General features: G+C 38.4%; 1 protein-coding gene across 2 annotated transcripts; it reads right to left on the bottom strand.

The window, feature by feature from the left end:
• Positions 1-19,452: 19,452 nt before the first annotated feature.
• On the bottom strand, positions 19,453-42,308 carry EIF3E (eukaryotic translation initiation factor 3 subunit E). Of its 2 annotated transcripts, XM_059475389.1 has the most exons (14): positions 42,177-42,308; positions 40,369-40,483; positions 38,278-38,328; positions 37,292-37,409; positions 34,499-34,541; positions 33,921-34,025; positions 31,915-32,040; positions 30,353-30,477; positions 29,501-29,627; positions 27,447-27,548; positions 26,687-26,796; positions 21,224-21,326; positions 20,638-20,772; positions 19,453-19,618 (listed from the first exon to the last, which is right to left on the bottom strand). In XM_059475389.1, the coding sequence occupies exons 1-14, from the start codon at positions 42,264-42,266 to the stop codon at positions 19,580-19,582; spliced, it is 1,389 nt and encodes a 462-aa protein (XP_059331372.1). In that variant the 5' UTR covers positions 42,267-42,308; the 3' UTR covers positions 19,453-19,579. The 2 variants fall into 2 exon arrangements, with proteins under 2 accessions (XP_059331372.1, XP_059331379.1); XM_059475396.1 differs by lacking the exon at positions 38,278-38,328.
• Between the last annotated feature and the right edge of the window lie 18,640 nt (positions 42,309-60,948).

Here is a 60,948-nt window from a genome sequence, read left to right as displayed (position 1 = left end):
GTCATGTACTGAAACAGGGGAGATTTGTGCTGGATATAATAGAAAATTATTTTTTCTGAGGATGAACAAGAACTGGAAGCAGTTTGCCCAGACAAGTTGTGGACTGTCCTTGCTACAGCAAGGCCTTAAGCAGCCCGGTCTGGCCTCTGCTGATTGTGCTCGCTTTTAGCAAGGGCTTGTACTCAGGACCCCCCAACGTACCTGCCAGGGTTCATGATCTGTCAGTCCTATGAAACCCGTGGGATCCCAAAACAGGCTGAGAGGACTGCCCTGCCCATCTCTGGACACCCACATCTCTTCCATCCAAACCCTGGGGAGATTGAAACATTGTCAGCCTCCTGAAACATGATCAAACTCCTCGATTTTTAACCTCCTTGTGCAGACTTTGCTCTTGCAGATCTTCCAACAGTGTTCATGAGTGTTTTGCCTAAAGAACAAATTCTTCAAGTCATCAAAGCTGTATGTTTTTATTAAGGGCTCAGAGAAGAAAAGATGGAGAAAAGGGGTCAACATCTCTAAAATATCAACATCTCTTCTGTGTCTCTCAAATATAATTTTCAGTTCTTTCTGAAAAAAAAAAAAAAAAAAAGAAAGAAATACTAAAAATAGTAAGAAAAATATATTCTAAATGGTGTGTACCCTCCTTTCGCAGTTTGGACTGGCACCACAGTACAGTTCCTGCCCGCCAGCTTTGGACACAGTATTTCTCTTGGAGTGTGCAAGAGCCAGTGTCCTCCTGTGTGGATGCTGCATTCTGAAGGTGAGAGTTCAAATTCCAGCCTGGCAGCTGCAGAAAATCCACTTCTTTTGGAGAATGGTGATTTTAGTTTGCTAGCATATAGGTCAGAAAATTACTGAAAAATTATTGTATACCAAAGTTCAGGCTTTCTGTTTTGCAATGCTTTTCATGGCACTACAGCTACAGAGGTTGTTTGCAACACACATATAGGGGTTTAAATTTGCTCTAATGTGACCTCAACAAAATGGCTTCACAAGGATCTGGAATGCAAAGATGAAATGGTGAGCTGGTATTTGCATAGTTTTTTTACAAAGATTTTACATCATGTACCCTAAGCTTTATGCAATCACTGCTTTATCTCACCCCTCCCTCCACAAAAAATCGTAGAGTAGCTGAATTTGGAAGGGACCATGGAAGATCATCTCTTGCTCAAAGCAGAGCTAACTTCAAAGTTAGGTCAGGTTACTGAGAGCCTTATCTTGCTGAGGGTTGAAAAAGTTCAAGGTGGAAGATTCCACAGGTTCTCTGGGTGACTTCTTCCAGTGCTTGACCATACTCATAGTGAAAATTTTTGCCATATCTCCAGAGAAAACTTTCCTCATTGAAAGTTGTAATTATTGCCCTTTTGCTTTTCTCTAAAAATCCCATCTTCCTATAAGCTCCCTCTTATACCTGAATGTATATATATGTTTGTAGATATATATCTATATATTGAATTATATATATAAAAAATATGTATAAAATTATATATAGTTATAATCTATTCTGTTTTAAATGTATGTTTACTTTTTATTTCTACTTTGCTTTTCCTCTGTTTTCTTTTCACTTATGCATCTAATGAAGAAAATATTTAAGATATTTCTTAAAAATTATATCCCTGAGACTAACCCCATCATCTTGAAATGTCTAGTTTGTTTTCCCACTCTTTCTGTGGGTTGCAGAAGGAAAGGGAGCAAAGATGATTGTGTACCTGTAAACACAGAATTGTTACCACAACAAGCAATGACAATCAAAAGTGGCTTTCAAAATGAGAAAAGTGATATAATGGAAACTTTTTTATTGAAATGTCAGAATTTGTGACTTATTTTGTTGTAACAGGAGCATTGTTCAGCATAGATATATGTTGTATTCAACATCTTTTCTTAATAGCCTACTGATTTAGTAACTGGCTTTGGAGATGTCTTGCAAGTATAATTTAGAGATATTTACTATTTAATGTTAATAAAGGCTAAGTGTTAAATGTTGTGATGGTAAGTGCATGTTTTCTCCAGCATATCTATTTAGCAATAAAGTGATTGCAAGACTTGTTGGAATATACAAGAAGTATCTCTGCCAAATGATAATAAAGAAGGGAGTTTTAAAAGAATTTTGGACAGTTGAGAATTCTTAGATAAAATCCTGAAATTTGTGTAGTTAATCTACATTGAGTTTCAATAGTAAAATTTTCTCCAGTAATAAAAAAAATGTGTTCAAGACAGTTTTATAATCTGCAAAATATTATACTCTTCCACTGTCACATCATTGCTTACTCCTTGTCTTATAAATTGAGCAAACAGCTCAGGAAAACAAATTAAAAGAGAACTCATGAGCATTCTCTCTGGAACACTGTCACCTCCTTTAGCCCAGCTCAGGAGAGAGCTGGAGCAGTAGGTGATCCTGCACTGAAGGAGCAAATAGTGACAGGAACAGGAAAGGGGAGCATGAGCTCAGTGCACTTGGGGTGCCAGTCCCCTACGTGACCTTGTACAAATACCTATACAGAAACCAAGGGTCTTGGTGGAAGGGCAACAAAAGAGCTTACATTCAGTTTTGTCAGAGGAATTGTACAGATGTAACCGAAGACGTATTTTTAAAATGTGAGAGCCACAAAATACAGCTTTTAATTTTAAAAAAGTGCAATAAACCACTGTAGAATATTGTTTTGCTTGAGCTTTATACCCTGCCACTCGTGATGGGAGCTGAATGTCAGCTGTTACTTCATTGCAAGTTTTGGAGAAGTGTACCATATCTATCTTGTGGAAGCAAAATTAGATTGATTTCTTTCCTTAAAATAAAATAGAGATAAACCATAAGGGGGGAAAAGTGAAAATTTGAGGTCATCATTCTTCAGAACGATTCTTCAAAGTAAAATTAAATTAGAGAATAGGGCAGAGAAACTGTGATGGCAGCCGTTTCAACAGCACCCCAGGGGCTGAGAGGGCTGCTGGAGCCAAAGGCATGAACCACAGTACGTAAGGAGCTGTAGCCTATAACCATGCCTGTCTTCTGATGATCAGCAGAAAGCCCATTAATCATGCTCCTTAGGGACTGAAAGGCTTAAATAAGTATTAAAGGGCTCAGTCATGCACTGGCAGAATAATACATATGATAATCTGGAGGATTTCATTTCTACTTTATTTTGGACATTTTTCTCTGTCCACTGAGCCCTTTAAAGCAGAGGAGTATGTGAGGCCATGCCAAATGCAGATATTTCACTCTCCTTTCCCTGAACTCAATACTGAAGTTTTTTATCATCACTTTGAGGGATATTTTCAGATCAGCTGAACCTCTGTGTTGATTTTCATTATTTAATGTTGATTTCTCTCCTTGGGGAAAAACACTAAGTTAGGGTTTTTTTAAACTAGCATGAAAATTAACAAAGGGAATATTACAAATCACATGGTTTAGTCTAAAAACAGCTGCTGATCATCTTCAATGCCCTCATGACTGTCCCAAACCTTCTTTTATGCCAGTGCTGGTCTGGCACACAGTTGGCAGCTGAATATCTTCTCACTGATAGCTGGCTTGGTGAGTACAACTAATAATATCCCTGGGCCCAAGTCCACTCCCTGCTGTTTTGTACTTCTGGGGAACAGCATCTTGCACAGTAAGCAATTGCTGAAGTATCAAAATCCACATTTTATCTGCCTCTCTTGAGGGATGCAGAGCAATGTAGCTGGGACAGTTTCAGGCAAGGGATTTTTAAAAGGGAATTTGTGTTGTGCTACTGCTGGCCCCTTACAAAGTGTCACCTTCAAAACTTTAAATGTTTTTTTAATATTAGGGAAAGATAAGGTACCTTGTCTCATACCCCTTATACATATGGGATATAAACTCGGGGCTAAATCCCTGAAGAACATATTTGAATGTCTGCAACTAAATTTTACCTGAATTGCTGCACCTAAACACAAAATAGAAATAATCAAAAATAAAATAACCAAAAATAAAATAAAATAAAATAAAATAAAATAAAATAAAATAAAATAAAATAAAATAAAATAAAATAAAGCTTGGCTTGCTTCTCAGCTGGAGGTTTTAAATGCCATAGCACCATTTAGCTTGATTTCAAAGATCCTGGAAACTGCTTCTACCTCAAACTGGTAAATGTGGAAGTGTAGGATCCTCTTCAGCAAACATATTCTCAAACCTTAATTGCAAAGCAAACATGAAATGTGCATTACTATTTTCCATCTATGCCCCTAGGCCTCCCAGTGTAGTTTATCAGATGCATTCTGAGAAAATATCCAGGAACGGTGTCCTTGCAAAACACAGCTGTGGTGACTTTGTTAGACAGCGACAGTACCCTAACACTTCACAACTGACAGTACCCTAACACTTCACACTTGCTTCATGATATCAAAACCTACATATCTGAATGTATCCTAAGTAATTAGTAGTGGACGGCAGAATGGGGATGAAGTGATCTAAACAATTCCAGGAAATCAGGATTTGTTAGACTAGAAGGAAGCAGGAGAAAGAAGCCCACATTCTAGGAAAGATCCATGCATGGGTCCCTGTTTTCTGTCCCCCAGAAGATTTATGTTTGCATTCATCCGTTACTGCCTAAAATATGACATGTGTCCCACTACAGAAAACCACCTTGGAATGGGGGGCTGAGAGCCTTCAGCTATAAATTGCCTTTGGAGCAATCAGCCCATGACAAGCTCTGTTCACAAACATTGTCCATCAAGCATCTCTTGATGATTCCAGCTAGGGAAGCACACAGCTACCAGTGCCTGGGGAGCAGTAGATGTGGATCTGAATGGACATTGAGGCTGAAGACATTCTTGAGTATCAATATCACACCTCTTAGCTGAATGGCTCAGCCTGTAAATGACTGCACAGAATCACAGAATAAGGTGAGTTGGAAGGAACCCACAAGGATCACTGAGTCCAGCACCCAGCCTTGTACAGCACCATCCCCAAAAGTCACACTATGTACCTGAGAGCATTGTCCAATGCTTTCCCTTTTCTTGAACTCTGTCAGGCTAGTGCTGTGGCTACTTCCCTGGGAATCCTGTTCCAGTGCCCAACCATGCTCTGGGTGAAGAACCTTTTTTAATATCCAACCTAAACCTCCCCTGACACAGCTTCAGGCCATTCCCTCGGGTCCTGTCACTGGGCACCACAGAGAACAGTGCCTGTCCCTCCACTTCCCCTCATGAGGAAGTTGTAACCACAGTGAGGTCTCTCCTCAGTGTCCTCTTCACCAGGCTGAACAGACCAAGTGACCTCAGCTGCTCCTCATACAGCTTCCCCTCAAGGCCCTTCACCATCTTTGTTGCCCTCCCTTGGACACTAACAGCTTAATGTCTTGTATTGTGGCACCCAAAACTGCCCCCAGCATCGAGGTGAGGCTGCCCAGAGCAGAGCAGGACAATCCCCTCCCTTGCCTGGCTGGTGATGCTGTGCCTGGTGCCCCCAGGACACTCTTGGCCCTCCTGGCTGCCAGGGCACTGCTGGCTCATGTTCATCTTGCCATTGACCAGGACTCCCAGTCCCTTTCCATGGCACTGCTTTCCAGCATCTCAATCTCCAGCCTGTCCATACATCTGGAATTGCATCCCAGGAGCAGAATCCAGCATTGTCCCTTGTTGAACTGCATGTGGTTGGTGATTGCCCAGTTCTATAATTTATATATATATATAATATAATTCTAATCAGAAGTCTCTCTGTGGGGCCTTCCTGCCTTCATGGGACTCAAGAGCTCCTTCCAGTTTTGCATTGTCTATGAACTGGCTCAGTGTCCCTTCCAGTCCCAATAATTTATGAAGGTGTTGAAGAGCACAGGGCCAAGGATAGAGCCCTGCAGATCCACTAGGGACAGGTCTCCAGTCTGATATCACCACATTCTCTGTAACCCTTGGTACCCAACCTGTGAGCCAGTTGTTCACCCATCACATGATGTGTTTATCCAGCTGTGTGAGACAGTATCAAAGAGAGACATGACCTAACAAGGGCTTTTTAAAAAGAAAATTGTGGATTTGGGTCTGTTCTTTGACAAAATGGCTGTAGGTAAGTGCACATGGTGACTATATTTTTCAACCCTCTTCACTGGTTAAAGCAGCCTCTCCCTAGTGGTGGCTCTTTGGAGAGGTGCAGGAACACTGCTGCCCCCCAAATATCTTTGATCAGAACATCACTGACAGGCAACTGTAACCCAGCTCCTCAGTTTCCTTAGTAGCTCCATGTGATGCCTTGGACGTGTGTCAGCTTTTGAGCACATGTGATGGGAGCAGAGGTGTATGATCATTGGCTTACAGCTACCATGGTTTCATGACTTCTAAAAAATGCCCTTCACAAGTCAAGGATGAGAATGTGATCAAAAAGTGGCCCAGCACTAGCACTGTTTGCCTCATTCAGGTGCCTCAGACTGAGCTGTCTTCTCATCCAAGTTAAAGGCAACCCATGCAAAAAAGCTTTGTGTTGGTATCTGCTTCTCTAATGTCATTTGATACACTGCTGCAGCCAAGTAACTGCTTGCTGGGTCAGCCGAGGAGGCTGTGGCTCTGTGAAAGGCTGTGTGAATATTGCTTTGCTACCTCAGCTTATAATTCGCACATAACGCTACAGATTTTTTTGAGAGATGTTTGATGCAGGGATGCAGACAGGGAATACCACATAAAACCGGTCTAGCTAGGTGGGTTTCTCCATGCTCTTCTTTTTGTAATAAGAAATTACTGCTATGTGGGTGCATTTGAATTCCCAAATCTCAATTCTCTCTGTGCTTGGATGTGATCTTGGAGCAAAAAGCAGTGGACACAGAAGATGTCTAAGACCAGGATGATAGGATCAGCATATATTTTTGTGAGGAAACTGTCTTGCCAACTTTATCCAAAATGACCACTGCCTGCTTGGAAGACATCTGGAGAAAGGGAAATGGCATTATCCATGCAGGGGACAGGATCAGGCACTCTTGCCCAGCCGGCAGCAGGGCATCCAGCAGCTGCCAAAACAAAGGAAACCACAGCTCACAACTGTAAAATCAGCCATTATTAAAAGGGAATATGGAGAGAGGGGAGAAGTTTTGAAAAGCTTATGTGAGTTTACAGGGAGGAAAGGCAGAAAATCATACTTACCAGTGGCAGTAGCAGCAATAGAGTATAAGCATAAAACTCTTGGCAAGACTTAGAGCAGATTTTTCCATTTCACTGATGTTTTTTTCACTCTCTCTAGCCATATATCGTTCTTACATTAAAGTTTGTTCCTGAAAAACATTTTGCTCCAAAAAAACATCCTTTGCACCTGTAAAATGCAAAATGCAAACTCTCTTTAATGAAGATGATTCCTCCAGGACTTCTTCCATTCATGTTTATGCTCAGGGTAGGACTCAGATGTTCACATCAGACACAAGATATTACTCCATCTTCAGAGGACCCATCAAACCAAGCTTTCTTTCAGACCTGCATTAGAACTCAGCCCTGTCCTGTCCTGTGCCAGATTCTGGCCACAAACATATTGAAATTGCTGGGAGAAATGTATTTTGTACATTTCCAACTATTGTTCTTGTGTGTGTGGTTTGTACTAGGGGAGACCTTGGACCCATGTCATGCCAGCCTTGGAGAATACACTCCTAGCAATTTCTGATGCCTGATTTAGCTCTGGCACAGCTGCATAGCCATGTTATGGGTATTCCATCTGGGTGCATTGCAGTGTTTGGTACTGGCACATTTCCATTCAGTGGTCTCATGTACCAAGAAATTATCACAGAATTGCAGGATGGCTGAGGTAAGAAGGGACCTCTGAAAGTCACCTGCTCCAACCTGCCTGCTCATCTAGCAACAGCTGGTTGCCCAGATGGCTTTTGACTATGTCCAAGGAACATTTTGGCAACCTGTGTTTGATCGTACTCAGAGTAAAAAAGTGGGGGGTTTTGTGTTCAGATTGAATGTAGTTTTTTAGGTTTGTAATCACAAGACTCTCAACTTGTCACCAGATCCCACTGGGAAGATTGGCTTTCTCTTTTTCATCCTGTCCCACCAGGTATTTATTTTTACATAGAAGATCGCCCTGTGCCTTCTCTTTACCAGACTGGACAGTCCCAGCTTTCTCAGCCTCTTCTCCCAAGTGAGATGCTCTAGTGCCACTCTGCTGGGCTCACTCCAGCAAGCCCATGCCTCTCTTAACTGGGAAAATGAGTGGTGGGTCTTCTGAGCTGGCACAGAAATGCCAAGTGAGATGGACTCTTCTTTTGAGGTGTCGGGTCTGAGACTGCTTAGGAAGCCTGGGGACAAAAGATCTGAACCTGGCTGGGGACAGTCTAATGAGGCTGATAAACTGTCACGAATGTACAATCCCAGATCTAGCAGAACAGAGGCCATAAAAATTATATTGTAAATATTATTTTAACATCTAACCTGGTGGTGTTGTTTACGCCAGGCGAGAGATTTGGCTGAGGTAGCTGCAGCATGTTTAATTAAATGCCAAATTGTCAACAACTGTTTTTCCATTTGACTCTGCAAAACACACAACATAATAATTTTCATTATTTGCTTTTTTAAACTTCCAGCAATATGCTCTGTAAGGGGAGAGTTTTTCATAAAAGCAAGTAGTACGTTAATAGAGAAAACACATCAGAGTAGCTGAGGAAAAAAAAGCTTACTATTTTTAGTAAAAAAATATATGTTAAAACCCAAACTACATACGTCATATATAGTTGTGTCCAGTGTGAGACAGTAGACAAAAAAATCCTGCAATACTTTGTAACTTGTTCAAACAAGCAGTAGAAGAAAGCCACCCTTTGAGTAAGCCACCTGAAGTAAGCAATTAGCAGAGCTTTGCTAAGAATAATTCCTGTTGCAAATATCTCTTATCTGTCAGATATCACTAGCTGATACCTCAGTTAATATAAATCCACTTTGTTTACACTGCTGGAGAGTTTTCCTTACACCAAAACCTTTCCATAAACTATATCATATTGTAAACAAGGTATAGAAAGCATTTGTGTTGGGATTACTGGATTCTCAAACAATAGATTGTTTCTTTTTCTTACATATAGCTGGTTTGCTTTGAAAAAAGCACTTAAACATTGATTATATGGGAGCAATTATCAAATCTCCAGGGACTGACCTGATCCAAAAATAATTTAAGAATTGCAAAACCAGAAAAGCTTCCTAATGAGAGGTGAGATGCTGAGGTTCAAACCCTTGTTCTAAAATCAGGAAAAAGAGGGATGTAAGCCTGGTGTTAAATGTCCTGGGTATGCACTCAGGCTATACAGCTGACAAATCTCTCTTCTTGGTTTGTTTTCCTGATAGGACAGATCTCAGAGAATGCCCACCAGGTAGGATGGACTCCAGGAGAAAGAACACAACTTCAGCTCCTGCAAAGTTCAGCCTGCATGTATGAAATTGGGCATTTAGCCATATGGGGAACTCACAAGTCTCAAGGGTTAGACTGAAGCTGTAGAAGGCATAGCAAGTTTAAATTTTGGATGTAGGCACCTGAAAACGAAGTGATTTTCTATCACTGATTCAGCCTGTGGGGTGATAACAGATGGAGCAATGGTTTTCAAAGAGATTCCCCACTAATTGCAATCCCACTATCTGGCTGAAGAAAGGTGATTGAATACTGTGTTCTTACACATTTCTGCCCATGAGACTTACATAACTCTCTACAACTCCCTGAAGGGTGGCTGTGGTGAGCTGGGGGTCGGTCTCTTTCTCCGGGCAACAACAGACAGAACAAGGGGACACAGTCTCAAGCTGCGCCAAGGGAGATACAGGCTAGAATTAAGGAGGAAGTTTTTCACAGAAAGAGTGGTCAAATACTGGAATCATCTACCAAGGGAGGTGGTGGAGTCACCATCCCTCGATGTGTTTAAAAAAAGACTGGATGTGGCACTTGGTGCCATGGTCTAGTTGAGGTGTTAGAACGTGGGTTGGACTCAATGATCTTAAAGGTCTCTTCCAAACTAGAAATTCTGTGATTGTGTGATAACCTTTTCTGCAAACTACCACATCTCTTCCTTCTGCTTTCTTTATCGGTGACTATTGTTGAAACAAAAAATTATAAAACACAAATCTCTCAGTTTTAGAAGATCTGAGTAAAGACTGCAGGAAACCTGTCACAGACTTGATGCCAGATACAGAAGTACAGACAGCTGTGCTGTTCACCTGAAAGCAAGACAATTTTGGGAACACACAGTGTGCCTAGGGCAATAGTGCTGTAGGAATATAGCAAATCCTTACTTTCTGATATTTACAGGGCAATCCCATTGCTATAGTTTAGGGGATTTTTAACACACAGATTAAACCTTTCCTGAAAGTGAAACTCCAAGGGTAAGCCAGCAGAGAGGTGCTAGCAGAGCACCAGTGGTTTGGGATTCACCATGGGCTGTGCACACCTGCTGGGACCTCCCAGACCTTCCTGGGCTTCTTCTGCACTAAGTCCTGTGACATAGCATCCTCATTGCTATTCATATCTTTATGAGGTGGCCTAAGGCTATTTACTAAAACTTTTAGGAGCAGATCAGAAGAATGTAAAGAATAGGCTTAGGGCCCTAATTTTTCAGTGAACTTTATACTTTTTCCATTTATAAGTTTGACAGATGCATCTGGAAACACCATGTGGAAGTACCTTGAAAGCAGGTCTGGAGTTGGAAGCTCCTGACTAACACAGCAGTCACATTTCTACTTCCATATTCCAGGCCCTTTGACAGCATCAAGGCACTCAAGCCACCTATAGTGCTTGGAACAACTATGCTCTGGAAACTTTTGTACTCATTTTAGATCAGTCTAGCAATAATAAATTGATTCTTAAGGTTCCTGGCAGGCTGCCCCAACATAAGAAGCCTTCTATCCCTTGCTGAAACACAGGATCCTTCAGCCAACCTTCGCTAGCTCAGGGAGGCTTGGACTGCAGTGGCTTCTTGCTCTCAGCCATCCCCACATTATGTTATTTATTTGTGGCATTTTGTATAAGAGCTCCTGTGCAAATTAGAGCTTGGAAGCTTTGTCCAGTGCACAGCAAGAGCTGCAGTGTGCCATTCCCCCAGTGGCAAGTCTTCTTCCCTGTCACTTCATAAATCACCCTTCCAAACACGAGAAAAAATATAAATATGTTGGAAATTTAAAATTGGATCTTTTCTGTCATTCTTCTCTCATCACAAATAAACCAAAAAGAAAAGAAAGATGCTTGTGGTACTAGAAGCTTTGGATTGTCATAAATACTAACCAAAACCTCCAATAAGCTGCCAACCAGACTACTTCCCTCAAGTTTATTATTCCATTTCTGTTTCTGCCATGAAACTCCTCAACTGTAATATTGCTATGCAAACAGCATGGTGTGTCCAAAATATCTTATCTTACGTTAGAGAGAAAACAATTTTTTTCAGGGAGAAGACTGTATCTTTTCCCCATATGGCTACAACTATGCAAATCCAAAATGGTTTCTCTCTTGGCAGGCAGGCGGGATATCTAATGAGCCAACACACAGAAAACAGATAAAATTAAGAGACAAACAGCAGAGCATGTTTCATCCTCTTTCTTTTCCCACCATGTTTGTCCAGGTTTTATGTCCCAGTTATTACCCCTAACACCAACAAATATTTAGAAATTACATTTCAACCAATGTCACTGGCCCCATGCACTGATGCAAATTTAATACTGCTCCCTGATATTCGTGGCTATCTGGAATTTTTATATCTTGTCTACATCTGTGTTCTAATTTCTTCCTAACTTTGCCTAGTACTTTTTGATTCTTCTTATATGACAGCTTCTTTTCTCTCTTTTTCATAACATGCCCTATGTTTTTTCACACCGTCCTTGTACTTTCCTCAGGCTCCTCCTCCCTTTGCCTTCTTCTGTTTCTTTAGACAAACCTTTCAAACACTCCCCTGGAGTAGAGCTTCTCCCATGACTTCCCTTTCCATAAAAATTCCTCAGTTTGAGAACAATACAGATGGAAAAACCCACAGGAGGAAAACATCACATCTCAAATTCCCTGCTGCTCCAGAACTGGTGATGTTGAGTTGATGGTTCCTGCATCACGGATATTTAACTAATGGATGGATGCCACCACTTGTTACCCAGATGGAGCCTGCCAGCTGATGGATATCCCTTTTATATCCTCTCTTTTTTTCTCACAAGTGCAGCACTGACAGAGAGGGAAGGGGAGGGCTGTGTTGTCTCTCCCCATGGGACCAGCTCAGAAGCTGTAGGGGAAGTGAAGATAAAGAGAACATGGTGGGGTACTGGAATATGTGGCCTTAAACTAACACCACATATATCTCTTTGTGGCTCCCTCTGCCTACACATGCAACAGTCCTGCTGAGTCTGGCTCTACTCAAGAGCAAAGCATACACACAATAGCTTATTAATAATATTTAATATCTAATTTTTCCTTTTTTTCACCCCAGGAAAACACTTAGTATTTTATCAGCTTTCAGTTCTGTTGACTTCTAACAAGCTTTTTAGGGGGATTTTTTTTTCCTTGAGTTGGTTTTGGTGGTAAGTAGGAGTGAAGAAAGAAATTCAATAAGCCAGCAGGCAATTGCTGCATTGGCAGTGTGTATTGCTTTTCATTTTGGAACTGGCATGAAGGCCCTCCAAGTAACATAAGCTCTCGTTTTTGAGGGAATTGACAGATAAATTATATACACAAGATGTAGTTGGATAGTTTTTGGGGGGATGAGGATTGAGTGAAATCAAAATGGAAAGCTCATTTCACATCAGGGATATTCCTTCACTGTTTTATTGACACAAGACACCTTTGATCCAAAAGGCTCCTATAGCACTCCACTAAATGTAGCCAAAATTTGAAATGATGTGGCTGTCTAAATTAAGTTCCTCAGTGTAGAGTTGGCTATACTAGTAACAACTCAATAATCACAAGTGTTTGACCTCTCATAAATTCTGTTTACTTGGCGGGGACACTGCAAATTATTAGTACCTTTAAGATGTGTAATCATAGTTTCAACACTATATTTGTTGAAAACACTCATTGAATTTGTCCAGGAAACTAATATCTAACCTTGTTGAAAGCCAAGATAAATGAGTGCTCTTGCTACTTTTAACCTAATTTGAACCTCCTGGAACTCACAGAAATTATCTGACAATTCCTATTCTGGGTAACATTTGCTTTATGTTCAAATTATATAAAATATTGGATTATATTTTTACTACTAATAATTTCCAATAAGTGTTTTCAAAGCTTTGGAAGCTGACTGCCCTGAGTGAGTTTCAGACCCTTCAGGGAGGCAATGTGGCAATAAGGCAATATGAAGTGTGGAGCAGGGAAGAAATGAAATTGAAATAAGCCTCTCCCAACATATGCAGTAAGGAAGGCACAGCACCAAACAAATAGTACCAGTTAGATCAAAAATAAACCCATGGAAAAGAAACAAACAGGTTGTTCTCTGTTCTTTACACTGAGCAAACATTAAAATTTCCTGTATTGCAAACAAAATTTCTTCATTTAAATTCATTAGGAAAAGGGTTTTTACATCCAGGAAATCATACAACACAAGGTTTGTATAAGTGAGAAGGAGGAGCTGCAGCTTATTGTAGGAAAAACTATTACTGTCTAAATGTCATCACCTTTTCTCTCTTCAAAAATACCTCAATCTGGCATCATAGGAGGAAAAATGCACCTTAAAGCAGAAGAAATAGGGGGAAATGCCTAAATTATGCAATTATTATCAAATACCACAATGCATTTCTGTGGGTCCTACTGTAAAATATGAAAACATACAGAAATAATTTACACCCCAAAACTCCAAAGAAGTACTTTGACTTCTAATTCCTAAGAGGGGACACAAAGCATACATTTCTTTGCCATGAGATTAAACAAGAAGTCTCTGTCCATATGTAGAATCTTGATCCTTCTACAGGCAGCCTTACTGTTCAGTCACAAGGTGAATACTTTTACATGTTCTTTACAATGGCTCTTTGGCACAGCACAATATTTCCTTAAATACCACCACTCCTGATCTCTGCAGGAACACAATTTAGCTTCTCAACATGGGTATAAAAAGATAATTGCCTTAAACAATTGCTTCTACATGCCCTGCCCAGGGTCCTTATAAGAGCAATATCATTTGCATGTTCTCAACTCTTACAAACTCACACAGTGCAGTTTTCCAGCCTGTGGCCACTTCAGCCAAGGCAGCTGGAGCTGAGCAGCATGGTCAGCACCTTTTCAGATTCTACTGCAGTGTGTGCAAGCTCTCACAAGCACCTCATTTTTTAAGGCAAATTCTTGTATTTACAGTAGATGTTACTGCAACAAGAAGTTCAACCTACTGAAACAAGCTAACTTTTATGTTCTTTGCATTAAAATTTCTCCTCATTGCCAACTTAGAATATTCAGGGTTGGTTAGCTCCAGAAAGATGAGATCCAACATGACAATAATCTAACTCATACACCCTTTAAATGCCTTAAGCTGTGGAATGTATGTACTGCATTATGATTTCACCTCTTGCTAAAGCTCAGCTTTGTTCAGTGGCCATAGAGCACATATGAACACAAACCCTCACACTGAAGATACTATGGGACACAGTAGATGGAGAAGTTTAGATTTTTCTACTGGCACAGGGCAGATGGGTGAGGCCTGCCATGTCTGGTCTAGTCTGCTACCATGCAGCCTACTTTTTTACAAGGAGAGATATGGATTATTCATACACTTCATTCAAAATATCATCCTGTCACTGAGGATGCACCGATCAAGAAACAAATGGACTACTTCTGAAGATGTGTGTGATGTGAAGGAGGATGTCGTTATGTGGCCTATTCCTTTGCCTAGGCTGCTAAGAAACCATAGCCATCCTCTGAGTGAACAATTAATGGAGAGCTGTATTTTTGGAGAGCTGTACATCAGTGGTGGTTTTGGTCTTGGCAAAGCATTACTCATTCTCACACAAAATCAAAGTATTCATTAGGAGGCATGCAGATTTGTATTTCCACATCTTTACACTTTATTTAGTCAGGGTTGCATGACGCAAGTAATCAGCTGGGTACTCATACATGGCAAAGAATTTGTTTCACAATTTGGCTTTTAGTGCCAGTTGCCATCCTTTCTAAGGACACCCCATTCATGAATCCAGCTGCATGAATCACATGCACCTCCCAAAGTTCCTGGGTAGCCAATTCTTGGTGCTCATCACCTTACTGTGCTGTTACCCACAGGCCTTGGAAATCTTTTTCTACAGAGGAAGGCACCTACCTGTTGCCATCTTGTTTATTTACAAAGATAGTTCATACACCAAATCTTCTGCTGAGCTACAAAATGATCAAGGAAAGCCAAGTCCACTTTTCAGCCCCTCTGTGCTCTTGGCATTTTCTCTTGATCTCCTACGCTTGCTCATTCCCCATTGTGACTCACAACAATTCCAGCAGTCAGTGCTCTTTGTTGGCACAACAGAGTCTTAGGCTATAAAACCTAGTGACAACTTGGAGTAGAAAACGTGTCTGCCTTTCCAAGCTGCAGGTGGGATTTAGGTTAAGCTTTTATTTTAATGTACAGCTTACACTCATCTGATTTTGCTTCTCTCCTGGATATTAAAGGTTATATAAACAATTGCAGAGAAGCGTGGCAGTCCCTCATGCAGTTCTTCTACTCTCACCTGCTATAAAAGAAGCTCTCTACCAGAAGCAGCACTGTTAAAGCAGCACAACCCTCCTGTTAAAGATCCTTGAATGGCTTTTGCAAGCTTAATTTCTGATGGTATTTCTACAATGGGAACTGAGAAAACATTTATTGAAACTATTAAAATTTTATTAAAATAATTACAAACATGGCAACACATCTTTTCTAAATGGGATAGATGAAATATTTTAACTCCCAGACAGTCATAGCTTTACATGTTACAGTTGCTTAAAGGGAAAACAACAATCTTTATAGTCTCCAAAAAGAGGGAAAACTTGATATTATAACATTGTATCTGCTCAACAAGTTTATGGACAAAAAAAAAAAAAAATCTTGATTTTAAGAGTTCTTGGAGCAGAAGTACAAAATTTTTTTCACCCTTCACCATTCCAAAACCTGAAGGAAAGCAAAGCAAGTCTTAGAACAGTCTTCCTCTCCCCTTTCCAAATCTTTTAGCAGTTACTACAAATATTTTTTTGTATAAGCAATGCCAAAACAAGAGACGAAGTAGACCTTATCTTCATGTAATTTAGAGACCTATTCTTGGATGTTTATGAAATATTGCTACTAATGAGATTGCAAGAGCTTAGTCAATGGAAAGTTATGACAGAATTTGCAATTGTCATGCTTGAAGAAATCTTCATCTACTGCCAACCTACTGCAAACTCACACTCTGGCCAGCATCACCTCTGCCTGAGAATAAACTTTGCCTTCCCCTTATACTGTCCCCTGCCTGTGCAATTCAATCATAACTCAGTTCTTTGTGAAGGTGTCCCAGATTGCCAGGCAGGGAAGGCAGCTCATTCTCCACAACCACAGGGACAGTCCCAGCCAAGCATGGAAAAGCCCTCGGGTGGCTGCTGGCAGAGCTGAGGGCTGTTGCAGCACCATCAGGAGAGCCCACGACAGGGCTTGTCCTTGGAGATGTAGATACAGCCAAGCTTTCCTCTCTGAACAGCAGCATTGGGACATACAGAAAAAAAAAAGAGTGAATTCTTACTGGGGTGCTGAAAGCACAGTGGATTTACTTCACCAAGAGGTACCTGGAACCAAAGTCCTTTATAGCAACATTTTGAATGAAGCATTTCCCTTTCAGCCATTGAAACCAGGTGAAATCTATCAATTTACAAGAATGATTTTTAGAAACATTATTTCATACGTGTAGCAGCAGGTGGGCTTCAGAACACATACACCACCCTCCAACTATACAACCACCCTTCTGTTTCATTTTTTGTTTTAAAGAGGGACAAGAACATTTTTTAAACTTCTAAGAAGAGATGAGGGGTACTGACAGAAGTACTAAAAATAAATCATTAGCTTAAAACCCCTCTCATCTAAAATTGCAATTTCAGAAAATGGGAAGTATTTGAGATGTCACCAGTGAATCTGTTCACTCTGAATCTTACATCCATTATATGATTTCTATTTTAGTAAACTAACTAGCAAATGTCTCTTCTGGAAATCAGTATGAATTATTTTGAAATCTTGTCCTGAAACCCATCTGTGTACTATAATTCTCAGTGGTGACAGCACCAGCATTTAAATGACAGTGCAAAACCAAGAAACTCCGAGCCTGCCACCCTCCTTAAAAACAAAAAAAAAAGAAAAAAAAAGCTTTGCATCCGCAACTTGAATAAACTCCACCCTTTGAGCTTCCTAAGGACCAAATAAAAGAGTAATGATTGTTTCTTTAGTGAATGTCAAAGTCATAAAAATGCTGGGGTTTGTGAGCTGGACTGAAAACTTTAATGGGAGATCCTCTGACAAATACAGCGTCATGATAGTGCAAGCATTAAAGGCTAGAGATGACTAAGACATTTTGTTGCTCAGTACTTTTACAGAAGATATTGTTATAATTTTAAACCAAGGTTTTGCTTTCAGGTTTTCAAATTTACAGAACATTCTCAAGCCTAAAAACTTCACGGAACTGACATAACACAAAGTTACCAAGCATTTTAGTAGTGCTACAATTTGCATGTACCTTTTCTGTGCCTAAACAGCTGGTACTTGAAGGGTCCAAAACACAGAGAAATTAATGCTAACACAGTATCTCACTCCTGGGATGAGATTATTTTAAATCTGTACTTTTAATTCTTCCAGTCAAAGGAAAAACTGCATGTGGGCCCTTTCCCCGCTGTTTACAAAGAAACATTCCTATTTTATCTCATTTAAAAATTCTTTAATTATTACACAACTGCACTTCTATGATTGTGTTAACAGGGAACATGGCTATTACACAATCTGAATAGTTCTAAAGTAACTGCTTTGGGGCTGTAACAATATAGAGTGAACCTACAGATTGCAATTTAATCAATCCCTTGATAGAAAACTTGGGGAATAAGGAACTTGGCATAGAGCATGCTCAGCCTGAAACTGCTCTCCAAAAGCAGCTTGCTAACTTCAGCTGTGTTTCACTCTTCATCCCCATCCCAGGAACAAATGTTATACATAAAGTGAATCCTTGTGCTGTAGACCAGCTTTCTTGGACCATGGTTACATACCAGCAGCTATCTACTTTTAACTGCTTATTGCCACCACTTCTTAAATTCCAGTTGCTCAGCCAAGGAAGGGACCTCTGAAGGCCAGAACTCAACTCCCTCCTCAAAGCAGGTTTAGGTCTATCTGGGTGCTGAGGTACTTAGTAAATCCAAAGGAGGAGATTGCATATCCTTTCTGGGTGACTGCTTCTAGTGCCTAATGATCTTTTAAGCAATAAAACAAAATATTGGTTTTCCCACTTAAATCTAACTGGATTTTTCCCATGTTTTGTGTCCATTGCCACTGATCCTGTCTCTGTGCAGCTTGAAGCCTTGTCTTGTTGTGAATCTACGCAGTAATACAAGAGTAAAAACTCGTCTTCACCTTAAGGCTGAACATCACTAAACTGTTTATCCTTTCCCAGGATACATATAATTCCAGACAGCAAGCAGGAGTGTTGGCAAGCTGAAACGACTTCACACACATAGATGAATCCCAGAACTCAAGGAGTTAAGAGGGAAACAGGCTGGAACAAGCTCAAGGTGAGTCATTGGTGTTTCCCTCAACCCAAAACTGTGCAGTGATAATGCCTCTTCCTTTCCAACATCCACACTTCACCTCAGTGATCAGTCACTATACCTGACAGAACTCATAAAAAGGATCTGTGATTTCTCTTACAGATACTGAGGCATATTCTGCAGTGCAAAGGTACTAAGGAAATCCAGGCAAGTGTCAAACAGTAGTTGAAAACCCCAGAAATTTACAAAGCCCCTCCAAAATCCAATTGTTGAACTAGAGTTTTTTGGCTCTCTTATATTTGCATCATTTATCTTAAGAACTTCAAATTTCAGAATGAAAGTTTTAAACCATATGCAGCTCACTTGTCAGGCCTTTTGTAATCCTCCCTCTCGACCAAAAATATTCCAGAAAGTTTACAACACAGGGCAAGATTAAAAATGTGATTTCAAACAGGAAAAATTCTGAAGCATGAACACAAGTAGTCTAGCCAAATTATTCTACATGTAGATTACGTTACGTTTCACAGAAGATACTGGCTGCAAGTGCCTTTGTTCTTCCATGCTTCTCCCTGTAACAAAAAAAACATGGAAGCACAGAAGATTTTGGCTTGATCACATGTTCAAACATGGTCTATCTGTTCCACACACATCTAATTTTTTTAACATGCAATGTTTGCAATAGGTAAGAAAAATCTCTAAATCCCTGCTTCCAAACTCGGCCCAGAGAGCAAAAGCATTCTTTGGTACAAACAGACCTAACACAACTGACATCCTAAATTTTGCAAAATGTGATCAAAAATGCTGTAGAATACTATTATGTTAAGAAGTCCTTATAAAACAGAGGAATCTATTTAAATTAAACACACACAGACTGATAAAAGTAGCCAATTTTATTCAGATAACATAAGCACTAACACATAATTACTTTTCTCAAAAAGGTTACGTATTTATGTGCTTTTTTAGTCAAATAAACAGATTTGTCGCCACTGTAGAAGTGTTTCAATAGAATCCAGAGTCTTGAGTAGCCCAGTTGGGTGCCTAAAAAATGAATAAAGATTAAAAGAAATTACTATATTACTTAGTACTTACTGAAATGTATAACACATTAATTTAAACAGTGGGAATGTTGCTAATAATGAAGGATACCCTATAAGATTAAAGCCAAGTGTTCACATACCAGACACACATACTGTAATTGAGTTGTACAGCTAGAGTCCTCCAAGCTAGTAGTTTCAAAAGGGAGAAATTCTGGAAGATCCCAATATAAATATAGGAATAATTTCTCAGCTATATTTTTAAAAGAAAGCAACGATACACAAGTTTCACAAAACTTCCCATTAACAGAATAAAATAGTGTACCACTGCCTGTCCAACTTCCACCAGTATTTCAGCCAAGCACTGAGGAAGCACAATAAAACTTATAATGTTTAAGCTCTTTTACTGTATAGCTTGTTCTGATTTTTGTTTGTTTTAAAGATGTATGGCTGGGCCTCAGAGCCATCCCCATTAGAGTGCTGTTCTGCCTCAGAGAGCGTCTCATATTGTAATATGGAGGGAAGCAAAACCAGATGATCTAGCCTACTTTCTTATTTTCACTGGTTCTACTTAAACCTTTCAATGACAACTACATTTTCTAGAATTTCACTTAACAGATTTAACAGTTAGGGTTTTGCACAATTCTCCCTTCTCCTTTCAATACCACATCTGCATCGACAATACTTCTGAGTACAACTCACTTGGAAAAGTATTATAACTACTTTCATAAGTGTCAGACTTCATAATCTGCCCTTTCCTAGTGGTGAAGGAGACCATTTAAAAGAAGCAGAGCAGCAAATGACAGAAACAGTTATGCAACAGAATAAAATCTAATGATGAAGAGAAAGGCTAAAAGAAAGCAAGAACCACTGTGTTTGTGGTCACTATGTCTTTTCCAACATAATTCCTAGTATTAGAAGTAGGAATAGGCACACCTGGTGAATTAAGGCATAGGTTAAGAATTATACTTAAAATTATCTCTTAAAAAGGCAAGAATTCAGAAAAACAAAACTTATACTGACCTCAGATCTACCACTCTGATTCAGTTTCTTCTCAATGTTCATAGCCAGCATTTGACTACGAAAAGACAAGCTTTTGGTCTTCTCAATCACTTGTTGATAAGGTGAGACTGCATTGTTGCCCATGACTACATGGCCCTAAAACCCAGCAAAGACGGAACAAATTTAACAATTGCTCAGCATGCAAGGATCTTTAATGTACTACTCTGCTTTCAGAACTTTCACAGGTCTTACAGACAAGCACAAAACACAATAAATGAAATCCACAACAGTTTATCCCAGAACAGAAAGTTTTGATTTCTATTGTTTTTCTTTGCCCATGAAGTAAAAGAAATTTAATGAAAAACCCAACAAACTCACTTGGATCCATCTGGCTTTAAAATGAAAGAGAGCAGGTTTAGATTAGATTACTATGAGGGTGGAACAGAAAAACTATGGGTGCTGCATCCCTGGAAGTGGTCAAGGCCAGGCTGGATGAGGCTCCGAGAAACCTGGTACAGTGGGAGGTGTCCCTGCAGGGGGGCTGTAACTAGACAGTCTTTAGGGTCCTTCAACAAAAACCACTCCATGATTCAATGTGCAATCTTACCAGCTTGGAATCCAGTTTGGCATCCAATCGTGCATTCCGGATCAGATTGACAATCCATCTTTCTGCTTCTTCAGGAGTCATATTCAGCTTATCTGCCAACATACTAAAAGATAAACCACTTATTAAATGGCAAATTAAAATCTCTGATGTTGGTAAACATAACAAGAGACTATGGAATACAAGTCAAACCAACACAAAATACAGCACAGTCCAAGATTCAATAAATACTGCATAGCTGGGAAGCTTACTTTAATTGGACTGAAATGACTTAAAAATTACATACAGGCTCTCCTGCCCATCTCCACCTCCACTGCAAATAAGAAATTCATATCCCAAAGTGTATACTTACTCATTCTGAACTACACCACACTGCTTTTAAATCTTGACCTGCACAGTTTTCCTATGTTCCTATTAAACCTTGTCTACACAAACATTCTTGGAAAAACTGTCATTTAATTAATTTCACTATTAACATAAAACCACCACCACTATTAAAAAAAAAAAGTCAACTGAACTCCTTTTATTCTTATTTAAATGCAATCAGCAGTCAAGAATGTATAGATTATCTAGTAGAAAAAATACGTTTAATAAGAAAATTTCTCTCCAAAGTTCAGGAACAAGACCCATGAAACAGAGCTTGGTATAGAAGATATGACAGATGCACTATGTTAGAACTTCTTGCAACTTCAAGGAAGGAAGGTGGGGGAAAACAGGGAAAGGAAAACTCTTAATCGAACAAACACTCTTGTCCAGGAATAATTCCTCCTAATAGTGCTTCCTGTGGCTTTCCAGCTAACTCCTCCAGCTTCCTGCTGGCAGTTGGCTCACACAGGGCATTAGTAACGCTCATTCTTCCATCAGCTTGCAGACTAAGGTAACAAACATGAGGTAAAGGCTACAGGCATGACTAAAAAGCCAGCTGACTACAGTGAGTTGCACAAGAGGTCAATTTGTCACCATTTTACAGAATCTTGCCTAAACATCTTTTTCTCCACCTGAAAAAGTGATTTTTTTCTTGATGATTATTTGCATCAAGTAACTACTTTACAACATCTACCTGACTGGACTTCTACATACACTTCTTTATACAGTTGTCTCTCCTATATGCTCTTGATCTCTTACCTTTGTCTCAACTATAAAGGCAAATTCCATTTTTTCTACAGATAAACATGAAGTGAATAGAAAAAAAAAAACCCAAAGTAACTTAAAATACTGAACTTACACAGACTCACTTCAGCAAAATAAGAACACAAATGGGTAACAAGTGTTTGAACTTGGCAAAGTAAGGGGAAGTACAACCCAAACCCAGTTGCTACTGTTCCAGTAGACCTTTTAATCTGAGTTTGAATGAGCAATTATAAAGGCAGAAGAGAGCAGAAGACATCAGGCATGGAAATTTTTGTGGAATTATCAGTCACCTGGACAGAACATGAGACGCTTCAATACAAAAAAAGTACAATAATTTTATTACCCCCAATCAGTGATGTTAAGCATTTGACTTGAAACTAAAGACATTTTAAACTGCAAGTACAAGGGGGTGAGTATAATTCTCACATTTCTCTTTTAAAAGCCTTAGTAAGATTTAGATAAAGTAAATTCCCTTCCAGATGACCACAAGAAAGGCTACTGCCACCACACTGGAGATTAAGCAACCCAGCTTTGGGATTACAGTGTGGAACCTCCATTGATGCAGACAGGAGGATTTACTTGTGGATTCCTGACTAAGCAGCATAATGGAATACTGCTGTGGGACCTGCTCAGAGCTGCAACTGGGTTCACAGGAGATCAAACCAGATCACTTCCCATCTACAGCACCTATAATTTCCTTTTTCCTTAACACAGTTCACGTGTAATTAGAGAGTAAGAGGGCATATATGTCTAGAGAATCATTCCAAGCCAGAAACTATGAAGTATTTTGCATTTGTTACTAGCAAATAATTTTACCTTTTTTTATTATATCTACATTTTCCTACTAGCTCAGCTGCTTGATAAGTGGATTTTTTTCAACTAAAAAGTGTTTTGGAACAAACATACAAAACATATGTAGCAACACAACAGAAGTAACACTACAAAAGTATTATTTTCTTGCACACGTATTTGGAAAACTTGAAAATCAGAGAATAAAAATGACAGAATAAAAAGGATGTAAAATCTGTTTTATCCCATCTTGTAGCTTTGAGACTTACACAATGTTTAAATTTTAGTATAAACTGATGTTATTAGGTAGCAAGTATCTTGCACTGAATAAGGAATAAATTTATTAAAAACCTAGAACTTTAACACATCCTGGACACAAGAGATGACCTTCCTCTAGTACTTGGGGCAATTGGATTCCCTTTTAAGAGTCTCCTTGCAGCCTACATTGAAGCTGCCAGGACCACCCAAAGTGCATGGATGTATAACATAGAGGTATTTCCCTGGTAAACTAACACACATGACCAAAAAATATTCTCTATCTTTCCAGAGCAAAAAGCACAGAAGATCTATCCTGATTACAATTCTGTAACAAACACCACTATTCTCCTATCACAGTTAGAACATATTTAAAACTCTTGAGATACAAAATACAGCTTAGCCTCATTCAAGTTTGACAGCTAAAGTAATAGTGACACATTTAGATTTACAAATACATATTAACATCACTGATATTAAGAAAAGGATGCAACACAATCTGTATTATAGGTTACCACTGTTTATAAAGATTCCTGATATAATTCAATAAAAATGAAGTCAATTATAATGAAATACTATTAAAATTTAAAGAATGGTCTACCATATCAAGTTAGAGTTAATTCCAAATGGCAGACTTTTAAATAATTTCTGTCCCCTAGTTATAGAAGGAAATTCACTTATTTGGATCATGCTAGGGCTAGTGTTCCTTAAGTTTCATTTACTTAAAAGGCAAGCTGAATTCCCCACATGCTCATATATGAACAAGCCCATCTTATATAGTTTTCATGTATGTGCAGTACAAAAGAAGAATGAAGCATATTCAGCTCTCCAATTAAACACAAGTATATCAAACTAACTAAAACAGAATTAGCATCATCTATTACTTCTGATAAACATGATATTTCAAACAGCAAACCAATCACAGGGTTATTTAGGATGTGCGAACTTTGAGTTGCAACTGATAAAACAAATATAAAGAAGTTTCCTACTGCTTTCAAAACCATTCTGAATAGCTAAGCAGTACTCATCAAGCACTGTGCTACAATCACTTCGTTTTTTGCTCCAGGATTAGCAGTGGAAATCACTTGTGAACAAGAAAATGCAAGAACTACAAGAACTACGTCTCAGCCCAACATTCATTTCAACTGGCTAATTTCCTCAAAAGCAATTCAAATACACTAAGAAATAATTATGTACCTAATTTCATCAGCTCAAATATAATCATTGTTACAGCTTGCAAAGAAATTTAAGGCTGATATCCATCATTAAACACACAATGACCTACTGAGAACCACCTCATTACTGATGACTGATTCCATGTGCAATTAACTTAGGTGCATGTGGTAGAAATGTCCATGTCACACTGAGATAAATGTCTCAACTCCGAATCTATCACTTGCCTCAGAACACATTATAATGCTTATAAAGGACACTGCTACCTATATTTAGGAATTACACATAACAAGGACAGCCAACTACATTTTTTATCATACCTAAAGTTGAAATATCATACACAGCACAAAAAATATGAACTATAAGTAATAAAAACAAAATAAATGGCAATTACCTACCACAAAATTTGATAGAGCTTGCAATTTTTGCCATAATGAATTATTGGTATGTTGCACACAGTTTATCAATATCTTCCGATACGAGACTTGAAAAATTCTTAACATAAACACTGCAGTGTGTTTGCTCATTGACTGGAGTCAGGTGAGAGAGACTTCTTAGAAAGCCATCTAGTCTCTAGTTAAAAAAGCTTAAACATCTAATTTCATTGAGAACTTGTGCTTGAAGATGTGCAGTATTCACACCACGAAAAAGATTTCTAAGAAAGAGCAGGATACCATTGGGTTTTATATTCCCCAGAAACCCAACTTTTAAGACCACTATATATATGGGGTTTTCCTTCTTTCCAAACACTTATTCAAGCCCCCTTTATGCCTAACCATGCAGTACTTCTGCTTTAAGTGATTTTAGACAAAGCATTAGCCCTCTTATAAGAACAAATATTAAGCATGGAAAAGCTCTGCTCACAGAATGCAGTTCCATTTCCTATTAGGACTGTATGCTTAAACCCAATACACTAGAGCTGACTAAAATGCTCAAATTCACTGTTTCCCTTCGACATCAAAGTCACTATTTTAAGCTGATAGAAAGGATAAAAAGTTTTCCAGAGGCAATGAAGACAAACATCAGCCAGTGACTAAAGATTAAAAGTATTAAGAATCAGTCCTTTTTCCAACTATACCTATTCATAAAAAAAAGCAATCCTTCGAAGAAGTTTGCAGTATTAAGACAATTTTCCCTCAAATCCTTTCCTTTGAAATCAGGCAGTGTTAAATCCTTTCCTCAGAGGACTAGATGCACTTATTTGCTCTGGATACAAGCTAGTAAGAAGACTGCACTGAACTTGATCAATTCAACAGCCTTCATTTCTCCTGTGTCAAAGATCTCTGCAGTGCTCTCTACCAGTGAGATTTTTATAGCATTCAGAGTTTTTCACTTCCTCCTTTTTAATTTAAGGATGTGGAAATAAGGGAAATGTGGGCAAAGGCCAAGTGGAAAAAGATCTCAAGCATACATAATATCTTCTCATTTAGTTTTTTTAAAAATATATATATATAAAAGGCATCAGACCTGATTCATTTGAAAAGCCTGCATTTATAAAATAAATCTGAATAACCAACAGACATATTTGCTAATAACAATTCTTACAGCTGAATCACTTTGTGTCACAGGGAATTAAATCCATTGTTTTCTATTTAATTAACGAAAAAGGCAATGTGATCAAATAAATTTCAAAGAACATATCTATAAGACACACATGGGTATCTGTATCTACCAAATAAAAATAAATTAAGGCAGTTATTGTATTTGCAGCTTGTATTTACTTAATATTAACACTCTATCTCAACATGTGGAATTGAGGCCCAAATGAGGTATTTCCACCAGGACTTTGGTGACACTGGGTATGAAAGTTCCCATTAAACTCAGCAGAGATCCCACTTAAAATCACAGCAGTTGTAGCTTGAAAGTACTGCTTGTCTGGGGGGACTAGGGGTGGTAGAGAAGGGTTGTTTTGAAGTTAAACACAATAATTAAATTCTGAAGTATAATTATAATTCAAGTACATCACATTAGAGCTATAAAACTAGAAAGAATACTATGCAAATGAGATTCCAGTTAGGATTTCACCTGACAACTGAATACTTCCTGAAGTTTGCACTGTCTGTCAAACTGCCCTCCATGACTGATTTTCTGAACTGCGGAATGAAGACATTCTCTTACCCAATGCTGATGCACTGATGGATGCGACAGAAAGTCTCAAATATAAAGAGACGGGCATTCTCAATGAAGTCCTCAAGGCACGCCACTAAGAAGAAATCATTCACAAGCACCTGCACGTGTCAGCAGAAAGGGAACAAGGAGCAAACATGTGAGTAGAAAGGTAATGGTAGACACTGCCAGTAAATAATGCCAGTAACTATGAACAGCTCACAGTATACCTAGAAACATTATTGCTATGTTCAAAGATGTGGCAAAAAAGCTATAGATGAACAATATTTTTCATTGTTTCATTGTTCAGCATCTTACTAAATTTAAATTGCATGCTAACATGATCACTGAGGTCTGGCTCAAGAAGAGAGTAAGGTCAAGGTCAAACTCCACTGCTGCCCTAACTACTAAAGATACTTTCAACACAAAATTTGACTCCCCACTCATCTTTCACAACAAAAGGCAAATCTGAGCTTTTCTTCAAGCATTTCTCAGAGTTTAAGCTCAGCCAAATGCACGATTACCTATTTGCTTCTTCTTCTAGAACTTCTTAAATATAACATTATTACAACATTAAAGCTATATTCTTAACAGTAAGTCACATGTGTTACAAAATGAGTTGTCATAAAACCCAATACCACCCAACCGTGAATTTATCAGAAAACATTGGCAATGTAATCAAAGACCACCTCAAAGAAATTAGCAGTCCATTGTGAATTTTAGAGGTCTTTACTTAAAGGAAAAGGAGTCTTAAAAATATTTTAAGTCTTACTGTTTCACACTCTCTCAGCTTCTTCTGTGCTCCATCAAAATCGAAGTTAACGTACAAGCATTCCACAAACTCTGTGATAGGGTCCCTGTATGTGTAGGACTCCTATAAAAAATTGGGAACAACATCAGAAATCAAGGCCATGTGGTCACTCATGCATTCCTTAGAGTCTTAAAAAAAATTAATAGTGGAAACAAGCCCATGTATCACCTTAAAAAAAAGCCAAACTTCCAAATTCCTGTTATAAAAGCTACATAAATATGCTTCTTCCCAATAGTCTGGTAAAACAACCAGAGGTGTAGTTTCACCTTCAGCATTTAATGCTGCAATCTTTGGGCTACGAAACTGTCAAGAGATTAGAGCTGTCTCGGTATCAAACCTCCAAATTTCATAAAGATGGAATAGTCTTCCTAAATCCTGATTTCAAAGATGACTCCAACATCAAATCCTTCATACTTGAAACTGAATGATAATTCGATTTTCATAGACAACATAGCTAACAAAAATGCTACTTTCTATACACTAATTACTTCGGTATTACAGAAGTTACTCAACTTTCTCAATTATCAGGGAGAGAGACTGCTACATCTACATACAATTGTGTAAATTCAAGTGTAACAAACTTCCCTTTAAGTGTTTCTTATGCATATTATAAAACAGCTTAAATCAGTATGTATCAGTATCCGCTTTAGCATACAGTAAAATCAACAGATTTAGGGAATTCCTAAGAGATATTTTTCTTTCTGGATCAGTTATTTTTTCCTTCCCCAAAGAACTGTACTTACAATCTCATTATTTAGATTTAAAATTCAGTTCTATACATGTTTTTCACATCAAAATTGCACTTGTTAACCATTATTTGCAAAATGGTCTTAGAACGAGCGTGTCTCAATTTCAATAAACAAACTGCATACCTATCAGTTCAATACTTGCAAAGATGTTGCAAGTTTAAACAATCTTTTACTGCTACTAAAGCAGCACCACGAGTTATTTCAAATCTGTAACACCTCTACCACATCATCATTTAATATCATGAATCATACAGAGTTAGAGGAGTACTAAGAAATCTGACAGGCAATTTCAAAACCAAAAGCCCAATTTGGTATTTTCAAAAGGAATTCTCTAATGGTGTGTAAGATTAAACAAAAGCAAGAAGTTGTAACATGTTACTTGAAGTATTAGAAATTCATCTTCTATTAAAAACTCAATGTCACAATCAGATTTTAGATAAAGATAAAAGCTGAGTCACAAGACTTAACACTGATTTATTGCTTATGGTGCCTTTTGTGAGCACTAACGCTTAAAAACAGATTAAGTTGTAGCTAAAATGTGATCTTTGCATTGACTGTGCTTTGCACACGTAGTTTCCCAAATGCTTGAAGTGGTTAAAACTGACTACTAGCCTATAATAACTGTACTGTCATATTTATATATATACACACAGAGATACAATATTTATTACTCACAACATTATCAAGTATTTGAAGTGCATTGGTTTGTATACAAGTTGTTTGGTGATTTCAGATAAAAATCCAGGCCTTAAACCCCTGTTGATTGCTACCAAGCAACTCTTTTATTGCTTTTCTCTGTATCTGTCATCCTCATGTCACTGTGACAACAGAACCATTTTCACGAGAATGCATGTGAATTTAAATCAACACACACAATTCAGTGATTTTGAAATGTAAGAAAGAACTCTTATTCATACAACAATTTACTGTACAGATAGTTGAAAAAGAATCAGATCCAAAGCCATTTCACATCTCACTGAATTTTCAGCATTTAGTGACACAGAAAGTAAGAACGGCATGCATACTTTACTGCATGTAGGTGTACATGCAGTAGACATGTACATGAAAGGAGAAAAAAGTTATTCCATCCTCCCAACTGACTGATACGCACTTTGATTCAGTAAAAACTTTCACTGACAAACAACAAGTATTAAAATACCTCAAATACTAACACAGATAGTATTATAACCTTCTTCTATTACTAGAAGGTTATAATGAAGTCTTCTTAAAAAACAGGCAAAAAATATCAGAAACTGCAGTCCTTACCTGCTGAATAACCTTGACTAGATCTTTCAGCACTTGTCTACGTTTACGAACATCCTTATTTGTTATGACTGCAGTAGTCAAATATCTGAGGATATGTGGGCACATGGTCTGAATTGCATTGAGATACCTAGAAAGAAAAAAACATATGTAAGATTCAGAACTCAAAGGTATACTGAGGTTTGCTGATGACACTAAAATGAGAGGAGCTCTCAACTCCTCAAAGGCAGAGAGGCCCTGCAGAGAGAGCCTGACAAAGTCATCAGAGGGCCGGACAATCACCAACTGTATTAAGCATAACAAGGGCAAGTGTCAGATTCTGCATATGGAACAGGGCAGCTCTGGATCTATGTACAGACTGGGGAATCAGAGGCTGGAGAGCAGAAAGGGATCTGGGGCTCCTGGTCAACAACAAGCTGAATGTGAATCACAGTGTGTCCTGGCAGGCAGGAGGGCCAACTGTGTCTTGGTGGACATCAGGCACAGAATCACCAGATGGGCAAGGGAGGGAATTGTCCTGCTCTGTTCTGCACTGGGGCAGCCTCATCTGGGTATTGGTTGTAGTTTTGGGTGCCACAACATGAGAAAAGTATCAAGCTATCAGAGAGCATTCAAAGGAGCAACAAAGAATGCTAGATCTACATGTAAGTCAATCCTCTCACAAATAAATACAGTGTTTCAATATTCATTTTTAGTCTGGGATTTCCCAAGAATCTTTTGAAATAGCTATCTACAATCAGAATAGAATAGAACAATACCTTCACCCTGCAGCCCTAAGCTCAGCAAGCTTGCATATTTATCACTTGCCTTCAATTTCATTTGAAGACCCACCCCAGATGGTACAACACAACTTACTGTGGTTGATAGAGAAAAAGGTCAATGATGTTGTCTCTCCCTTTAGGATGATTAAAAAACACGAACAAAGACCAGTGGATGAGCCATGTTCTTTGCTGAAGAGACTGCAGTGGAGAGCTGACAGACTAGGAGGAAACATAACATTGGTTCAAGTCAAACACAGCACAAAGTTTGCTTGAATACTAACCCATGGAAACCTGTAATTGCCCAAAATTTTGTGATTTTGCATCAGCTCTTTATAACTGTCATCACTGTCAGGCTGAGTTTGACCTCCAGCTTTTTTGTCATCTCAATGATAAATCTACTGAAAATTATAAGCAAGATGATTTTCCCAATATTATAGTCAAAACTGCTTTCTGAATTTGCATTTTTATGGTAAGAGCAGACATTTTAGCTCTCCAAGACCACCACACCAACCTAAGTTACTTCCCTTCTTAATTCTGAATTCCTTGTATTCCCTCCTCAGATGTGATCTGAGTAACTACTTAACTTTTTCACCTTTTCTGTTTTACTTCCTTTCTAAATCCTCACAAGACTTCTTTTGCCATAAACCCTCCGACAATGATAAAACTTTACAATCCCTTTCAGCCAAAAAAAAAGTAATTATCTTTATTTAAACCTGCTGATAACAGACAAACAAGGGTTCAGCTCCAAGTACCTGTATTAGCTCCAAATTTCAACAGCACTTCAAACAGACTGCAAAACAACATATTGAGGATGAACTGACATGACAAGTAACCCTCCCTCTGAAGAGCATGACAACAAACTGCTCTGATTCAATCCTAAAAACCTCTTGGGAGTGTAATAAACGAGTCAAGTAGTCTATTATAACCATACAGAATCATAAAGACAACAAAATTACAGAAGAAATTTTTTAAACACTAATTATCTGCTACATAGACAAGGAACGACTGGGGGACAGAAAAAACTGTTTTCTCAAGACTCTGGTTCAGGAAAGTGAAACTTTCACATCTCTTCTGACATGGCCAGTGAAGCTCCATATGCAAAGAGGAAGACTGAGAGGTCCTAATCTCATCAGTTGCTCTGAATTAGTACTGCAGCCCCACTCACTCCTTAAGTTCGTGGTACTCATCTGAACTCAGAATAGCTTTGTTAAGAAAGTTGGATTAGCTGAATACTGTTTCCAAATATAAGCTGATTGCAGTATCTATCAAAAGCACTGTCTTCATCAGATAAAATGGTTTATTTACATGCATTCTAATCCTTCCAGAAGATGAATAGTACAAGTATCTGAAATTTAAACAGCAGTTTCACACAATGATACCTCGGCCTCAAACACATCCTTAAGACTTTTCTGTTTATTGTAAATATATTTGAAAATACAGATGAGAACCTAAGGTGTTAAGAAGCAAGCAATTTGAAAAAGAATGTTTCTTTATTTTTTCACTAGCATCCTTTGACTTTCTCACTGCCAATAAGAAAGTATCAAGTGAAAACATGGTCATCTACTCTTAAATAAGACTGCAAGTGATTTATAATAAAACTTGAGTACTAACACCTCTAACCTCTCACCTTGCTAAGATGTCCAAGAACTTACTTACATTATTATCTATTGTCTCCTTTAGTCTTGTGAGATCTTCCATGGCTGCATCCCAATTCTGCATCAGGATTTCAGATGCCAGTTTTCCCCAAAGGGAACTCAAAGCATTTCTGTCTGTTGCTGGAACCTATGTTCAACAATAGCAACAAAGTCACACTCTTAGTATTTTAAATTACTGCAAAAAATTATTATTTACTTTTAAAATTACAAACAGTATTTTCTGGCAGTATTTTTCATTTACAAGATACCAATTTTGCATAGTCCTAACTCTTCAGATTAAGCAGGGATTTCTTCCAGAGAAACAGTTTAGACATGGGAAAAAAACCAAACCAGTAGTAAAATTTCTTAAACAGAAACTAGGAAATCCTGTCAAAAAAAGACAGATCCATGCTGCTGCTAATAAAACAAGGTTATTACTAGGCAGGTTCCTAAAGAACTCCTAATAGTAGATAACCACCTTCAAAAAGCTAGCATTCCAAACTCTTCCTGCTAATGCCTTGTCCAGAACTGTACTCATTACAGCAATGTCCAGTGGAACTGCAACTTGGCAGCACTGAACCTGCTCCCTGGAAAGGTAGCTCTGAGGTCAAGCTGTGTTAGTTTTACACAGGAATGAGTTGCACTATGCCATTCACAATGTCAAATTCTGCTCTTAGACTGGTTACAATAGTTCTTTCACAGACTATGTTTCATCACACAGGGCTTTGAAACAAATCTTCTCCCATCAGAATCAGTAGCACAAGTTTTACACTAAGCTATTATCAGCACAAAAATCAGTACTCCATTTTTTGAGGTTACTGACATACAAGAACATAATGCTATGCCCAGAAAAAAGGCATGAAGAATTAAGGACAGTTGCCCACAAACCTACTTCCCCTGTTGGCACATAAAAAGAACCTGTACCACTGAAAGTCACCTTTAGCATCAAAATTTAGACTTATAATTCAACTCATTCATACTTTAGGCCCCATTCTTTTGATTAAAGATACATTTCCCAATTTCTCTTCTTTAATTACAGTCATTTACAGAAATTTTTGTGGTTTACTCTAACAGTATTTCAGAGAGTTAAGATTACCTTTAGATGGGAATACAAACTAGCAAGGAAGAGCATCAAGGTATGAACCACTACATGTTTTCAACAATCACTACACAAATGTATGAGATTTACTGCTCACAAGTCAGTATCTTCCAGGCAACCCAGGTGCCAGTTTAGTAGATAGTGGGCTGAGAAGGTTCACATGCTCTGTGCTGGTTCCAAATCCCTTAATTAGAGGTAGCTGTTCACAATAACTGCTTTTAGGTACCACAGCTGTTCCAGCTCCATTATCAGGATTTTCGAGCAGTTACTCTGAATTTCCATTTGTTAGTAAAGCAGCACATTCACTGACCACCAACAATAAATTTACTGTGCTGGGATTCTTACAAGGCATCAAATCTTTATTCTCAAAATTCACTCCCACCAGTACCAAATAATATGAATTACAACAAGATGAAAAGAGTTGCTTCAGAGACAAGGGATCTGGTTCTACATTTATCATGTGAGCTGTCTACATTTCATAGGGAGATGACTTATACTCTTAAATCCATCACAGAATTCAAGAGAGGACAGACAGATCAGAGTTCAGATAAGGAGCTGGCAGTTCCCCATTACCAGTAATTACATTCAACCCACCTGCAAGCTTTTCACTGCTGTTGACTACATCTGTGCACAAAATCAAGTATTCTTAAAAACAAGTATTCACTTCATTGTATTATATAATTAAATGTTACAAGACATACAAATTCAAAGAACAATTCTACTTGAAAATAATGGAATTGCTGAATCATAGTGATGATTATTAACCATTACTGTAAACTTTGGCATACAGTAATGACCTCAAAAAGCTATAAAGTATTATATGCCAAGAATGATATAGACAATTTACTGGTTTAAGTATTTCACTGAAAATAACACCAAATAAACAAACCAAAAACTAAACCCCAAACCAACAACCAATCAAAACTTACCAGAACCCTGAAGAAGTAGAGATATTCTGCAGCTCCTGAGTAGTTACCACATTCATACTGGAATTTTGCATACCTGTAGAGTGTATCTAGGTACTCCTGCCTAAACTGAAAAGGAATAAAATAAAAGCTTTTACTCCCTAGGAAAAAAAAAAAATGTGCTGTCACAAGCTGATTTAATGGTAGAGTAAGATTTGAAATCTGTAGCTTTTCAAAAGACATTGTACATAGGAAAAGACAATAGAAAACTATTATATTCTCAATCCATGCCATGGAATGAATGTTTATACCAATACCAGAAAAAGGTGAAATCTTGCTTAACAAAGTAAAGCACATCTAAGTTACCAAGTTACCTTAGTTATCTAAGTTAATAAGCCAGCATTAATTTTAAGCTTTTTTTTTTGTTATAAAAATTAATAGTTCAAAGGCTTAAATATGTTAGCATTAGGAGTTCTACCTATTAGCTACATTGACAGGAGACAGGACAAAATGCTAGGCCATGCTTGGTCAAAACACTGTCAGCTGTGAGGGAGTTTGGGTGGACATCCACAGAACTCAATTCCAGCAGCTACAACACTTACCCCGTGCTTCTCAGCTAAATAGTCAAACAGCATCCGACCATCTCTATAAGAAAAGGACAGAAAGCACTGCTTTTACACAATAAATTGGTAGCCACCATGCAACACCACACAATGCAACACAATTTTAAAGGTAAAAACAACAAAGTGAGCATGAATTTGATGTAAAATTCTTCCACTTGTTCAAAAGCAGCTGCAGTCATCTATTACTGGTGTCATGCAGTTTCAAAATCTTAAAATTATTCAAATTTTAAGTAATGAATGCCACCTGCAACAATAACTACAGTTAGGAAAAAGTGGAAAGTTGTTTTAAATTTGATAGCATCCTTAGCTTTCATATGAAAGTTAAATTCTGAATTATAGCTCTTCCCACTCTCATGTTCCAATTTCAAAGCAATTACTCTAGACAACCTTGATTTTAACAAATGGGGAAAAAAATGGCAAAGACTAAAGTAAATAGAAATAGAACTTATCCTGTTAGCACTGAGACAGAGTGGGTCACAAGAATATCTCTACCACAGCCAATATGAGCAGAATACAGAACCATAAATCATAATCATACTACTAAGTTCTTAACTTCTATATTCATGTGATCACATCTCTGAAGACTGTTTTTTATTTAACATTAATACTAAAAGAACAAGCATTATTACCCATATCAAAGAGAAGCCTCCAGGAGGCAAGCTGTAAATTCCCTGAGACAAAGACATAGTAAAAATGGTATGAGAGAAAATATTTTCCCATTTACTCTGAAACCAACCGACTGCAAAGATTTGAGTTTGTTTAATTGAACTTCTAGTACAAGATTCTACAGAGAAATGGCAAATTGCCAAGTGAGCCAAGAATGACCATCCTCAATCATACCTCTGAAAGCAATTAAATAATCTCATGGATTTGCTACAGTAAAACATACTTTGAGGATGAGGAATACTGACGATCACTCTCAGTAATTTTTAAGTCAATGTCCTCCAACAGTTGCTTAGAGTAGTGAAATGTTTTGGTTTATTCTTTAAAGAACTTCTACCTGCAAATCTCCTTTACTCTTTATCTGACAGAGCTGGATATTCCAAATAGTGCCATCATGGAGCAAAAGTCATGATCTAAAGTCCCAACAATATGCAGCTATCTGAATTTGATACAGTTTTAAAATCACCAGCAGAAATTCCCAAAAGAATCAAAACTTGTTTCTACTATCTACAGCACACTACTCAGGTCTAGACAGATGGGACATATTTCAGCCAATTCTATCAACTACTATCTAACCCAAATAATCTGGATCAGAACTACTCCTGCACCAATAACCAAAACCAGAACTTATGAGCTGTGAAGTTTCCAGACACTTTACAAACACAAATCCCATACCAGTTCTAAATCAAAACTTGCTGCAGATGAGTAGTAGGGCTAATATTCTATAGCATTAGACATATGCATTTATATAGCATTACATATACAGCATTCAATAAATGCATTTATTGAATCTATTGTCTCTCTTGCTCCCAAACAAGGCATTTCCAATTTGAAGTCCATACTATTGACCAACTTTTGCAAATCAAAATCAAGTAACAGCATACTCCCCACGAAATGCTGCTTTTTTACTAACATTTTTCTAGGCTAATTATTATTAAAAAAACTGGCTAAAAGCAAAGCAAGAATTGGACAAGACCTCTGTATATTCTATTAGATTTGAACAGTTTTAAGAGAGGCTCAATTGCCACAGTAACTGAGACGTTCACTTTCAAAGCTGCATCACAGGTATATTCATACAGAAGATTTCTGCAAACTAGAAAGAAGAGTTTGTACATTCAATACTTTTTTAAGAAATTCCAGAAGCAATGTTACAGTCTTCCTACTGTTACAGCATCAGTGGATGCACAAAGCTTGCCAACAATAAACCCAAGTACAGGCTTCACCTTCAAATTCAAGTTAAGCCATAGGTTCTCTGTCCGATACATTATGCTCTATTTAAATTTTAGGGCAGGTAAGGCTAAAGAAGGAAGGGATCCAATTATTATTCCAGTTTGCCAGACACATTTACAACAGCACTAACAGTGACTCCTATCTAAAGGAAACAAGGAGTAATTTATGCCAAACAAATACCTGCCCACCTCTCTGCTGAAGGTGGAGTTACTCCTCAGTGACTACAGCTGAATTCTTTCCTACAGAGCCCAATTCAAGTTTAACCATGGTGAAACTCTGATAGATCTTAGACACAATGTGCAGACAAACTCATTCTACTTAAATTACTTCGCATAAGAAAATTAAAAAAAAAAAACTGGATGCATCTTAAACAGACTTGAGCACAACCTTACACCAAAACTTGGAATGGTTTGGGGGTGGAGAGAGTAAGTGGGAAAAGGATAGAAAACCCTGAAGAAATATGTGCTCTGAGGATGAAAGGATGGTCATCCATCAGGCCTCCCAGACTAATATGACACTCCATAACCTTTTCTGGAAGAAAATATTAACTGTTTCAGCCTCTTTTCCCTCAAAAAAAATAAACCAAATCAAAGCCAAACAGAAATTAACCTGTGATTGGACTGCACTGGATGATGACTGTCACTTGTAACAAGCTGATTCACAAACATTAAAAACAACAGATGTCTTTTGCACAACAGGGAAAAGCACTGAAAAGAGCAAACTGTGTCCAGCAATTTCAGCTACCTGACCACAAGCACTACTTAAATACTGTATGAAAATAAAAATGTCTTTCTTGCAGTTACTACACAGAATGCACTCCCAGCATCAACACTTGAGAGGTACCAACAAGCCATCCTGACAAATTATGTTAGACATTACCTAGTGGACTGCATTTGCCTCGTAGTCTCTGGATCCTCAAACATCTTGACAATAGGTTCTGTTTCAGCTTGAAGCTGCTTCAGCTGTGCAACAACAGTTGTTCTCTTCTCACGCAAAGCTGAGCACAAACAAAAAGACTTGAATAGAATGCTTTAAGCTTTTACATGAACCAGCCTGTAATTACATGGTGCTGACACTTGAATGCATCTTCCCAATTCCTACCTCACCTGTCCTCTCAGTCAAGCCTCAAACCCAGCTGAGTATAACAATTCTGTAACTTAGTAAAAACTCCTAACATTTGCTTTTTTTCCTCCTGAGTAGAGGCCACCAGAGAGCAGGTACAGCTGGAGCAGTCTGTATTAGACAAGGTCTCTTCAGGCTTCCATTAAGGGAGAAACAGCCTTTAACTAAGTTCACTTATTCCAAATAAACTTGCAAAAAAGTAAACAATCCAGTGATACCACAAAGATTGATTTTCTTCTGACTGATGATCAGGTTCTGAAAAAACATTTAGAGCATACTTAACTAAAAATTGACAGGAAAAACTTCCAAGCAGCTCAAACTGCAAAATTACCATTTTGAACATTCTGTGCTTAATGGAAACATTAAGTCCTTTATGAAAAGCTGTTAGGAAATTCAACTAAAAGTTTTAGGGTGATTATTTTACACAGACCCCAAATTCCTCACCAAGTGCAAGTAATGCAATAAAATGAAGACTTAAAATTTAGAAAAGTGTACATGTTTAAAAAAAAGAAAAATCACCCTGACTTCGGCTATGTGAAACACATGGGATCAGAGAAGCCAAGACAAAACCCCAGGAGATAAATGCAGGAAACTGAGAAAGTGAGCCACACACCAGAACACTTAATGCCACGGTGAACAGAGTCAAATTTCTTTCATGATTTGACTACACAGATATTTGAACAGGACATCCAAGGTGGCTAACACCATAATGGTGACCCAATCTAAATATGAGAACAACTTGCCTGACAGGAAGTGTTCCAATAAGGAGAAATTATCTCCACCTGCAGCTGACTCTTGAGATTATAAAAGAGGAAGAAAAAACAGATGAAAGAAAAACATTCAGTTGACTTACTAAGAATACGAAAATGTTTTCCTGCGACATCTCCTGGGTGTGTAATTGTAAGTTGATCTCATGGAAGACAAGACAAAAGCAACTATAAATCGTGCAGGGACATTTCTAATTATAACTGTGTAAGTGAACTTAGTTTTAAGTACTTTAAACAGGGAAGTCTTAGAAAAGGATAGGGCAAACTTCTAACGATGCCAGTGATTCCACAAGTAAGAACGACCTGTCCATGCACACATTGTGACAAGCACTGCTACAACAAGATGACACCAGAAAGATCTCAGAAGTGAAGGCCTTTGCATAGGAAGCTGTGCAAGCAAGCACCCTGAACAATGTGTGAAAGAACTAGCTCTGCTTATGTTAACTGAATAAAAGCCACACATCAAACAAAAGTAAGTCATTATTAAAAAAAAAAAAAGCCAAAAAAAATCCCAAAAAAGCCTGCCAAAATGATGAGGTAAAATCCTAAGAGATGTAGTGTTTTTTTTATAGTATTTTCAAACAAGTGTGAAAATTTCTGATATTTCATGAAGGCAGAGCTCTCCAAGGGAGAAAATTCATTCAACTTTCTTGCAGCTGTGACCTTATGAAGTTATACTCTGACACAATCTGCTTAAGTAACTGGCTATGATGAGAATTCTGAAGACACTTGGAGTAGTTACTTTGTGGAAGTCTGCTAGAATTGCTGTTCTTGTCTTGCCTACTTCTAGAGTATTTTACTCCTTAATTACTACTGCTAACAGTAATATTCAACAGTTTAAAAAGGCTGAAGCAGGGAAAGAAAGAGGAATACCTACTCAGCATTGAGATTTTTTTTATAGCCTTGATGCAGCCTGACTTTTTTAATCAGTAGAACTGTTAAGTAACCTAAAGGTGAAGCTATTATTACAACTGTTTCTGAGATGACAGAAGTGAGCCCCCTGGTTCTCACTACATGCCACAGTACACATGCCCACAGCAATGCCCACCTAATGCCAGCACAGACTCAGCCAGAACACTGACTCCCATGTCCATCAGCCTATCAATTCTCCTCTTCCAAAGAGAAGAGTGGCCATCTCTGCAGCTTCAAGAGCCTGAAAAGAGTGAGACCCAGAGGAAGAAAGCAACAGCACCCAAGTCTCTTCCTCCTAAGATGCAGGCAAAAAAGACTGTCATCCCAATAGCTAAGAAAAAGGTGAGGAATTCACCAACATGAAAAACAGATGGAGAGATAGGAAGGCAATGGATATTGAAAGACTAGGTCAGGAACAAAATGAAACACACAACCCATAAAAAAAAAAGAACTGGGAAAAACTGTTAAAATCAAAACATGCCTGAAGAATGGAAATTAGACAAAGCTAGATAACCTGTTTTCTCCCCATTCCCAAATGCTCCTCAAGATGATAGAAATTTAAGTAGTAAACAGAGAAGTTATCAAAATCATGGATAAAATAGTAAAAGATCACATTCATTATAATCTTAAATTTATTTTCTCCTAGAGAAGCAGCAATTCTTGTATTGCCAAAATTGAGGAAAACACAGGAAGAGTTCGAGGAAAAATCTCTCTCAAACTCTAAAAATCAGCCACAGTCAGACAAATTAATGGAATTACTTAGAATGCAACTCTAGTCTTGACACACTGGATGCTTTAAAGAAAAAGTCACCAAATAACACCAAATCATTATGCAGGTGTTTAATCTGAGAGATGAAAAGCTACTACACCTCCATCAGTTGCAGTGCAACACCTTTAAAATTAAAGCTTGAAATTACCAAACCAGCACTGAAATACTCAAAGAGGTCACTCAAAGGTGAAGTTCCTGACAGACCAACAAACCCAAACTTCCCAGGATTAGGGCATTCTGTTTTTCTCAGTATTGCACATCCTTGGGTAATGCTGAAGTTAAACAGCACTCCAGTTTTTGTACACAACAAGCAAATACCACTAGTTATTTATTATGCTAGACAGAAAAGTGGAAAAACAAGATTTACATTTAAATGAGCAGCTTACCATGAGGAATTTCATCAGAATAAAGATTTTTGTACACATCCATAGCAAAATCCACCATGTTGGTATCACTAAGGAGATCCAGTTTTCCTTGGAGCAGCTCTTTTTCATTGTATATCTGAAACAGGAATTATTAACAGATTCATCCGAATAGTGCTGAAGTTTCAATTCATATTATGTATTACTTTTGTGACAGTTTATGGACTTCTGTACAACTGAATTGTTTTAAATATCAAATCTCACTGCCCTACCATTAAGAGTACTAACTATAAAGCCTCTCTGCATTTTCAGTCTTGACAAAATATCAAATATTTCCTGCTATCTATGGAGGCAGGTACTTCTAAAGTTAATTAGAAGTTAAGTAACTATTACTAGTCTCTTAACATAAACAGTAATTCCTATTGCAAAATTACACACATATTTAAAAAATTAAAGAACCTTAATCATACTTTTCTTTTAAAGTACTGAATACTTTCCACAAAATAAAATGCTGAACAGTGAGGACTAGTTAAATTATTTAAAGTGGATTTCGAAGAGAGGCACAGGATTAAACTCACAATTTAATTGTAGGGCAGATTAATCTAAAATACGTTGCTAAGTCTATAGCATAAAAACAAGTTTACAGCAGCTACGTAATTGAATGTGTACTTTTAAACTTTGCAAATTGTTTTTTAGAGTTCCATATTCCATAATTTATCAGAGAGTTGCAAACTGCTGTTAGATATTGAAGATGTAGGCAAGGGCCAAATCCAGTACATTCCTCAAAAAACATATTTGCACAAGAGCCAAATTGCAACTCACCATACCACATTTGTGCACATCTCAGACACAGAATCTGTTGAAGTTTAATTCAGCTCTGAACATTGCATTGCTCAAAACTAACACCACAAAATTAATTGTTTAATTAACTTCAGCTGATACAAAAATGCTAATGTACAAATGCCCCCAAGATGAGAGGCATTAAGCAAACTCCACATGCTACACATGACAGCTGGCTAGGTCAAACTGCTTCAATGCAAGCATGGTTTAACAGTTCCTATCTAAAGGCTAAAATAACACGTACTTTAAATTCAAAACTTACATAACTTTACACATTTCGCTCCCATTTTAAAATAGTTTGTACTCATTAGTTTAGTCGAAAGTATCTGAAGTATTCATCTGAGGTATCTCCAGCATTACTATTCTCTTTGCAGCAATATAACTTATAAATATACAGAGGAAGACCAACAAAGGATAACTCCAGAAGGGATTTATATTTGTTTCCAACACAAACTCGTGATGACACGGGTTTCAAATTAAAATTAGTTAGTATCATTGGCGTAACCGCACAGACGGCCCGAGCACCAAAAGCTGGGGGCCACCGAGGGTGTCCCACGCCGCGGGGCTGCGGCTGCAAGGGAGAGCTTTGACTTCTCCTTTCTCCAAAGAGAGGCGAGGGAAAGACACCACGCCAAATCGGAAGGAGAAAGCGCAGCAAGTCCGCGCTGCCTCGCAAGCGAGGGGCCGCGGAGCTTCGCGGCGTGATCACGGAGCGGCTCCCTCAGGCCTCCTCTCGGCCCTGCTCCCGTCCCTGCCCGGGCAGCCCCACACGCTTGGCCCTGGACTCACGCAGCACAGGAGCCCTGAACTGCTCCCTACGGAGGCTCCGAATCCCCCACGGGCCGCGCCCGGCCCGCGCAGCGCCCAGGCCCGCGGGAGGAAGCCCCGGCCGCGGCACACCAGGCCCACGGGAAGCACCGGCAGCTGGCAGCAAGGCCTACCACCTTCCCGCTCCCACAGCCAGCTTCCCCCCCCTTAGGAGAGACACGCACCTCCTTGACAGAGAGAAATTCCAGCAGCGGGAAGACCAAGTGCCGGTCCAAGAAGTGCGCGATCCGGGTGGTCAGGTCGTACTCCGCCATCTTGGAGCCGGGAGAGAGGAAAGGCAGAGGCGCGACGCGGCTCTTGGGGACGCTGCGCCTGCGCGGCCCCGCCCCCAGCGGCGGGGAGTCGGCGTCTGCGCACTGCGCGGGCCCCGGCCAGCGGCCAGGGAAGGGGCAATGGCCGCGTCCTCCCCTCCCGTTCCCCTCCCGTTCCCTCCCCGCCCCGGCGCCCGGGCCGCTCTGGGAGCGCTCCGAGTGCGGCTCCGGGGCCGCTCCGAGCGCGCGGTGTGGCGGCTGCGCTTGCGTGGGGTGAAGGCGCTGATGGAGCGCGTGAGCAAATGCTGGGCGACACTTTGGGCACCCTGGGGCACAGTGGGATTTCGGAGGGGTGAACGTCTCCCGAAAGCAGCTGTGAGCTGTGAGTGCAGCCCCCACACCTTGTGCGATGTGTGTGAGCTTGACTTGGTCTCGATCTAATCTGGTAGTGAGAATCTGAAAAGGAGCCTAAGCTGTCCTTGGCACCCAGTGAAATGTTTGTTAAGGGTTGATCCATGTTGGCCATGTTTCCAAGCTCTCTGTGGGAAGGCTGTGCCAAATGAGATGGAAAAAGGCTGGGGAGCTGCTGGACAGTGGCTTACACAGGGAAATCCAAGCAAGTGCAGAAATGTATTTGCTAAGTTCAGCAGCAGAAATGGAAGAATCAGTAATACTGCTGATAGCTTGCTTATAGCTTCCTTATGGCCATTGTAAAGAAGCATTGGCACTGGCTGCCCAGGGAAGTGCTTGAGTCTCATCCCTGAAGGTATTTAGAAAATGTCTGGATGTGGAACTTAGGGACATGGTTTAATGGTGGACTGGATCATACAGGTCTTTTCCAATTTAAATGATTCTGTGATTCACCATGTTAACTCACCAGAAAGATAAAAGGTTTCTTTTCCTGTCACACTTTGTAAGTTTTCTAGTGATTTTTGTCAGGACACACAGTTGAGTTCAGTAAGTCAAGCCTCATCTCTTCTCATAAAGCATGACTAAAACCTTTGTCATTAGGAAACTTTTCCTTTCATGAGCAGAGGCATAATAATTTGTTTAGTGATTCACATAACTACAGACTATGTCTACGGTAGCTACAATAGCTGTTCATGTGGAATAGCAAGTTAGAATAGTTGTAGTACAGGTTAATTTTAGACTTGGATGGTTTGTTTTAAATGTAAATGAGAGGTAAGGAATAAGAGGGTCATAACACTTACTAAGCCATTATTCAGGCAGCTAGTGATGTTCTCCCCACCTTAACAGAAAGATGTAAAGGCTATAGAATTAAGGATGTGACAGGCTGGTTTTTAGAGGTAAGACTTCATTGTACCTTAATGATGCCCTATAAGGGAAAAAAAGTATGCACTATGAATGAAGTAATTCTTCATGTGACACTGAATTTTTAACACTTCCATGTAAGTCTGTGATATGTGTAATTTTGTATTAATAATACTCTTCTAAGACCATTATCTGTAGAAAGAATCCCTTTTTATCTGCAAGATAGCCTAGTATTTTTCACAGTAGTTGTAGATACTGTTTACTTTGATACCTACATATCACTGATGACATAGATAATCTCTAATGGTGAAAACTCTCCTCCTGTATTATTTTTCCCATAATAACAGTGTGGGTTTCACCAAGGCCTGTTCAAACTTGCCACTGGTTTCTCCTCATGACAGTCAGATTACAGAGCTGCCAGTGGAAGACCCTCAGCACTACAAAATGCTAAAGCATCCCAGGCCCTGTACAGTGCTTGGTTTTAGCTGATGAATTACTGTCTGAAACAGGTACAGTGATGAGTGAAAAGGTGTCAATAAAACAATACTGTGCCAAGGCAAAATATCAGGAAAACTGTTTTAAATTTCCTCAGTGAAACATACATTGTGCTTAGGATTACTGTTTTAAGAAGAAGGTGTTTAACTGCTTTGGCTGTATCATCTAGTGAGATATTCACCCTCTTGATAAAATTTTTCTAAAATACATTTAAACTTTCATGGCAGAACAGTCTTAGCCAGTCTTAAATGAATAACAGGAAATGTGAGTTTATTTTGAACTGTTGCACAGACACCTGACTGAGGAATTACCCAAAGCATAGTACCTCTAGGCCAAATTTCATTTTTGACATAGAACAGGCTTGAGACCGAAGTCCTCTAACCTAATGAAGTTCTTCCCTTCTGGAAATTTTGTACTTAAGGTTCTTAACACCAATGTACTTAAGATTGCTAGTTTGGTTAATGAAATAAAACCCATTTGGCTAGAATGATCTAGAAGATTATCCTAAATAAATCAACAGGAATGTATCTTGCTTGAGCTAAGTCTTTTGATTTCATAATTCCTAAATAGCGAGGAAATTTTATCTGAAGGATTCTGTTTACATAATTGGTTGTCATTTATCTCATTTTTAACATGACAGTGGAATCCAACATTCTTTGAATTGTTAGAAGTAAATAATCACTAGGAAATCATAATAAAGTATTTTTTGTCTCACATTATCAAAGGGAAATTGAATCTGTTAACTTCTTCCACATCCTTTGATATGATTCAAACCTTATGTAACTTGTCTTGGGCTTCTTTTTTTTTTTTTTTTTTGTATTTGTAATTCAGAAATTATGTTTCTATCATTTTTTTCTTTTGACTTTGTATCTGAAAACAATTTTTAATTCCTGCATTCCATAAATATTTTTACTCTAATTAAAACAAAAATATTTCTAAAATCAATAATGTATCAACTAGAGGAATTCAGTGCTGTCAACTATTTCCGGATAGCATTCAAATTTACAAAAAGGGTATCTCATAATTCAGCTGAATCATCATGAAAACCATGATTATGTTGATGTGCTATTTAAACCAACTGGGAAAAAAAAAAAAGAGGAAACACAAGAGTCCAAAATGCAAGTAGTGGGACGTGGTCCAGTGGAAAAGGACCTGGAGGTGCTGGTCAACAGCAGCTGAGCAGGAGCCAGCAGTGCCCAGGGGGCCAGGCAGGCCAGTGGCACCTGGCCTGGATCAGCAGCAGTGTGGCCAGCAGGAGCAGGGCAGGGACTGTCCTGCTGTTCCCAGCACTGCTGAGGCCTCACCTCGGTGCTGTGCCCAGCTCTGGGCCCCTCAGTTCAGGAAGGACATTGAGGTGCTGGGGTGAGTCCTGAGGAGGGCTGTGGAGGTGAGGAAGGGCCTGGAGTACAAGAGCTGTGAGGAGAGGCCGAGAGAGCTGGGGGCATCTAATCACTCTTTACAGCTCCCTGAAAGGAGGGTGTAGCCAAGTGGGGTTGGGGCTCTTCTCCCAGGAAACAAAGGGCAGGACAAGAGGACACAGTCTGAAGTTGTGCCTGGGGAGGTTTAGGTGAATACTATAATATCTGAAGAATTGAATTATAATATCTGAAGAATTTCATCACAGAAAGGCTGATCACTGTCCCTGGAGGTGTTTAAGGAAAGGCAGTGTCATGGCCTAGTTGACATGGTGGTGTTCAGTCATAGGTTGGACTCAGTGATCTTGGAGATCTTTTCTAAGCTGATTCATTCTGTGATTTTGTACCACATTATAACTTTATAATTACTTGATACATTATTTTCTGGTTTAAGATTATTGAAGAACTTGTCTAATGTAATTATAATTAACTTAGTGGAGTTAGTCTGCATTTTCCTAGTGGAACTAGGATAAGCAGGTTTTCCTCACCTGAAACTGTGAACATATTAAAAAGCCAAGGGCAGAAATACTTACCTCATGGTATTTTACCGGTGGGCTCTAGACTGTGGCTCTATCCTCAACTTTCAGTGTGGTGTTTTCTGTCTTTTTTGACCTATTTCTCTTATATAACACCCCGAACAATTTATGTTGTGTTGCAAGGTTCACTGATGATTTGAATCCAGTGAAGTCAATCAGTTCTAATATATTCTCTGTCAAGATTCAAACCAAACTTATGTTTTTGTAAAACAGGTAAATAAAATACTTTCCCTTTCCCTCCACAAAGGGGATTGGGAAGAACAAGACAAAGTGAAAAGATACTTATTTCATAGGGAAAGGGGGTTTATGTTTACACTCCACTTATAAGGAAAAATATTCTTTTCCTCATGGCTAATACTTCCAAGATGCCTGTTGGAATAAAAGTTTTAAGAGGTGAATCTCCTACAAATGCAGATGTCTCTGCTGATTAATATCCTCTTAAAGGTTGCATCAGGTATAATATACTGACACATGATAGGGTTAAAATGATAATTGTTTAAAAAACCATCTAATATGGGCTTGCTCTTGGTCTGTTACCTTGATATTGTTTTAGAGAATATAGTAATATGAAAGGAATGTGGAGGGGAACATTTTACACAGGAATAGTCCCTTCCTTTCCACCCTGTGCTACAATTTTCATTATGTTCTTCATGGTAACAAGAGAAGATAGAAGGAAGTATAATTTTATTTGAAAATAACACATGCATCTCAAGTGTTACCAGCTTGTCTAATTCTGTGCTTTCAAGAGAGACTTTAAATGCTTGCTGTAAGGCAGAACTTCCCTTGCCTGGGAATTACAGAATACTTCAGTGAGCTTTGCTGGATTGCTAAGGAATAAATGAATTTGGCTCTGTAAGTATGACATAGTGTACTTTAAATATACAAAACAAGGCAAAGGAAATTGTAAGTAAAGCTTTTTATCCCAGAGTATCGGAATCAATGACAAAGAGCATAATTTAATCTCAGATCTTTATTATTGGTGATGATGGAAGAGCATGAAATAAACCAGGTTTGCTTTCCAATCCCAAGTTGTTCACAGGAGAGAGATTTGAAGAAAAACCATTGCAGTTCAAGTGTACTTGAGCTGGAGATCAGAGAAAAAAAATGAGACTTTTCAAAATAAGTGTGCTCTAAAGTTATTTTTCAAAACAGCTTTATACATTAAGAGGTACAATAAGTCATGCATTAAGTAACTGGAAATTGTTCACTCTTTTGATTTATTAAAAAAAAAGAAGAAAAGGGAAATAAAAACGAGGAGGAGAAGTGAAATTTCCCAGTGGGAAATAACTTTTAATGTTGTATCCCCAGGATATTTGGGAAAAATAATAGGCTATTATGAAAAAGCTTCAATATAATGAATCTGCAACAACTTGAAGTGAATATTATTTTCACAGAATCACAGAAAAAGCTGAGTTGGAGGGGACCCTCAAGGATCAAGTCCAACTCCTGGCCCTGCACAGGACCATACCCAAGAGTCACACTGGGTGTCTAAGAGCACTGTCCAAAGTCTGCTTGAATTCTGTCAGGCTGGTGCTGTGACCGCTTCCCTGGGGAGCTGTTCCAGTGCCCAGCCACACTCCAGGAGAAGAACCTTTCTCTCATATCCAGGCTAAACCTCTCTTGACACAACTTCAGGCCATTCCTTTGGATCCTGGTAACTTCACATCTGGAAAGGACTCTACATGCCAGTGAAGAGTAAGCATGGCTTACTGTATATTCTTTTTCTATCCTTGACTGTTGGATCAGTTTAGGTTCAAGTATAAAATATTAGGCGGTTATAGAATTATTTGTACATGAAAATCTGAGTTGAAGGTGATACATATATCACTAGACTTTTTGAAACTATAATTTGAAAACCATCTGAAGTTGATGTAAATCTGGTTATAGGCATGAGTTTTGTGACCTCTGTTTCAGATACGTTTCTGCCTTTGGATTTAAATATTTCCTTCCCTTTTCATTGTTCAGGAAATGAAGCTTGAAACTATCTTAGTTTAAGACGTTTACCTCCAAGTTTCAATATTTTAAAATCTTTTAAAAACCTTTTTAATTCATAGAAAATTTGAGGATTTTTTTTCATGAGGACTTTAGTAAAAGGGTTGTAAACTTTAAGCTTTATGTAGCAAGTGGGTATATTTCTTGAAATGTAAGGTAATGAGCTTTTTCTGAGTAAGGGAGATAAAATAATTTTTTGTCACATTCATGTATGTAGGACCTGCAGAAGTTTACTAGTTTCTGTGGAATTAATTTTCATTATGTTTTCATCTTTTATTATATTGTACACTTTTTATCACTGCTTTGCATTTGTTTTTATTTTATTACTGTGTTATTGGTCATCTTCCTTTCAGTAATGATGACACTTTATGGATACTATATTGCTCTAATAAGGGCTGCAAATGTGTAACATTCACAACTCTAAATTTGACTCCTAAATACAGGATTCTGAGGTACCTAAGCAAAAGTAATACTCAAATTTAACCACTGTATGCCCTGCTTGCCCACTAGGTTCATTAGGATCTGGTCAGCTCTGACCCAGAAGTCCACAGCTCTTAACATAAGCCTGACACAACCTTCTTAGAAGCCTTGCTAACTGGAACACAAATAGATCAATCCCACAGTAAATTAATGCTCAAGTGAGCTGTCTAAAGAGCTTAGGGGGAGAAACAGGGAGGAACAGGGAAAGGGAGATGTATAGTGCTTCATGCATGTTCTGACTTTTTTAGGTTCAAAATCAATAGCTCTGTAATCAGGTGGTGGACCTGGCCAAAAACTTCACATCAGAAAACAGTTCAGAGTCAGAAAAAGGTTGAAGGGAGCTGTATTTCTTCTAATTATTTTTTTTTCTATGTACAATTCTATTTCAAAACCAGCCCACCCTACACCCTGTCTTACCAAATACGTTATTTTGTCTGCATGGGGTAGCATTCTCATGCAGCAAGGCTGAATTTTAAGAGAAGAGAGACTTAGGGTTGTTGTTCAGGAAAGTGGACAGGCAGATGAGGTACTGTGAGCGTATGGACTGGACATTTATTTCAGGTAACTTAGGAAGAGCTGACAATTAAAAGCAGAGACAGTCTTTGTTTCCTGGCAGCTGCATATTTACCTGCATTTACTGAAGGAATAATTTGTCATGTAAGGATTGTTGTCTATTGTCAGCCTTCTCAATTTATTGGAGTCTGGGCTGGCCCTGGTAGCATGGAGGATGGGGTGTCAGAGATCACAGCCCTGTGTCCATTCTCCAGTTCTGCTGTAGGGCAGGACAGGGGCTGCCAGGCCATATCCTGTAGTAGTTTCACAGAAGTGAGTAGCTTGGAAAGTTGTGGTGGTGAATATTTGCAGGTAGTGCCAAGTGCCTTGCTGTGGGAGTCTCTGGACTATATAAAATGGATTACAGGGCAGTCTGGAGATGTCAGCTGAGTATGTTGTATAAACACGGGCAGTATATTTCACACATGGGTGAGGTTGTACCTTACTATACCTGTCTTCATGAGGTCAGGAGAATGGTCACAGTCACCATGGCAAATCTTACAAAAAAGCTGTATTCACAATGGTCTAATACATCCACAGCCCTGTGCATCAGTGTCAGATTGCATTTCTTCAGAAAGGATGGGACTCTGCTACAGGATTCATTACAGAATACTGCCCTGTAATGTTCATGGGCAAGGCAGGAACCAGCAGCCATGGTGGATCTGGTTACTTGGATTTGTTCAAGAACCAACAAGATCAGTTTTTTCACTCTATTAGATTATCTCACATGGACTTGCTCACCTCCAGCATTATATTTAGTAGGTCTTGGCTTCCCTTCCCAGCAGGGAGGTCACGGCTGGTCCAGGAAAGCTGGAGCCAAAGCCATGTTGGATCTCTGTGTGCCACTGCTCGTGGCTACTGGCCTCAGTCATTGCAGACCAAGGTCCCTGAGCACCCCCTGGCAGTTGTTTCCACACATACCCCCTGACCCCTGAGATCTTTACTCCAGCTGAGATTTTCACTGCCTTCTTTCTAAGCCTCTTTTTTTTTCTCTTCCAAAGCCATGTCTTTTTTTTTTTTTTTTTTTTTGGGAAAACCTTCTTTGAGACCCCTGGTCTCCCATTTTCTCAAGTAGTCTGTGTAGAAACACAATGCATGATCAGCCTCCTAATTGGGGATTCTGTCTCTGTATTAATTGGAGGAGTTGGGATGTGCTGCTGTTCAGTCACAATGTTATCAAAATTTATATCCAGACTCTACTGGTTGTCAGTGGAAGCTAGCAGTCTTCCTGAGGGCATAAAGTTCAGTTTCAGATATTCACACTGGTATAGACACATTCATCACCTGCTTGCTATTGCTTAATTTTATTTTTTTTTCCTGCAACAGCAATGGACCAAAGATGCCTGAAAATACAAAAAGAAACCCTGCCTGTTCTCGGGCTTTGTCCATGGGAAGTGGACTGCGTCACCATGCTAACCACAAGAAAAACATTCCAATCTTACAGTGTTCCTTGTACTCATCTCAAATTAACTTCTCCAGGAGGGATAACATTTTAGGCGCATTTGTTGAGGAGGAAAATTGAAGCTGGGAGATGATAAAGACTTACTGAGAGCTAGCACAATAGCTTGGTGGCAGGACCAGGAAAAGAGGAAGAGATCTGACCTCACTCTGGTCTCTTGGAGTACTTAATTGTTGTAGGGGCCTCCAGTCGGTAATGAGTCTAAGACAGTGGAAAGCACAATTTCTCACGGGGGCGGGGGTTGTGGTGAAGATGTTCATTTCTCTCCTTTTGTTTGAGAGCTGTCTTTGAAGGCATTGTTCTTCCACAGCTGCAGTAGCCTACATTCATTGTGATAATTGTGGGACAATACATAGAATGGATGATTGATACATGAGATAAAGTTGTGTAAGAATATTACTAGATGATCATATGGAGATAATAAATTACACAAAGACAGCTCAAAGAAATAAGCTAAGGACAATTTTAGTGGGGTACAGTGTGGGAGATGGCACAGCAGATCCAAATAGGGATAAAATGAGTAATAGGGATAAAAATGAGTAAGAGAAACAGCAACCAAAACATTTGCTGGAACAAGTCATATAACAAGTTTGCTGGACACAAGTTTAATTATTAAATATAGGTGAGTAGCTCATGGGCAGAAAAGGAAACAAATTCTCTGTGCTCATGAAGATCTCTACTGCCTATGCACCCTGTCATCTTTATTTCCATATAAGAAGGAGCTGGAAGTGCACTTCTTTCTTTTGGTAGGAAATCCAGGTTTACTTATGGGGTCTGGATTTTAAGGAGGTTGAGTCTGAGAGTCACCGCAAAGCTTGCAGACCAGTCTGGACATACTCAAAGAGTCAGTAAGGTGCCATAGTAAAGAGATTGCTGCCTTACAAAATGTGAGGTGAGGTCAATGCTTTCGAAGCAGAACACATATCAGCCTTCCTATCTGATAGGTGTAAGATGTAGAAAGCAAAGAGCAGACGAAGTTTGGTTTGGATTTTATTTTATTTTAAAATTCTTTTTTGAGGACCCTTTGTAAATTTGTTGCCAGTTCCATGTTGAGATGTCTGAGAGACAGGTTTTCTTACATTTTCCAACTCTTCTAAATTCTCACTATTTATCAATCATACTGTACGGCCCTGACAGTTTGAACTCTCAGTGAATATAGTTTTAAGAACACCTTGAAAATTTTTATAATGAAAGAGTAGATTAAAAAGGGAAGATGCAATTTTTACTACTAAAGGAGTATCTGAAATAAATATACTCACTTATTATTAACATTCCTCTACTGAGTCCACCACTTAAGTCTTTTAGTAGATATGTAATAAACATGGTTGTTTCAGGAAAATTCAGTGGAAGGAGAAATGGTTTAGGCACTTCTGCCAACTGATCACGCTGTGGCTGTGGGCTTCTCTTCCATCTGAGAACAATAGCTACTCCATAATGCTGTGATTGCTGTGAATCTCTGCTCTTAATGGAGCCTCAGCCAGGAAGGTGAAGGGGAAGCTGGCTTTCCTTTCTCACTGTTGAACTTCTAATACAAATGTTGATCTCTACAATATGTATTACTGCTTTTAGTTAATAGACTATGATGTCTTAGATCTCAGTAATTACACCCTCCTTGCCTAACATGACTGGTATTTCTAAATGTCTGGTATATCCCATAGATGGGTTGTCTGTGGCATAATGTAATCTTAAGGACTTTGATCCAAACTTGTTGAGGGCAGTGGGATGTGTCTGTTGACTTCAGTGGTTTTTAAGGGGTCTGAAAGAGATAGAGGATTTGGACTAGAGCATAAGTTTAACAGCTAATACTGCCTGCAGCAGCACAGCATTTTCATCACAATGTTAAATCACCTTTAAGAAATTTAAAGAGGTCAAATTTTTCTTCCCTTCTCAAAGTACTGAAAAGGTGTCAGTAGCCTATGCTAATCTTTTGCAATACTCTTATTTGAATATAATGAGTGTCATGAGCTGCATAATGAGCACAGAATGTTGTGAAACTTAGTGTTTTAAATTTTGAAGCAAGGTTCATTCATGACATCATGTGTTAAGTTTCATCCCCCAGGGAAGGTGTGTGTGTGGTTTTTGTTTTGCTTCTTTTGGTTGGTTATTTTTTTCAAACTGAGTTATTAGGCTCTGAAAAATGGCAGTGCTGATATAATCTGAAACAGTATTTCCTGAAGGGCCGTGTTAGAGCAATAGTCTAAAAGTATAATAAGTCCCATTGTGAGAGTCATTTGTCATTTTATCCCTACAGGCAAATTTTTAAAGGTTAGTGGGGGGTATTTATCAAAGTTAAATGCTGCTTTAAATTTTGTTCCCAAAAAGCAGGCATTTTGTGAATATTCCTAGTGGTCCTCTTCAGATTATCTTGGTAAAAAAAAACTCTGGAATAGGATAGATGGGGAAGAAAGTGTCTGAAGCGAATTGCTTATACACTTACTTAATTCTGAAGAACACATTTGCTGTACAAAAAGTTTCAACTGAGCCTGCACAGTTTTGGTCAGTGCCAATAGCCAATATGTGGAAAAATGCAGGTATTTTTAATAGGATTGGTTTAAAAGGTGAAACTACTTCATTAGTGACTAAAAGTATAGGAATCTTGCTTTTGTTCTTCTCTAGATGGGAATGCTATCTTGAAATTCCAAAATGTTGTCAGGATAGTTTCAAGTGTTTATACTTGTTGATGGAAATCAAGCTTCCAGTCTAGTGAAATCCTTCTGCTTATCTCTGATAGGATTTAACAAAGTTTAGACATACAAACTATTTACAATATTGGGGACAAAGGATACAAGAATGCTGCCTTTAAAGTAGCAAAATGATTCATGGTCATTGCTTTTTGGCATGTTGTTTAAAGCATAATGGTATGAAAATGCTTACAAATGAAAATTGTATTCCACTTGACTATGGCATTGGCATTTTACAGGGAGTTGGGTAAGAACCTTTCTCCTTTTAATTAAAACAGTCTAGTGGGGGTTTTGTATTTTTCATCAAGTTACTAGTTATTTTGTCTGACAGTGCAAAACTGGAGAGTTGAGATAGATGACTTTATAGTAAATATGTTGTAGGCTTATAGGATCTGATTTAAAGTAGCCCATAGAGAAGTGATAGTCCTTCTGTGTACCTTGATAATCAGATACCCCAACAGATAAAACAAAAACAAAAAAGGGAGTACTTATTTTGCTATAAAATAGCAAAACAAAAAAGGGAGTACTTATTTTTCCTGATTTTTTAATCAGCAAACTCTTCCCTAAAGATGGATCAAATCCTCTTATTTAATTTATTCAGCATAAATGAATTAAATTGAAACCTGATTAGCCCACAGTTGGGAGAATCTCTCTGCAATGACTTGGAGCACTTGCTAGGGATTAACCCCAAATCCCAATTCTTCTTCATTGCCTGTTCTAGTAGCATAATTTGTTCATGATTTTAGAGTCCTTGTTTCAGAGGTTACTGAAATACTTACATGCCTTTAACCTTTCACATTTTTAAATGCTTATCATTAACTTCATCAGCAAGAATTTTCTGAGAATCAGTCTGTGATTCAGTATTTATTTAGCTGAGTGCATGAATTGCACTGAAGTATTATTTAACTCTAAGCAGTAGAAGAATTGCTGTGATTGTAAGTAGTAATTCCATTAGCTTGCTGTCAAGCTATGGATGCATCTTTTCTGCTAAAGACAAAAGCCCTTGTGAAAGTACTCGCTCATTATCCTGAAATAATAGGATAATACTATGCAGTTCAGTATGAAAAGTTTTATTCTTATATCAACAATATGTTAATGATAAGCATAACATTTTCCATATTGACAGACTGATTTCTTCAGAGCAATCAATTTTTACATATCTAATGTTTTTAGAAATTTTACAAAGAAGTTGCATTTTTAAGGCCAGATCATAGCCAAAAGGTGGCAGTATTCTATTCAATATTCATTTACAAAACAGTATAAAAATGCATGTATTTATTGACACTTTGCTTCTAATATCAGATCAAACTGGATAATCGTATCCTAAACATAATGTCCATTTATGAAAAGGACTTATTTAGACTGAATGTAGAAATTAAATTTGTTGCTTATACCTTAAAGTTTGCAAAAAAGAATCTAGTTTGTAAATTTTAATTATTAGGTGTTTAGTGTTTCACATGACACCTACATTGTCACCAAAAGAGAACTCTGTGGCCTGGGGGTTTTTATGAAGTGCTTAAGAACATTAGAACTTTTTCTGCAAGTGTTGGCAGAATTAACTCATTTTACCTTCAAAAAGAAAGAAACTAATCTCCACATGCTTTTAATATGAGCCAAAACTGCTGCATTAAAAGCAATTTGTTTTATACACCCTAGAGATTGGTAATATTTTTCATTAAGTAAGTATGGGCTTTTTTGTGCTGAGACAACAATAACTTGAAGAATTGCTGAAATATTGCTTTTCCTGCCTGCCAAGTTGTTTAGCTGGACATCAGTGGTTTGTGTCAGGATAGATTGAGATTGAAATTTGACTATTAGTAGGAGAGAATGCTTGCAAGTGCAATTATGTTCAAGCAAATATTTCCATGTAAATTTTGATCCATTGTTACATCAGATGTTATTATGAATTTACTGTAGTTACAGAGTAAGTTTAAGTCAAATAAAGTAAATATATATTCTGTTTTAATATATGAAATACTTTAAATAATCACTTCTTGTCACAGTCTTTTAGAAATATTTAAGAATGATCTATTCTCCAAATATTGGCCATTCCAGTTTCCTGTTAATATTTTTCGTTGTTTTTTTTCAGTGTTGGAAAGTTTTGATAAATGTTATACGTGAAATGGAAGAAAACTTGATTCAGTGGGCAGGACATGGGAAATCCAAATGAAATGGTACTGCTTTTTAATATGCTTTGGTGTTCACCTCCTGTAGAGAATAATTCACACCTATCAATCTTTTGTAATGTCAAGCAAAACATGGTACAGTTCCCAAGGGAACTGGAATTAATAAGTCTTTTGATACATCACTGACTTCTCTGTTTTGCCACTTAATTTTCTCCAATAGCTCACTCACTGAATCTCTGAGGGCAGTTTCTTTTTCCAGAAAAAAAAGGATGTGGCACATTTTTATTCAAGAATCATTTTGGTGTTCTCACATGGACAGGAAGATGATGTGAAATTTCATTCTTTATATAGTCAAATAAGGCAGAGCATTGTATCAGTAGCACAAACTCTGGAAACATCATGAAGGTAAAAATGAAGGTGTTGGACAAACATAGTTGAATACCACAGATATTACTAAGAAACTGCTCAGAAGACCAAAATGGATGATGTTATTTTTTTAACAACAAATCATCAGTTTTAAACATAAAGTCCTGAGGAAGAGCAAGTGTGCAAATGCTGACTTTGCTAATAATCTGTTTCCTGCTGGGCTCCAGTGTTTGTGATCCATCTCCTTCTAGAGTTTATTCCCAAAGAGTATTTTAGAAAAGCTTACTTATATAGAATGGCCTAGAAATTTAATGAAATTATTCTGGGAACAAATCCAGATAGTGAAAACTGTGGGGTATATTCTTGTTTATGGATATTGAAAAGAACCATTGGTTATGGCAGTGTGCTCCCAAGATACTGAATATATATCCCTAGAGGAGTAGAGGGAAATCTTGTCAGTGATGTGTCACAGTTTAAGCAAATTTGGTCAGGAATCACAGCACAACTACAGCAATAATATTTTTTTTACATTACCCTTCAAATGATATGAGCACATCTCCATCTAAAAAGAAGAGCATATGCTTTCAGTAAAGTGTAATTGTCCTAGCAGTCCTCATGTAGGAGAATATGCCTTATGCATGTGTAGTTACATAGGAGAGCAAATGATGCTCAGTGTTTTCTTTTTGTGATTACACTGGGAGGGATTTATGCGTTAAGGTATTAATCTTAAGGGTAAACTTCCTTGTGATAGTATGTAAATAGAGCTCTAGGTTTATGTTTTGTCTGCTAAGAGAAGGATGAGCTCCCTGAACAAAACAGAGCAAAAAGTGGAAGGATTTGGAAGGTTTTTGTGTTCATGCACAGGATGAGGTTTTGCATCTGCTGAATGCAGGTGTGCTCTATACCATATATTTGCTGCTGTGCATGACCAGTGCCTGTGCACTTGCTCCTAGGGGCTGCTTGTTCTGTGCTCTAGAGAGACCATGGTTTCCTGTTGAGCCTCTGCCTTTGCCAACTCCCTGTTTTGTCCTGATGCCCAAGGCAGCAGTAGGTGGAATGGGAGACACTGCACGAGGATGGCCATTGCTGAAGTGCATGTGTTGCATCACGTGTTGCTCATCAGGTAAGGGTTATCCCTAAGACTTGCTGGCATTTGAGTAAAAATATAACTGGCTTGAAAATTTTTGTCCTCTGTGTTCCTCCAAGAAAAACTTGTGATGTGCAATAAATTAGCAGTTATTACAAAACTGTGTTGGTGTTTCTGTACTAGACCTTTTAGGAGATAGATTCCCAGCAATGTTTCCAAGCTTCAGTTCTGATCAAACAGACTTGTTTAACTTTAATAGATTTAATTGGTGAGCAAAACTTGCCAAAATCTAGTTTATTACAGTTGTATGCCTCTACTCAGGATTGCTTTTGGGGAATGATGGCAGGGCAGCACATAGGTTCTAGGAAATTTTGTGCCTCTTAGGAGATTTGATATTATTTAAGTTGGGCAATAAAGTGCAAATCAGTCTGCAAGGGAAATATAATTCATATGAACAGTTGCCAGCTCTCTTGGAAGTTAAAGGGAGACTTCTCAGGGACTGAAATGGAGTTTGATATGCTGCACCTCCTCGGAAGATACTATTAACAGTGCCATTGCTAAAGAACGTACAGACTGTGGCACTGATCCTGTGCTGTTTGTGTGCTCTGAAGTTGCTGTGAAATAGTAAAAACTCCATTTTTTTCCTAACGTTTTTCTCAGGTCACACATTTTGGAGACATACATTTGGTGAATGTCATCATGCACTCAATATATATTTTTCTCTAGAGGATTTGGAGCTTTGTTTTGAGGGCTGTTTTTAATTATGCTATATGCTTAAATACAGTATTTTAAATTTCCATTTTTCTACCTAAAATTTAGAATGTTTTCAAGACATTTTTATATTTTTGGAGAAATTCCCAGTTTTCCAATTTCAGTTGTGTTGTACATGGGATAAGTGTCTTGTTTAATTCATTACATTTTTCCTTCAGGTATGTATAGGAGAGACTTGAAAGAGGATTATTTCTTGCTGGAGCTTTAAACTGAGAGCCCATTATGGAACCTTTTGAGGTGGGCTTCGCTGGCTTTAGAGAACTTAAAATAGTAGAAATAAGATACTAAGATAGTATTTTTAAAACTTAGAGCTACTTCTTTTGCTTCCTTGAGCATGATCTGATAAAACTTTAGTAAAAATGCCCAGAGAATGAGAGACTTGATTTTCAGGAAGGACTTGAAGATGTGATTTCAAAATGTGTGTGTTAAGGGGTAGGAGGGATTGTTGATGTTCAACCCAGAGTCACAAAGACAAAATCAGCTTTTCCTATTCAAAAAATATTTGGCTGCAGCTAATCAAGTGCAACAAACCTTAAACACTTATTATTAATTGCTATCTAATGTATCTACAGTTGAAAATGTGCCCCTCTACTCTGGCCGAGTGAGCTGAGCATCTGGAGTATTGTGTCCAGTTCTGGGCTCCTCATTACAGGTGAGACATGGAGGTCCTGGAGCTGAGGGTCCAGCTGAGGGCTACAAAGATGATTAAGAATCTGGAGCTCTTATGAGGAGAGGCTTAAATACAGGGGCCTATTCAGCCTTGAGAAGGGGTGACTGAGAGGGGACACCATAAATGTCTACAGGTATCTGAAGGGAGGATGTCCAAGGATGGATCCAGGCTCTTCTCAGTGGAGCCAGGCAATAGGACAAGAGGCAATGGGCAGAAATTGATGCACAGGAAGTCCCACCTGAACTTGAGGAAGAACTTCTATACTGTGCAAGTGACCACATACTGAAAGAGATTTACCCTCTCTCCAACAGAGAGATTGTGGAGTCTCCCTCAAGAACATCTGGACATAATCCTGTGCCATGTGCTCTTAGATGACCCTGCTTGAGCTGGGAGGTTGTACCAGACGACCCACTGGGATCCCTTCCAACCTGACCCATTCTATGAATATAAAGCCACACAAGGTAAAGGAATTTAGCATCCAAGAACCTAGCACTCTTGGAAAATTACTGTCAGTTTTGGGGACTTCTGTGCTGAGTCTCAGTCATCCTAAATTTTTTCTGAAATTATTAAAAAATCTAAATAGTAGAACTTTAAAATGTTGAAAATCTTCAGGGAAAAATACAGCCTCTGAAAAGACAAGGCACATCCATATGGTTGATGAAGCTTAAAATACCTTACTTGATCTTTCTGGCAACCAGCCTATAATCAGTCTGCAACAAGACCTTTCTATGTATCAGACTTTAGGAACTGCTGAACTCATGAGAAATATGAAAGTAGAAGTGAACTTGTTCATACTTCTTTTCCCTTAGTGGTGAAGTAATGATCTAATACATGACTGAGAGGAAAGGTATGGGCAGTGCTGCTTGAAATCATGACCCCAAGGGCCTTGCTCTTTTGGGTTTAGGTCAAAGCTATAGCAAAGGTGGTGTTTTCTATTCCCTTAAAAGGATGTCTGTGTTGCTAACACAGGCCCTTGGAGGTATGATTAGTTACTCAGAAGAAAACGCTTGTCCTCCGATTGGCAAAATGTGTGTAGAAATCACAGCTGTTACTACAAATAAAATGAACATGCACTCAATAGCTGTAAACTCTGAGCTTGGACAAAAACTGTCTGGCTCTAGCTATTGCTGTTTGGGAAATCAATTTTTTTTTCATCTATGTGTTGCTTTGTCCTGCCTAAGGATAAAAAGGTATAGATTTTGTAACGTTGGACTGCTTATATAGGTACAATATTTAATGATATTCCTTAATGAAAATGCTTGAGCTGATTTACTTAAATGTTGACATAAATGGAAGCAACATCTGATTTTCATAGGAAAGCTAGTAGACTGGCTACCTGCTTGAGAACAGAAACTCATGTGAAACTGCCCAAAGCAGAACACTTTGTAGATAGTGGGGTTCCAGAGTGTGCAATACATGTTCATTGACAGACTATAAAACACCAGTAGGATATCTTACAAGGTGTCTTCATATTTGCATGTGTGTTATTGGCTATTCTGTCCCTCCATAAATCAGTGTACTTTTAAAGATTAGGAACAGAACTGTTTAGGCAGTTTCATGCAGACTTGAAAATAAGGGATGATTCAACAAGCTGCCTTATAAACAACAAGTCTTCTCAGTTCACTAAAAATTCACTTTTCCAGGTTTTAATCATCAAAGTAGCTTGGAATACAATTCAGTGTATTTGTATTTTGATTTCACTGCTGATAGCTCATATGTCATCCTATTTATATTAGTTGTGCTGAAATTAAAAGAGAGTTGCAGGATCTGAATTAAGACATTATCTGCCTCATTAATTGTAGTGGAACTACTCACTGAATGAGTGTGAACAAGACAGATTAATGCACATTTAAATCCATGGGCTCAAGTGTAACAGTTTTCATTGACAAAGAAACTTATACAAAGGAAAGTCCTGTTCCTGCAGATCTTTGTATCTGTTGCAAACAAGGACTAGCTAACTTCAGGATAGGTTAATTAAGGATTAAAATGATCCTGATGTATTTCAAGTCATATAGAAAAAAAAATTTTCTCCTAAATTGAGACAAGGGAGTGCAAAATGAAATTACTACAGGAAATACCTTTTTGCTCTGATCATGCTAGAGATCTAATTCTGTGGCCATCCTATTTCATCATTTGATTGATTGATCAGCTTTCCCTTTAGTGTTCCTTAGATTTGATTTTGTCACTGAAAGCAAACATAATAAATAGAAATGCAGTGTGACATATACAGATCAATTATAACAATCCAGAATACTGATTTAGAAATTCACAGTTCTCCTTGTAGAACAACAGAAATATTTTGTATATTGGAATATTTTGTATAGGAAGCACTTGCCAGTATTGCAGAAAGCTGCTCAGAGGTAATGCAGTAGATCTAGATTGTAGGAGCATCAGGGAGATGAGAATCTTGTCTTCCAGAGAATTCCAGCTGTTTAGTACAAAGCTTAGAGCAGATATCTTACAGAACCATCCTGAAGCATAATAGTAGAAAAAAGCATCTTTCAGATTTATTTTTCCTCTAATTTTAAAAGCCCTTTGTCTTTACTTGGCACACATTTTCAGAGGTGCCATATTTCTTCTTTTCAGGTCAGTATATATCCTGGAATAGGCTAATCTTTACCAAAGCCAAATCCAAACCTACCCTGTCATCAGAGACTGTAGGAATGTGACTTTGAACTTAGGGCAAATTGCAAAATGTCTCTTGTGTGCTTCAAGTACAAGATAGGTACAACTTACCTGTGGAAGTATGGAAGAGCAGTGAGATCAGATTTCATCCATTCCTT

The sequence above is a fragment of the Ammospiza nelsoni genome, chromosome 1 (genome assembly GCF_027579445.1).
Source record: "Ammospiza nelsoni isolate bAmmNel1 chromosome 1, bAmmNel1.pri, whole genome shotgun sequence".
Taxonomy (NCBI): domain Eukaryota; kingdom Metazoa; phylum Chordata; class Aves; order Passeriformes; family Passerellidae; genus Ammospiza; species Ammospiza nelsoni.
This window is presented reverse-complemented; position numbering and strand designations above follow the sequence as displayed.

What these genes read in the sequence shown, in the direction of transcription:
- EIF3E (XM_059475389.1), bottom strand. Translation starts at nt 42,266, where the DNA reads ATGGCGGAGTACGACCTGACCACCCGGATCGCGCACTTCTTGGACCGG. An exon ending in AGGCAAATGCAGTCCACTAG is followed by an intron (nt 34,542 to 37,291) that starts GTAATGTCTAAC and finishes CTTTTCTTATAG; the next exon opens with AGATGGTCGGATGCTGTTTG. An exon ending in ATTTAGCTGAGAAGCACGGG is followed by an intron (nt 34,026 to 34,498) that starts GTAAGTGTTGTA and finishes ATTCCTTTTCAG; the next exon opens with TTTAGGCAGGAGTACCTAGA.